At 45.9% G+C, this 70,580-nt stretch overlaps 4 protein-coding genes across 16 annotated transcripts; 1 reads left to right on the top strand and 3 right to left on the bottom strand.

The window, feature by feature from the left end:
• Positions 1 to 19,840: 19,840 nt before the first annotated feature.
• On the bottom strand, positions 19,841 to 20,667 carry LOC123069220 (signaling peptide TAXIMIN 1). The gene is made up of 2 exons (XM_044492012.1): positions 20,368 to 20,667; positions 19,841 to 20,277 (listed from the first exon to the last, which is right to left on the bottom strand). The coding sequence occupies exons 1-2, from the start codon at positions 20,499 to 20,501 to the stop codon at positions 20,154 to 20,156; spliced, it is 258 nt and encodes an 85-aa protein (XP_044347947.1). The 5' UTR covers positions 20,502 to 20,667; the 3' UTR covers positions 19,841 to 20,153.
• A 596-nt stretch (positions 20,668 to 21,263) lies between these two features.
• Positions 21,264 to 24,638, bottom strand: LOC123069219 (uncharacterized protein HI_0077). Of its 7 annotated transcripts, none has more exons than XM_044492008.1 (8): positions 24,031 to 24,638; positions 23,714 to 23,946; positions 23,461 to 23,557; positions 23,115 to 23,298; positions 22,950 to 23,031; positions 22,824 to 22,869; positions 22,663 to 22,756; positions 21,264 to 21,575 (listed from the first exon to the last, which is right to left on the bottom strand). In XM_044492008.1, the coding sequence occupies exons 1-7, from the start codon at positions 24,418 to 24,420 to the stop codon at positions 22,694 to 22,696; spliced, it is 1,095 nt and encodes a 364-aa protein (XP_044347943.1). In that variant the 5' UTR covers positions 24,421 to 24,638; the 3' UTR covers positions 21,264 to 21,575; positions 22,663 to 22,693. The 7 variants fall into 7 exon arrangements, 5 of the variants coding, with proteins under 5 accessions (XP_044347943.1, XP_044347941.1, XP_044347945.1 ...); XM_044492006.1 differs by having other exon boundaries at positions 21,264 to 21,580; XM_044492010.1 differs by lacking the exon at positions 21,264 to 21,575 and adding an exon at positions 21,750 to 21,955.
• Positions 24,639 to 24,848: 210 nt separating this feature from the next.
• LOC123069218 (transcription factor GTE3, chloroplastic) lies at positions 24,849 to 32,341 on the bottom strand. The gene is made up of 5 exons (XM_044492005.1): positions 30,934 to 32,341; positions 30,761 to 30,851; positions 30,477 to 30,599; positions 30,279 to 30,354; positions 24,849 to 25,319 (listed from the first exon to the last, which is right to left on the bottom strand). Exons 1-4 carry the CDS (start codon positions 32,188 to 32,190, stop codon positions 30,293 to 30,295), a joined length of 1,533 nt encoding a protein of 510 aa, XP_044347940.1. The 5' UTR covers positions 32,191 to 32,341; the 3' UTR covers positions 24,849 to 25,319; positions 30,279 to 30,292.
• A 2,107-nt stretch (positions 32,342 to 34,448) lies between these two features.
• LOC123069221 (aarF domain-containing protein kinase 1) lies at positions 34,449 to 43,060 on the top strand. Of its 7 annotated transcripts, none has more exons than XR_006432358.1 (16): positions 34,449 to 34,740; positions 34,820 to 34,903; positions 35,640 to 35,780; positions 35,866 to 35,936; positions 36,681 to 36,774; positions 37,783 to 37,860; positions 38,643 to 38,709; positions 39,164 to 39,249; positions 39,705 to 39,755; positions 40,000 to 40,047; positions 40,521 to 40,641; positions 40,860 to 41,040; positions 41,895 to 42,032; positions 42,097 to 42,234; positions 42,408 to 42,476; positions 42,579 to 42,801. XR_006432358.1 is itself a non-coding variant. In XM_044492013.1 (16 exons), the coding sequence occupies exons 1-16, from the start codon at positions 34,591 to 34,593 to the stop codon at positions 42,695 to 42,697; spliced, it is 1,611 nt and encodes a 536-aa protein (XP_044347948.1). In that variant the 5' UTR covers positions 34,449 to 34,590; the 3' UTR covers positions 42,698 to 43,060. The 7 variants fall into 7 exon arrangements, 6 of the variants coding, with proteins under 6 accessions (XP_044347948.1, XP_044347949.1, XP_044347953.1 ...); XM_044492013.1 differs by having other exon boundaries at positions 42,122 to 42,234; positions 42,579 to 43,060; XM_044492014.1 differs by having other exon boundaries at positions 37,789 to 37,860; positions 42,122 to 42,234; positions 42,579 to 43,060.
• Positions 43,061 to 70,580: the final 27,520 nt, after the last annotated feature.

Here is a 70,580-nt window from a genome sequence, read left to right on the forward strand (position 1 = left end):
GATCATCTTTAGGTCTTTTGGCCATGCATAAACCTCCTGTTAGATCGGCTATCAAGTCTGTTGCTTCTTCTAGGAAAAAACTTTCTTTTGCCACGTTTGAGCGCTATTCTGCTTGCAAGGGATATAGATATCCGGCTACACGAAAGTGTATTGACACTATGAGGGATGTTGGGTATGATCTTCCTATTCATGAGTGTGTAGTCATACATCAATCTCCTCCCATGGACTTGCTCTGGACGGTGGCTTGTCCGCCCATTGTTTTTGGTTCAGTCACTCCATTGCCGGAGTTGGGTCGGCCGATTTCATCTGCTCCGGCGACTGATCTGGTTTCTGAGGAACTACCCTCCGTGCATGCGGGGATTACGCCCGCAAGTTTCGCTCAGGCGGGATTGCCTCCGATTCAAATGAATTTTCAGGTTTCCGGCCCAGTTGATTTGGAGTCCTGCCAAGTTTCAAGCCCACCTGAGCCGATTAGCCCAATTGCTTCTGGGCCTTCCACGCCTCCGGATCTAAGCCCATTGAACTTTGGTGAAAATATCCCCTCCTCTCAAGAGGCTGTGAGGCAGTTTGAAGCTATGGTCGATGACATGGTGGACCGTGTGATCACATGCACTATTTACTCACAGAGGGGCCACTTGTCAGCGGCATGTGGAATGCGAGCGGTCTGCTCGGCTTGCTCTCGCCCAGGTCACTCTAGCCGCGACTGTAATGATTTCGCGCGCTCCAATGGATTGGTTTGGAAGCCAATTTCGGTGCACCAAAAAACAATTTTATCGGAATCTGCTGCCTGTCATGGGAACAGAGCCGGAGTTATTGGGATAGACTGTCCAGTCCCATCACCGCCGCCCCCATTGCATCTTCCCTCTCCCCATGCCAAAGAAAAACCACGGAAAGCTTCTGCCTCTTCCATGGTGAACTACGAGCTTGATCCTCAGCGCTTTGTGCCTGTTGGCCACCACATCATCGATGGTGGCGATCATCGGCTTCCTCGCACCTTCTTCACGCCTGCTGCTCGTCCGACCCGTCGTCATGAGGACTACATGGTCGCAGAAGTGATGCCCGCGCCGGAGGGGCCACTTGGCCCGGTGCGTGAAGAGGCGGTTCAGTTTCTGCAAGATACAGGTATTATGGTTCGATCTGCTCAGCCGTGGTTCCATGGGGTGGGTTTGTTTCAAGTCAGAGATCCGTCAGTTAGATACACCTTGATTCAGCATGCACCTTTCCCGTTGGGCAACGATCGTTTTGTTAGATTTATGAAGCATGATGAGGGGGAAAATTTCAAAGGAACACATGGTTTTCGCAAGGGCTGGTTAATGTTCATTGGGATTCCTCTGGATTACCGCACTACTTAGTACATCTCGCAGGCTGTTGGTACTTTCGGAAAGTTTATTTCTTGGGACAGTGAGGATCCATACCTCATCCGGACTATGGTTGAGACTAGCTTTCTAGATATGCCATTAGTTCCAAGGGATGTTGTTTTTGGTGATTATGCGGAATGGGGAGGTGCTCAAGTGTCCTGGACTGCTGCATGCTATGTTCTTGGTGCTGACTTTGCTAATTAGATGCCAAACGATGAAGACCCAATGCCGCTAGATGGAAACCCCCACCCGTTGCCTGGTAATCTGGTTCCGGATAACTTGCCATTGTTCTACCACCGTACCCAATGTTGGGATGGAATGATGCTCCTGTCGTTCCTCCCCCTCCACCTATAAATGATGATGCGCCTGGTTGGGGTAATGCAATGTGGGGAGATGATGCTGAGGATGAGCAGGCCTTGCAGCCGGCTGCTCCTGAATAGGATCAAGTTTCTATTGTGATTGACCAACCAGAGGGATCAGTTTCTGTGGACCAACCTGAACAAGGCATTCAGCATGTTTTGCATCCCCCAGATCTTCAGCAGCATCCTGTCTTCAAGGAGAATCAGCTAGCAATTGTGCCTTACCAACCTCCTGTGATTCAACATCATGAGATATTCATTGGCATGGCACGCATTGTGCTGGCCCTCCTCTCCCCCCGGAAATGATTTGGAAGAGGTCTTTCCAGAACCTCATGTTTGATTTTTCAGTTAAGGAGGTGCCAAGGTCTATCTTCTTCAAGCCGATGGGCACAATCATTTATTCCAAGAGGACTTGGTCCATTGCTTTTGATGTGTCCAGGCAGATGTCTTGCTTGACTGCTTCTTTACCCATGGTTGCTGCTGTCAGAAGATCTGTTATGGTAAAGAGTCTTGTGGCTAGAGTTTTATTTGATAACTTGCCAGCGGATTCTCCTTCTGCTTCTGAAGATGTTGCACCTGCTAATTCTGTTGTTTCTGTTACTGCTGCGTCATCACCTATTTCTGTCTCTGCTGCATCATCACCCGTGGTTTTCTCTGTGGAACAAACTACTATGAGAAATCGGAGAGAAAAGAAGAAGCCTCATGTTGTTGATACATCGCTGAGACGCTGCACTCGGAGCGTGGCAAAGTTAGATGGCTTCAAAAATGTGGTTTTTGAGCAGCTCTCGCTTCAGCCATCAAAGAAGCGCCCATGTGCCAAGCCCATGGAGGACAAGGCCCAGCCCACTACTGCGGATGACTCTGAAGATGCTCCGTCTGCTGCACCACCACACACACCAATTCATGTTCTTTAGGCGGTGGGCGTGGAGCTGGAGATTGAACCTTCCCTGCTATCGGTGGACAAGCTTATGGCTAATCCACGGGAGGATTCTTTTGCATCTTCAGCTTAATTATTATGTTAACCTATTTGCCTTGGTCTCGAGAGCCTGTTATGTGTGTTTTCTTTATGGTTGAACTGTGTCAGTTTAGGGAAATGGCACTTTGTGGCTCTGAACTATATTATCTTTTGGGTGGTATGGCATTGTGTGTCATGCTATATTTGCTTATCTACTCCTCGTTGATTAATGAATCGTGTCACAACGCGTAGTTGGAAAGTTTTATGTTGGAATATTCGCGGTCTGAATTCAGATTTTAGGCAGCGTTCTGTCAGAGAGAAAGTGACTGAAAGTCAGTGTTCGATGGTTTGTCTTCAAGAAACTAAGCTATCCTCATGCTCGCGGGCAACTATGAAAACCATCTGTCCTCATGGTTTTGATCAATTTGTTGAGTCCCCATCTAGAGGTGCCTCTGGGGGTCTTTTAACTGCATGGCGATCCGACGTATTTCATGGCACTCTTCTACAAGTTAAACCATATGCTATTGTTATGCAGTTTACCTCTGTTCATAACAATGAACAGTGGTTTTTGGTAAATGTTTATGGTCCTTGTCAGGGAGAGCTGTAGGATGAGTTTGTTTCATGGATCTACAATTTGGACATCGACCCTGACCAAATGTGGATGTTGATGGGGGATTTCAACTTTATTCGATACACTGAAAATAGGAATCTCCCAGGTGGTGACATTAATGATATGTTTATTTTCAACGAAATTATTGGCCATTTGGGACTGCTCGAACTTCCTTTAAAGGGAAGAAAGTTTAATTGGTCTAACATGCAGGACATGCCTCTTTTGGAACAACTTGATTGGGTTTTCACCTCTGCCAGTTGGATTAACATATATCCCATGACGCAAGTGACTCCTTTGGCAAAGACTGCGTCTGATCATGTGCCTTGTCTGGTTACCATCAGTACATCAATTCCAAGGGCGCATATTTTTCAGGTTTGAAATTTTTTGGGTCCATCAAGCTAGTTTTATGGATTGTGTGCAGGAGGTTTGGACTCGTCCTTCTCGTAAAACCCATATTGCAGCAATTATTGTGGATAAATTAAAGGCTTTGTGGTTTGCTTTGAAGAAATGGCAGAAAGGTTTATCACATATTAAAGGGTTAAATGAGAAGTGTAACTAGGTTATTCTTTGGTTGGACAATCTGGAGGACATGAGATCTCTTTCCAGACCTGAGAGCAATTTCAGAAAAATCACCAAACTGCACCATGAGCATCTGCTGCACATGCAATATCTATACTGGAGGAAGAGATGTACCATCAGGTATATCAAAGTGGGAGAGGAAAACTCCAAGTTCTTTCAGGCCATGGCAACTGAGAGATACAGAAAGAATTCTATTGCTAGCCTGTTGTTGTCTGATGGATCTGTCACGTCAAATCATGAGGAAATGGCCAAAGAGTTCTTGATTTCCTTCAAAAACAGAATGGGGACGGTTCGGCCAATAGCTTTGGATGAGAACATTTTATCTTTAATACCTAGGGTTCAGGGCTTGGAGGTCCTTACCAAAACTTTTGAGCTTAAGGAGATTGATCAGGTTATTAAAGAAATGCCTACTGATAAGGCACCTGGGCCTGATGGCTTCAATGGACTTTTTCTAAAAAAGTGTTGGCACATAATATCTGCTGAATTTATTCAGCTGGTGCATAAGTTTCATGCTGGCATAGTTCGGCTAGAAAATCTCAATGATGCTTACATTACACTGATAACAAAGAAGCAGACACCTGAGGATGTTGGAGACTTTAGGCCTATCTCTCTCACTAGTGTTAGCCTGAAATTCCTTACAAAACTTGCTGCTAACAGATTTCACCATGAGATCATCAAATGTATTCATAAAAATCAATATGGCTTCATAAAATCAAGAACAATCCAGGATTGTGTTGCTTGGACCTTTGAATATATCCATCAGTGTAACCAGTCTAAGCAGCCCATACTTTTGCTCAAGTTGGATTTTGAAAAGGCCTTTGATTCTATACAGCATGAGGCTATATTAAGGATTCTTGTTGCAAAAGGTTTTGACAATAGATGGATTACATGGATTAAGCAGTTGTTGTCATCAGGCACTTCCTCTGTCTTACTCAATGGAGTTCCTGGGAATCATTTCAAATGTAAATGTGGAGTTAAGCAAGGAGATCCAATCTCTCCCTTGCTCTTTGTTATTGCTGCTGACCTCTTGCAGACTTTGATCAATAACCTTCTTCAGCAAGGTTTAATAAGCAGGCCTCTGCCAACCCATGATCCTGATTTTCCTATGGTCCAATATGCTGATGACACACTGCTTTTCCTAAAGGCTGACAAGGATCAATTGGGGGCACTGAAATCAGTGTTATATTCATTCTCAGAGGCAACTGGTCTTCAGATTAACTTTCATAAATCCTCCATGTATCCCATTAATGTGATTGACTAGGTTGCTAATGATCTTGCTGCCTTTTTTGGTTGTAAGTTAGGCAAAATGCCTTTCACATATCTGGGTCTGCCTGTTGGGACTACCAGGCCTAAGATTGTGGATCTACTTCCCTTAGTGGATTGTATGGAGAGAAGATTGACAGCAAGTTCTTGGTTTTTGCCTCAAGGGAGCAGGTTGCAATTAGTAAACTCTGTCATTTCTTCTTTGCCTATCTTCTTCCTTTGCAGCCTGTCAATCCCTCGGGTATTTTGAAGCAGCTGGAAAGGATTCAGAGGCAGTGTTTATGGAGGAAATACGGTCAGGAGAAGGGCCATTCTCTGGCTGCTTGGCCACTTGTTTGCAGGCCTAAATCGAAGGGGGGACTTGGAATATTAAATCTGGGTTTGCAAAACAAAGCTCTTCTTCTGAAACATCTGAATAAATTTTATAATAAGATGGATGTGCCTTGGGTTCAGTTAATCTGGGATTCTTACTATTTCCAAATAATTCCACATGATACTGTTCTTTGTGGTTCTTTTTGGTGGAGAGATGTCTGCAAGTTGATGGATAATTTCAGAGCAGTTACTGCGGTTGATGTTCATAGTGGAGATATTGTGTTATTCTGGTCTGACTATTGGCAAATTGGAAACAATCATGTCCCTCTTCAAGATCGATTTCCTAGACTCTATTCCTTTTGTCTCCACAAAAACTTATCAGTCAAGGAAGTCTTTCAGGCTGGTAGCTTGCAAGATCTTTTTTCCTTGCCTCTCTCTGAACAAGCCTTTCAAGATTTACAGCAGCTTTCCTCTCTAATGGGGTCTTTCCATATGGACACTAGCTGTCATGGCTCTTGGGGGTGGAGGCATGGAAAGAAGTCCTCTTATACTTCAAAAAAGTTTTATGATTTTGCCTACCAGCCAATGGTAGCAAACCCCATCTTGAGGTGGATATGGAAGAGCTGTTGTACAATGTCGATCAAGATGTTTGCTTGGCTTGTTATAATGGACAGGGTTAATACTAAGGACATGATTCAGAGGAGGCACTGGAAGATTAATGAGGGGGCACAATGTGTTCTCTGTCCAACTGGGATTTTGGAGGACAAAAACCACCTTTTTTCCAGTGCAACTTTAGTGCTCGCATCTGGATTTATCTGCAAATTGTATGGAAAGATAGTGATGACATGGTGGAGATTGCCTACCATGCTATAAAGGAGTTCAACAAACCTTTCTTTGCGGAGGTGGTTTTTACTGCCTGATGGAATATTTGGAAGGTCGGGAATGACAGAGCTTTCAGGAACATCAAGCCATCTTTCAGAGCATGGAGAAATGGATTCATTCATGATCTCACTCTGCTCTCTCGTAGAATCAAATGGAAGCATAGAGAGGCCTTACTTAAATGGATTGATTTCCTTCCTCCTTGAGGGGAGCTGCTTCTTTGTACTTTTGTATTTATTAGGTATAGTTCACTTGTATAGCTTTCTTTAGATGTTTCTTCCTCTACTCTTTTGTTTTTTCCTTTTCCTCACCTTGAGGAAACTTTGTATTGCTTCTGTTTCTTTTTCATTATTAAAATGTTGTGGGGTGCAAGCCCTGTAGTCTTCAAGGTAAAAAAAAGATATATAGGTTGGAGCTTCAGCGCTATCTTGCTAAGGGCTGCCCACTTGCTTCTCACACTATCACCCTCTCTCTAGATCTAAAAAAGACAGCCTCTCTCTCCCTCCTCACTGGTGGTCACAGATCCGCCGGGGAAGAAGAGGACGTGCAGCATTGACGCACTCGTCGGCGGCGAGCGAGGTCATGCACTAACGACAAGGCCGTCCTCTCAGACCTAGCACCCGTGCGGGATGGCCTCCATCCCCAAGCTCGCTGCCGTAGTGTGTGCGGAGGACGACGACCACGAGCGAAGCCACTTCCCACTGACCCTCAGGTATGCTACCTCTTTTCGAACCATACCCTTGTTTTGTTGCCCCATCTGCCACATCGCTGCATGTGGATCTTTTCCCACTCCACCATCTTCCGAATTTGCTATCCTCTGCTCTGCTGGTCACGCAGATGAAAACCTTAATTTTCACTATTAAAGGAAACCCTACTTCATGCAGACTAATCCATGTCTGGGTTGAATAAGGAAAGGAAGGGAGACTATACTGTCCAAGAGAGTAGGCATCAAACCCGCATCCAGGTTGAAAAGGGGAAAATCAGTAGCTAAGGAACGAGTCTCGTGTCTCTTGGTTGAAGAAGGGTAGAAAGGCATGACAACGCAATAGAGAATGACCAGGTCGATCGGTTTGTTGTCCTCACATAGGGAAAAGGTGGCTAAAGAGAACAAAAATGGGACGTAATCCACATATGTTGCCTGGATATTTGTTGTTGTGGGCAACCATACCTCCCTCACCACTCTATGCGTTCGTGGAGGTACATCGTACTAGTGCACCCACTGTCCGAATGGGCCTCCCATGTTCTTATTGCCACTTTTTTGTTGTTAGTATAATGCCAGCGGTCAAGTCAAGCAATGCTACTACTAAAGTGATGCCACATTTAACTAATGCCGCACTCAGTCTAATGCCATCGATAAATTTAAGCAATGCCATTTGATGTCACTGGATTATTTCAGGGTTAGCTATTGATTGTGGATGTATTAAAGATTTTTCAGCTAAGGCATTCTAATGTTGTTGCACAGTCAGTATACCAACGATGAATCTTGTTACTACCTTCAGATTTTTTGCACTCTTAATGCTTATAGATTACATACCTCACTTTCATGAGATAAGTCAAAAAAATTGTATAGTGTCAGGAGGAAAGGTCAAGAGTGGGCACCTCCTCCTCCGGCTGTTCTCTTGATTTGTTCGATCAAGTTTTTATGTTTGACCGATTATCAAGACTGGGATATCAATTTTTAGGTCCCCTCGAGTTCGAAATGATATTTACCTTGAAGGTACATGGTTTGCAAATTTTTTATATTGACATTAGTTAATAATGTTAGTTACCTTCAGACTTTTGTATTTGGTTTAATGCTCTTCCATAGCTAGTATACAAATGCTGAAACTTGTTACCTTTACATTTTGTATTGTTAATTCTTATAGAAATCTTCCAGTGCTAGAGCTTATGGAAATCTGTTCAGTAAAACCATTGTATTGTACCCTGTAATAAAATGACTACTCTACTATTGCATTAGCCACTGGATTAGTGTATATTTGTACTTTCGAATGGTGTTGCATTAGCGTATGGACATATATAAAGTGTGGCAAGCTTTCCCAGATATGTGCTCAAGAAAACTACTACCTGTTTTTCTGAATACTTGATGTTTGGGTACTTTAAATTGAACTGTGAAAACGTCTTATATTAAGGAACAGAGGGTGTAGAGTTCACTCAAATTATCCCGGTAAAGCTAGTCACACCTTTGTTAAAATTAATGTTCAATATGTTATCGGAGGAGGTTTGTATGTTTGTCTTTAATGTCTGTCGACTACATACCTGACATCATGATGTAATGTTAAGTCATTTCCTTTTGTACAATGTCACTGAATTGTCAAGGCGGTGATGGCATTTCATTTTAGTCGAACTGCACAAAATATGCTTAAAAGAAGAGGAAATGTCTGGAATAGCTCAATTTTTCAGAAAAAACTATGTATGCCTTCCTGACATCAGCCGTTGTTGCCTTATTTATCCCTTCAAACAGGTGGTTAGAAACAGTCTTGCTACCTTTTCCCATTAAGAAATTGGAATGCTTATATTAGTGTGTCTATGCTTCAACTAGTGCCACTTTTATAGTAATCGCACTTTCAATATCTATGCAAACAGGGATGCTCGATTTTAGTGGAACTGCACAAAAAGTCCAAATAGTTCAACATTAGGAGCATGTTTTCTTCCAAACCTTTATATCCATGGTGGCACTATGAGCTATTCATTATGAAGGTACATGGTTTGCTACTATCTTGCTACTCTTTTTGTACTATAATTAGATAGTAATACTAGTGGTTTGCATGTGAATTTATTGGCAGGGTGAACCTACATTGGAGGTGTAGGACAGGATTCAATGATTGGGTGCTCAATTTCGGTTGTATCGATTTCACCTCTTCCATCACTGGAACATGGATATCCTTGGTCTGATGAAGAATAGGCGCCATATTTCTGCTTTGAACCAGCAAATTCAATATGAAATTGTCCAGGGCAAAACATGACTGTAATTGTCCAGTGCAAAACATGACAGATGCTAAGCGGAAGAGACGTGTTTAAACCAAAAATACAAGGTGGGGTATATGTTTACTAGCTGCTTGATATTTGTGCTGACAGAGATGTCTGCCCGTTGCTATTTGGCAAACAAATGAAGTGACCACAATTTTGGTTGAACTGCACAAGAGAATAGTATAGTCACTGCATGCAGTGCCATTTGAAACTAGACATAGAAAGATTGGATAGTCACTTCATGGACTGCAGAAATGTAGTATTGTACTATTTATTGGCCAACACTAGGTGCTTCATTGCTTTGGTCTGATTATACAATGGTCATCATTTTGCCTAAGTTAAAGTTTGTATTCTAAAAATAGTCTCGCTGTGTGATCGAGAGAAGACCAAATCATATTGCAGTGGATGTTCCTCCATCATGTGTGGTTCATTCTCATGGTTCCAGCTGTTGGTGAAACCACTTACATTTGCAAGAGGAATTGTAGAGTTCACAAACAAATTTGTCTTTCACTCTGTACTGAATGTTGGCCAAGAGAAGCATCCATGTTAGTAGGAAGAACAGATGTTTTTTCTAGATCTTTGCTTTTGGAGCTACATATTTGTATATGATCTATGAATAATTGAGATGCATTAACATGTTGATCTTATGTATGGGAATCGTACTAGTTGTTTTTGAATTTGGGCTACTAATGTGAACATATTGCAATGCCAGGCCTATGAGTCTCGTGTGAACATTTCGAACGGATCGACTCTTACTGTTGTGCACAACATGATCCTTATTTCTGTGTTCTCAGTGTTTACAAGTTACTAACAGTTCCTCATTTCTGTTTTCTCAGTGTTTACAAGTTACTGATCGATCACTAGCTAGCCTACTAATGCGCTCCTGGCAGTTTTAGTTGCGACGCAAGATTCAAAGTGGCAGTTTTTTGAATAAAAATGCCTACCTCTGAAGAAACTGACAAGCTGCTCTGAAGAAAATGCCATGCGAATCTGAAGAAACTGCCAGCAAAAACGTTCGCAAATGCCTTATCTCCCAGCGAACGTTCATCAGCTAATGCGATCGTACACGTACACCATCTGACCTACTCGATCCTACACGTACACTATCCGACCTACTTGATCCTACACGGATAAATAGCGGATCACGCATGTACTACCTCCTTTCCGGTTTGCAGGGCTCAATTCAAAAAATGACCTACTTGATCCTACACGAATAAATAGTAGATCACACACGTACTACCTCCTTTCCAGTTTGCAGGACTTAATTCAAAAGTCTCACCAACCTGCTTATGCATTCAATTTCGTTGACTGTGATGACCGTCGCGTTTCCCGCGACACGCTGGTTCACCTACCTTCCGGCGGACATGGATCCTCTGACTTTGTAATCCCTTACATACCCTGCCATTGAGTCACTAACAGGTGGGCCACATGCTCTGTGGGACCCATGTGTCAGTTACTCAAAGGTAGGCTAGGCCACGGCAGGGGATTCTCGTCCCCTTCCGCCTATAATTACTGTTTTCCGGCCTTCTCCGGTGGCACCATCACCCAACTCGGCCTATCCTCATAAGCCCCCACCGGCCTGACATCGCTCACCACTTATCCTCGCTCTTGCCACGTCCACCATGCCCCCGCCCATCCGCGATAGGCGACGCCGGAGGCGGTCACCGCCGGAACTAGTGTTCGGTTTTTCACCGAAAGGCAGACGAAGGGAGGTGATACGTCCATTTTGCATCATGCTTTTATATCGATATTTATTGCATTATGGGCTGTTATTACACGTTATGTCACAATACTTATGGCTATTCTTTCTTATTTTACAAGGTTTACATGAAGAGGGAGAATGCCGACAGCTGGGATTCTGGGCTGGAAAAGGAGCAAATATTGGAGACCTATTCTGCACAGCTCCAAAAGTCCTAAAACTCCCTGAAAGTCATTTTTGGAATTAATAATAAATATTGAGTGGAAGAAATACCTGAGGGGGGCACCCACCGTCCACGAGGGTGGGGGCGCGCCCTACCCCCCCCTGGGCGCACCCCCCTGCCTCGTGGGCCACCTGGCAGCCCTACGGTGCCCATCTTCTGCTATATGAAGTCTTTTACCCTGGAAAAAATCATAAGCAAGCTTACGGGATGAAACTCCGCCGCCACGAGGCGGAACCAATCTAGGGCTCCGGCGGAGCTGTTCTGCCGGGGAAACTTCCCTCTGGGAGGGGGAAATCATCACCATCGTCATCACCAACGATCCTCTCATCGGGAGGGGTCAATCTCCATCAACATCTTCACCAGCACCATCTCCTCTCAAACACTAGTTCATCTCTTGTATCCAATCTTTTTACCCAAACCTCAGATTGGTACCTGTGGGTTGCTAGTAGTGTTGATTACTCCTTGTAGTTGATGCTAGTTGGTTTATTTGGTGGAAGATCATATGTTCAGATCCTTAATGCATATTAATACCCCTCTAATTATGAACATGAATATGCTTTGTGAGTAGTTACGTTTGTTCCTGAGGACATGGGTGAAGTCTTGCTATTAGTAGTCATGTGAATTTGGTATTTATTCGATATTTTGATGAGATGTATGTTGTCTCTCCTCTAGTGGTGTTATGTGAACGTCGACTACATGACACTTCACCATTATTTGGGCCTAGAGGAAGGCATTGGGAAGTAATAAGTAGATGATGGGTTCCTAGAGTGACAGAAGCTTAAACCCTAGTTTATGTGTTGCTTCGTAAGGGGCTGATTTGGATCCATGTGTCGCATGCTATGGTTAGGTTTACCTTAATACTTCTTTTGTAGTTGCGGATGCTTGCAATAGGGGTTAATCATAAGTGGGATGCTTGTCCAAGAAAGGGCAGTACCCAAGCACCGGTCCACCCACATATCAAATTATCAAAGTAACGAATGTCAATCATATGAGCGTGATGAAAACTAGCTTGACGATAATTCCCATGTGTCCTCGGGAGTGCTTTTCTCATTACAAGAACTTGTCCAGGCTTGTCCTTTGCTACAAAAAGGATTGGGCCACCTTGGTGCACTTTATTTACTTTCATTGCTTGTTACCCGTTACAAATTATCTTATCACAAAACTATCTGTTACCTACAATTTCAGTGCTTGCAGAGAATACCTTACTGAAAACCGCTTGTCATTTCCTTCTGCTCCTCATTGGGTTCGACACTCTTACTTATCGAAAGGACTATGATAGATCCCCTACACTTGTGGGTCATCAGGAGGAGGCATTATATCGGTCTTTAGATGGCAATGCGGAGTATGCTGTCGGGCACGCACGCGTTCGCGATGCCGAATTTTACTACCAGCTCGTCAAGTGTGTTTCCCGCTTAGAAGTTGAAGCTTCGATGGACCACGCCGGCATGGAAAGGGCCAACGCGCGCGAGCAACGCGCCCTATCGCACCTCTGGCAAGTCCGAGGCGAGGCGGAGGACGCCGGTGCTGGCGTTTAGCGTGTACCGCATATGGCGGCCGGCATCGTCTAGTTAGCTAAGAGTAAGTTAGTACTTGTACGCTACTAGAGTATTAGTGGGAGTAGATAGTTAACTTGGCTACGATGGTTGTCAATGTGGAAGTTCAGTACTCTATATCTGGATCAGGCCTGTTACTTTACTCTGAATGTTAAACTTTCCGTCTGAATGTACGGAATGGGTTGTTATTTTTTTAAATGGGTTGTATTTGTCCGCCACGGGTTTAGAGGCTGACTTGTGGGCCTACCAGGTTGACGCGTACACAATCAGGACATGATTGTACGTGGGGAGGATGACAGAGGGACCCACCAAGGTCATGGCAATACGCAAGCAAGTGCCTCCTTATTTCAAGCCAATAAAAAAATGGCTCCTCCTAATGGATTTCTGACATCTGGGTCCCATGCCATTGTCAACGTAGTCAATAAACGAGAGAATTGCACAACGAGCGGCTGACACCAGGGACCCAGCAGCTCACCCAATTATTTTTGTTTTGGGTTAATTTGATAGATGCCACTCAAAATCTGGTGATTCCGAGAAATGCCACTGCAATTTCCAAACTTTGAAAAATGCCATTTCATGCCATTTCCAGTGGCATTTTTCGAAGTTTGGAGTGGCGTTTTTCGAAGTTTGTAAATTGCAGTGGCGTTTTTCAAAGTTTACAAAAATTGCAGTGCCATTTTTCAAAGTTTGGAAATTGCAGTGGCATTTTTATGAATAGTCATAATTGAAGTGGCATTTATCTAAATTTTTTTGAGACGGAAGCAGGGTGTCAACTGGGTTGTGTGGGGCACTCTGGCCTGTCTAGATAGCCTTTTCTTTTATGTTTACCAAAGACCAGCATAGTATTTTTTTTCTTTCTGAAAATAGCTAGCCCAATTTTTTCGTGATTTGTCAAGTAAGTCGCTTTGTCAGGCCTGTTGGGCTACAAATCTTTCAAGACGAGGAGAGCTTCATTCAGCTGGCCGAGAAAATGGCCTATCAGTAATGAGAAATGGGTTGTACATTTTTAAAAAGCATCAAACCGGTAATTAGTTTCAAATTTCTTTTTTTTCATTTCGAGATTTTAAATTGATTTGATTTTTATGCGTGGACAATTTGTTGGATTTTATATTGATATACATTTATTTTTAAAATCAGTCTGAGTATGACTCAAAATTTCAGGATTAAAAACAATTCGGACCACACCGAAATATGCAAAACTTCATATAATTTTTTAACCGTGGCCACAATATGAGCTGTAATGCTAACAAAAAGAATATGGGCTCCAAAAAAACCTTAAGAATTAGCAAATGGGTTGTAAATTATTAGAAATGATGGCAGATAGGTTGTATGATGTTTTCCACATATTTGAGGCTTTCCTAAAAAAAGGTTGATGCACAAGCAGTGAATGTTGGATGTCCATCCAACGGCTGTCGTGCTTCTTCAATCTCTGCTATTCTTGCTCCAGCCGCTCAAACAAGCGCCGGCGGGACTGCCTGCTCCCTCCTCCCGTGGCCGGCTGTGCTGCTGCGCAGGCCTCACCGCCCCACCGTACTCCCATCGCTGATCTAGCCATCCCTCTACTCACCCACATGTGTTGTTATTCTCCAGCGACGGCAGACGAACCAGTAAACCCTCGTACAGTCGTACTCCCCTCCGCGTGGGAAACAACTATCGAGTCTTCCCTGGCTCCGTGTCATTCCCTTCCTAGGCCTCGCCGTCGTCCACCACCCTGGTGCTCTCAGCACGGCATGGTCAACGTGGTTAACGACCGACATGCATCTGAAGTGGACTATACATGGAGAGGCTGGCAGCTGCGTCCACTGCCGCATGTAAGGAAATGCCTCCTTATTACGCGTAAAATAATGATTCCTCCACCTGAAATCTGGGACCCACCAGCTCGAACCCACCAGCTATATTTCACGAAAAAAATGTTCTTGCCGCTGACAGCTCGAACCCACCAGCTATATCTTCGCACGCAAGGAAGTGCCTCCTTATTACACACACAAAATGAATAATCCCCCTGCTAGCTAGGGCCTAGCATAGTGGGAGGCTGACTTGTGGGTCTACTAAGTTGAAGGGGATGGAGGGCTTTTTCAACCGAGTTAATATGAACGATTCTAGCTCCAGTGACCGTACGATGTCCATCCAACGGCTGTAGTGCTTCTTCAACCTCTGGTCTTCTTGCTCCAGCCGCCCAAAGCAGCGCCGGTCGTACCGCCTACTCCTGCCTCCCGTGGCCGGCTGTGCTGCTGCGGAGGCCTCACCATCCCCTACTACTCCCACCGCTGGCCAGGCCATCCCTCCACTCACCCACACCCTCTGTTATTCTGCACCGATGGCAGCCTCACATCGCAGCCGAACCAGTGAACCCTCGTACTCCTCTCCGCATGGGCATCCACTGCCGCGTCTTCCCCGGCTCCACATCGTCCCCTTCCTAGGCCTCGCCGTCGTCCACCGCCTTGGTGCTCTCAGTGCGGTGTGGTCAATGTGGTCAACAATCGACTTTCATCGGAAGAGTACTGTACGTGGAGAGGCTGGCAGCTGGGTCCACGGCCGCAGCAAGGAAGTGCCTCCTTATTATGCGGAAAATAATGATTCCTCCACCTGACAGCAGGGACCCACCGGACGGGCCACCGTATTTCATGAAAAAAATGTTTCCCCCCCCCCCTCCATGACTGCTGGGACCTACCAGCTACATCTTCGCATGCAAGGAAGTGCATTCATATTATGCGCAAAAAACGATTCACCCCCTGACTGTTGGGACCCACCAGCTACATCTTCGCACGCAAGGAAGTGTCTGGCAGTCGGGACCCGCCTGGTCGAAGCGTACGTACCGTTTTCATTTTGGTCGCGAACGTGTATGTACATACTGGTCGAGGAAGAGGCGCGCACGTGTCGTGGTAGAGGCGCGCTCGTGTCATAGTAGAGGCGCGCACGTAGCATGTACACGTACTACAGCGGCCTGGGTGCAAGAAAGTAAATACGACCACGTATGTACATACGGGCGGGGTCTTGAACGCCTACTCGCGCATACGTGCGGCTAGGGCTCATGTACATGGCTGGGTCGGAACGGAGAAACTGCGTCGTCATCGTGTTCATGGGGAGGCAACAGAATGCGTCGTGTTCATCGGGAGGCAACGGAACGCATGTTGTTCATCGGGAGCCAACCGGCGGCTTGGACGGAACAGCCGATGGAAATGAGGCCTGGTGTACTGCAGAATGGAGGAAACGGCCTTGTGTTCGACCGGCCACGGTCGAAACGGGATCCTGTTCATCGGGAGGGGTCTGGCGTACCGCAAAATGGAGGAAACGGACTTCTGTTGGACCTCCTACGGTCGAAACGGGGTCCTATTGATCGGGAGGGGTGTGGCGTACCACAAAACGGAGGAAACGGACTTTTATTGGAGGGCTACGGTCGAAACGGGGGTCTTGTTCATCAGGAGGGGTGTGGCGTACCGCAAAACGGGACTCCACGGGATACTGTTTGTCTCCACCGTCGACCTCCTCCAGCCTCCACGGGGTTACTGTTCATCCACCGTCGACCTCCTCCAGCCTCCACCTGCGACTGTTCATCCACGGGCTCCTGTTCATCTAGCCTCCACCGCACGCTCCTCCACCGGCTACTGTTGAACCAGCCCTCTCCACGAGGTCCTGTTCAACCACCCTTCCACGGGCTACTGTTCATCCAGCCCTCCACCAGCTACTGTTCAACCAGCCCTCCACCGGCTACTGTTCAACCAGCCCTCCACGGGGTCGTCCTGTTCATCTAGCCCTCCACCGGGTCCTGTTCATCCACCCCCAACCGGCTCAATCGGGGTCCTATTCATCTAGAGGCAACACCACAGGGTCCTGTTCATCCACCCACATCAGGAAATGTTCATCCAACCCCCCCCTCCCTCCAACAATGCTCACTGTTCATCAAGGGAAGGAGGCAGCAGGGTTCGATCGGCTTCAGTTAGCAGCAGTAGCGAAGGAATCACTCGGCTTCAGTTAACAGCAAGGGATCGATCGCTCGGGTTCAGTAACGTAGCTAGTGCAATCGCTCGGGTTCAGTTAGAGCCCAACGCCTCGCTCGGGTTCAGTTATAGCCCAATGCCTCGCGCACCCGCGCATACGTGTACGAGAGAAACGCGCATCGCTCGGCCCCCGACCACCCACCGTGACCGGGAACTCCTCGAAATTTTCCTCGCCCTCACTTCTACCATGGTTTTTTTCGTCATGGACGGCCCAAAGAATGTCATGCAGTTGCGTCTCCGGCCCGCTCAGGACGAAAAGCCCATTTTCTGTCATGATTTTTTGTCATAGAGTAGGAGCCCACCACATATATGATGATACTCGGTTTTGTCACAATTATCGTCATAGAAGTGTCATAAGCATGACAGAAAAAAATTCGTTTGGCCCAAAATGTCACGGATGTGTCTTTTTTGTATGCTTCTTCTTCTTCTTCGGAAGAGGGAGCTCGCCCATTGATTGGATCTCTCTGTTGGCTTCTGTTTCTCGCACTGTTTACGGAGCCCTTCGCCGTTTCTTATATTCCTGGAGATCCGTAAGTTTGATTGACTGAAAAAATTTTATCTGGAAATTATCTTCATTGCAACGAAACAAGGGCTCCAACCGACCTACGAGGTTCCCATAAGGCAAGGGGACGCACCCATAGGGGTAGGGCGCGCCCTGTTGCCTTATGGACCCCTCGGGCACCATCTTGCGTTGATTCTTTTCCCCAAAAATCACATATATTCCAAAAAATTCTTCGTAAAATTTTACTGTGTTTGGACTTCATTTGGTATGGTTTTTCTGTGAAAGAAAAAACATGCAAAAAACAGGAACTTGCACTACGCACTAGACTCATAGTTTCAAATAGCCGGCTATAGCCCCGCTATAACTGTTTGAGCATGTTGCCACTAAATGATTTCATGTACAATTTGCCGCTATAGCCCGCTATAGCTGTTTTTAAGGGTTGCCGCTATATGCCATATCCCGCTATTTAAAACATTGCTAGACCAATAAGTTAGTCCATAAAAATTGTATTAAAGTGCACCAAAACCATATAAAATTATTGTAAACAAGGCATGAATACTTCATAAATTATAGATACTTTGGAGACGTATCAGAGGACCAAGTCAAACTCCTATACCGGCGGCCAGTCCACGATGTCGGCCAAATGCCGACCCATTGCACCCGGGAAAGGCGGACGCCACGCCACCAGATTTGGGCATCCCAGATCGAGACGAGGAACCGCTCATGGCAACCGACAACTCGGCTGCCGAACAGCCGCATCTGAGTGAGCCCCTCTCACCCCATCGACCGATCTCGTGAAGCCCCGCCACCCCTGTCCGAAGCTAGAGACTCCACCAATGACCACAACCCCGCTTCCACACGCCCGCGGGTAGGCCGTCGATCACCGCCGCCTCCAACACCCGCCGTCCGGCGACCCAGGGTCACCAGGCTGCACGAACCACAGCCTGTCGTGTCGTCGCCGCACCAGCTCCACCTAACACGCCCCCACGACGCCATGCCACGGAGCTCGGCGTCGGCGCAGCGCCCCAGCCGGAGGGAACGGCCCGCGTCGCGCCACTACGAGCTGAAGAATGAGAAAGCCCCGCCTCCGTCGGCTTCAGTCAAGCTTTGCCCGGTCGAGCCCCTTCACGGACGAGGGAGGAGGGAGGAGGAGGGGGCTTGACGCGGAGAAGGCGAGACCTCCCATTTGCCGCGCAGGCAGCGGCACAAGAGGGGATATGGTTCGGGAGGGGGAATTGGGTCACGGGAAAAAAGTAAAAAAGGAAACCCACCTCCATTGCCTCAAACAGAAAAGAGAAGAGAGAAAACAGAAAAAAATAAAACAAGATTTGAAAATCAAGCCATTAATGTGCAATAAATCAATTATGAAATCGAGTCATTATTGAAATTAATTACTTAGTCATACACTTAATTCGGGATGCAAATAATTAATAGTAGTAAGTTTTTTAACCGTGTCTCTACCATTAAAGGAAAGTTGGGGACTGCACGTGGTACGCCAAACTCCCCTCCACTTGATCCCCTCTACAAAAAAAACCATCCCCCCTTCCCACACGCACAAAGAAAACCCACCTTCCTTGCCTCATGCAAGAAAAAAAGACACCATATGCCCCTGTCTTTTTCTTCTTCGCGGCCCCCTCGACGAGAGCCGACGCCGCGGCCGTAGGTTTCCTAGCTCTGTTGCCATCGGCGGGAGCGGCGGGAGGGCAGCCGACAGTCGTCGAAGAGGCAGTGGCCACCACGGCGGACTTGGTCGCGGTTGGAGCAGATGCTTCTGACCAGTGAAGATTCCCCAACCTCTTTTCGGTGCGGGCAACAGCGCAGGGTTGGTTACCGGCGGGGACAAGCTGGCGGCAGTGGCCAGCGGGGTGGCGAAAGGGTCTTGGCAACCCATTTCGGCGACGGGACAGTCATTAGTGGCGACGGTGGCGCGTGGGGCAATGACGGCGGGAAGGAAGCAGCAGCGAATGCGGGAGAAAGAGGCGGGCCAGTTTTTACTCGGCAGCGCGGGCATCGGGTATATTTAGACTCCAGCTAAGTGCGGAGTGAAATTTTATTTCTCTGTAGACCTTTAGGGATCAGAGACCTTTAGGGGATCGACTAGAGTTGCTCTTGGGATCGACTAGAGTTGCTCTAAAAGAGCAGGATTGGGGGCCGGATTTGCGATGTCCGGTTGTAGATACTCTTAAGTAGTCCTGGCCATCTGAGGCACGGCCCTGTCGGCCCACCCAGGCCCTGCCCTAAAATCCAGGGCCTAGGCCCGATGGGCTTGCCCGTGGGCCGGGCTTGGGTCTGAGTTTTGAGCCACAAGCAGGGCCTGGACGGGCTTGGGCTTGGCATATTAGCATTTTAAGGAAGAGGCCCGGGCCACTACCCTAAGCCCTAATGGCTTTTTAGGGCTTATTACCAGATGGGCCAGGCTTGGGCTTGAAAAGTAGGCCCGATGGTAGGGCCTGGGAGGGCCTGGGCCTCATTTTTTTGCTGTGGGCTTTTTTAGGCCTGGCCCAAGCCCGGCCCGGCCCGGCCCATGGCCAGATATACTCTTAAGGCAGAAAAGCCCAGTGATCAACATCAAGAGAGCACACGGTAGACATCGTGTCCATAGCAATCGCCGACAAATAACAGCCGAAGAATCTGGCGGAAACAGAACTACAGGCAGTCGCTAACAGTCACGAGAAGTAAAGTCACAATCATCAAACATCGCGGAAGGGATCACAGGAACGATCGAACCAAGGGGGGAAGCTAGCAGGAATCATCAGCCATGGTACGAAATATACGCCGATCAATCTGCGAACATATGTTTCGAGGTGAAAAAAACAACAAGAATCTGCGGACATGTGCAAGGCCGACTAAGCCATGAGCGAGGGGGGCGAGCGAGCGGTCCCTGATCAGCGAGGAATCAGCAGGGTATCTTGGAGGTGAACCACGTCATGACGTGGAGCGGCGCCTTGACGAGCTCCACCGCCGCCTCCAGCAGCAGCGTCACGCACAGGCAGCACGGGCAGATGCACGAGATGGGCAGCCTGTGTTACAGCACGCACCAAACATCAGACCAACAGCCAGGTTGGCGGTGGCAAATCGCGCGGAACGAGGAGGAGGAGGAGGAAACGTACCCGATGATCCAGATGATGGCGCCGACGATGGAGACGAGGACGGCGAGGAGCGCGAAGGGCAGGCCGAGCAGGAACCCGAGCGGCCGACAGCCGTGCTCGTGCTCGCGGTCGCCGCCGCCGCAACAGCAGCACATCTTCCCCTGATCCTCTTCCCTTTTCACTTTCCCTTTCCCCGGCGCGCGTACGAGGCAGGCGAAGCGAGGCTGGTCAGATCGGCGCCGGCGGCTGTCACGCGTCGGGGTGGTTAGGCGTGGGGAACACAGTACGAGTAGCTATATAGCGTCAGGGAGGAGAGGAGACGGGCCGGCTCTGCGGTCGCTTTCCGGCGCGGCGAGTTTTGATTTATCCGCGTGCGGCAAGGTCGGCAATAATGCGCCGCAGTGGGCAGGCGGCAGCGAGGAAATCCGGCAAGGGCGATCCCGGGCCGTCGGTAGGCGAACGGACGACCGAGATGGCCACGGAAGCTGCCCGGAAGGACCCTTGGGCAGCTGCAACGGCCCGGTGACGCGATGCGTTGGTGCGACGTCAGTGTTTGACCACTGAGGCGGCTCTATTTTGGGGGATAACGTGACGACGCCGGCGACCGGAGACGCGTGCCGGCGCGCGACCGGGTGGGTTTAGTCTGGGGGCATTGGACTAATCACAGTATGACACGGCGGGCGGGGTTGGAAGAACGGGCGGCGACCGATCGCCCGTGGCGGTTGCGCCACCGGCTCCCACGTGCCCGTTTGGTCTCTCCAGCCGTCAGCCGGTACACACGGCCGCTGGCCAGTTCATCCCAACTCAATAATTCCGCTTCCTTTCCAGACAGATACTACTCAACAAACTCAAATGCTCCCTGACAACATCGGAACACTACAAAATGGCAGAGGAAAGCTCAGTGAGACGGGATTTCAGGACTGTAAAGCTTGAACTTTCAGGGTGACAAGGGATCAGATCGGATCGACAATATCCTATATATTGATTTAATAGCATCGTGGTCAACTGTAACACATATCCGCTGATACATCACAGAATGTGAAACTTTTGGCCTTCCACTGAACTGTAGCTGACATGAACTGGTTACACTTTGTCCATTGTTCTTCGGCTCTTGCAGCTCAGGCCAACAACACCTCGCCTCCCAGCAGCAAATTATGCCTCAAGCAGGTAAGAGTCTTGATGACTACTGTACAGGTCACGGACCGTGCAAATTTGAGGCGTTTGCGCATCTGTCCTGATCATTCACCAAAGTAAATACACAACTGAATCATCATTTTTCCGAACTGAAGACAGAAATTGGTGTTTAGCAGCACAAGTCTACGATGATTTGTTCAATTGTGTATCGTGTCATCAACTCATTGGAGAAACATATGTGTACGTGACACGGAAACAACAAAACTGGATTTGCTTTAAGGGGCAATATTGCTCGGTATCATTACAAAGATCACGGAAGAGAATATCATCCATGGTGTCACTAGCATGTGGCCTCAGGCCCCACATGACGTCCTTACATTGGATGGTATTGAGCTAATGCTTTCTATTTTTACCACGAAAACATTAGGAGAGTTTCCTACTGCAAATGCTTTCTTACTTTAGTGAAGACTCAAACCTATATTGAGAAAAAACATAAGAAAAAATTACTACATGAGGTCTGCATGTTGCGTGTTGTGGAATGCGTATATACATAAAAAAGAATATACAAGTACATTTTGTCCTTGACGTTTGACCAGGTGTATATTAGACTAATTTTTTCAGGATCGCTATTCTGGCAAAGGGGATGAAAGTGGCTCAATCAATACATCCGTCCATTTCATTCAATTGGTAGTATACTTCCTGCTAATTGCTGTCCATAGTCCTTGTATTAGTTGTGACTTGTGAAGCAAAATAACTAGGATGGGGCAGGGGATACCCCTGCCCAACTTTCCTAATTATGGGTTATGGCCCATCAAAAAATTTGAGGCTAAGGAAACTTTGTGCGTCCCTAATCCCTGGCTTGTGAAGCCAACTGGCAGGCAGGACCCCACTGTCAACAACTTGAACACTTAGTGAGGTTTGTTTCCTACAATCATTCAAAGTGCACATATAGCTCAATCAGCTGATGCATACTAGCATAACAAAAAAAAAGTTTCTTATCTTTTTCATAGATGTGATCATGCATATCAAATTAAAAAGGTCCAATAAGTAGAATATAGGCAAAGGACAAGGTGACCAACCTAACCAAGGTTAGTCAGGGATGTAAGCAGCTTGGTGGCGGTTGGCATCAAAATAAACCAAGAAAAAGGTATCAGTGTGCTAGAATATCTGTGTAGTACCTACCAAGTCTCTCAAGTATTCGTCAGGTGAGATTTTAGCCATTCAAATTAGCATTCTCTTTCTCCATCTCAATAACACATGCTAGCCTATCATGCACCTGTGAGGTACATACCACAAGTTAGATACATCAAAACACACCGGATAAACAATAAATGGTCCCTCACCTCTGAAAGGTTGCTTGCAACTTCAGGTTTAAGCATCTCATCATACCTGAAAAACATCAACAATATGACTTATTCATATATACACGCAAGACTTCAAGATTCAGTCACAGTTTAGTCAAAGCTTACCATTCTCGAGGTATACCAGCTTCATCACGAGACTGATAGTTAAATGGACCCCTCATTACAACATCATGCTCCTTTATCAGATCTGGGATGTTAAAGAGAACAATCCATGAATCAACATAATTTCATGAAATTGTATTTAGGTGGATCATAAAGAAGCAACCTAACCTCTAAAAGCAGCACCAGGGACACGGCCCATCATTTCGCACACTTTCAGAAACCAATATAAACCTACAGAAACATGTGCAAGCTCTTCCTCTGCTACTTTTGCCACAATGTCTGCAGATCTATGGTCCGCAAAGCCAATTAACTTTTGGACTAGTCTCGGTCCAGCATCAAGGCCTCTAGCTTCCTATTAAGGTTCTAATCATCAACATATTGGTCAAGTGTACTAAATCGAAATTCTTCACCAAATACTGTCATCTAAAAAGATTCGGAGACTCATGGTTCAAATTGAGCAGGTTATGACAATGTATTTTTGACAGTGCAACAGAGAAGGAAGATGATCTGGCACCTGTACTAGAGGTATAACTGCCATCCGTGCAGAAACATCACTTGAGGATTTTGCACACTCCCTCCACAGAAGATTGTGGACAGGCATATCACCATATCTGCCCACAGAAAACTGTTACAGATTTACAACAATCTGACATAGCTCATATAGAAAACTATGACATATGACAAGTAGACAACAGGTAGAACTATCAGTGGACAGAGATTTCGCATCAATTCAATATTCACACTTCCGCATTCTCTCTGCTGCTCACCTGAAGCCAAGCTCGGCAAGCCGCTGTGAATACCACCGAAAATGCCGGCTCTCATCGTCAGCCACACGCGCAAAGAAGCCATCTCCCAGGGTGTCCCGGAGCGGCGAGAACCGCACCACAGTGTCCCAAGCAAGGTCGATCGCATTGAGCTCGACATGCGCCAGGTTGTGGAGCATGTACGCGTTTAGCGGTACCCCCATCGCCTTGTGCGTGGGGACCTCCTTCTGAGTCACCTGCAGCAGCAAGAGCACCACACACCCAACCTGCTCGATGAAATGCCTCGACGAAGAGAGCAACAAGGTGGATGGAGCATTTACCGCGAGGGGCTTTTCCGGCCTGGCGGGGTGGTCCGGGGCCCGGGCGAGGCCCACGGGGAGCCCGCCTGCCGCCCACCGGGAGAAGGCGGCGTGGGTGAGGTGCGCCTTGGCGAGGGGGTCGGCGGTGGACAGCACGAGGGCGCCCATCTCGGCCAAGGACGAGCCGTCGCCGACTCCGGCGCCGGCTTCTGGCGCGCCCGCCTTGTCCGTGTTCGGGACGCAGGGGCCGTTGGGGCCCCACGAGCGGAGGTCGCTGGGAGGGGCCCGGCGCCAGGTGTGAAGGCCCGGCCATGGGAGCGGTGAGGCGGCAGAGGCCCCGGCGGCGAGGAGGCGGCGGCGCGTGGAGCCACGCGCTAGCGGCAGCGCCGGAAGGCGCCCAAGCGGGACCATTTGGCCGGTGGAGCGGTTTCGAGCTTTGGAGGTGGTGTTGTGGCGTGTGGGAGGTTTACGGCTAGGATAGATAATGAGATGGATGAACAAAGGCCATGTCAAAGGCCAGGTCCTCCGTGAGTTGGGCTATTTTGCAGGAAAACAAACTAAAACCGGGTTGCATAGCACCACTTATTCACCGCATAAAGTGAATCAATTGGAATTGTGGGGAGACAAACTCAGAACCATGAGATCATCCTAGACGGTTACTGTTGAGAGCCAACAGTAAAGAACCAGTTACTCAGATCACTTGTTCACTGACGTGTAGGCTTCAGAAAAGCAAAACGACTGTGCTACTTTTCTACTGCCCCCACATTGAGGTAAAATGTTTCAGCTTCACCCGCAAAAAAAAAAAAAAAAAAAGTTTCAGCTTAGAGCAACCAGAGCAATGGGGAAAATGAATTATCCATGCTATTCCGACGCAACATAAATTACAGACTAGCTAGTTCCAAAATAAAACAAAAGGAATTAACCAACTATAACAATTTTACAATCTTACAACAGGGTGAGGTCTCCAGGTTCCTGGTCTTCACCGGCTGTCTTTACTTGCCCAATTTGCAGGTGTCTTCTATCCAATTGTCAGATAACTTCCAGCGAATGACTAAGTAAACGCAGCACTCTACAATAGTTACATAACTGCAAATAATGGTACAGACGCATGAAATGCATGCGTGATCTCCGGCATCCACTATTTTGAGGCTAAAAAGACCAAACAGCAACACGGACAGCAGCAGTTGTCGTTAGGCTTCCCTACATGACCAAAATTTACAGATGGCAACATTGAATCGTGTCGGCAAATATCATGCCAGAATCTTTGGTGAACTTACAGGTTATCATCATCTTCTGTCTGACGTTAAGATCTGCAAACATTAAGGAAATCGGAGATGTTAGGTTCAACATTTTGGACCATAAGATTTCTATCGATCTAAAGACTGCACATAGGGCTAGATACATTTTAAATAACAAACGACACGCACTTTGTTGTGCTTGCGTCACAACATATGTTCAAAAAAATTAAATGCTCTGCTCAGATGTATTTTTGGACATTAATCTCGACAAAAGGGTTGAAATATGAAATAGATATGAAGAAGTAACACTAATTGCCAAGAATATTTGTTGTGAGATGAATCTATGAGCATGAACCATGTCATGATATTTTCATACAAAATCTCAAAAAGCAAAATTTAGGTGTCGTTTTGGACGGCACAAGTACGTCAATGCCACAGTTTCAAACTGTACTCCCTCAGTTTATAAATATAATAGACTGCACATAGGGCTAGATAAATTTTAGATAACAAAAGGCGTGCACTTTGCTGTGCTTGCGTCACGACATATATTCAAAAGAATTAAATGCTCTGCTCAGATGTATTTTCAGTAATGCAGTATGTTTGCCCTTTTGCAACCAGACTGTTTGGACTTTGGAGCACTAGTGTAATACTACCTCCTTTCCAAATATAAGAAGTTTTGGCAGTTCAATTTAACTGCCAAAACGTCTTATATTAGGTATTTTATATAGGATAATGAAAATCTCAAAAAGTATGCAAATTATCTACTCCCGCCGTCCCACAATATAAGAGCATTTTTTACACTAGTGGTAGTATATTATATATTTACATATGGCTTGAAAATAGTGTTCCATAGCACATGCTTTTTATCAAAATGAAGTAGGCACACACCAAAATTGTTGTACTTAGTTTTGATGCCAGGTTTAGTGATTTTAACAAATCATATGCAGGCAAATTTGGATACATTACTTATTCTAATGCATCTAGGCTTTACTCTAGTTCAATATATAGAAACAAGCCGAACAAAACAAAATGTAGCAGCCCTAGCTCAAGAAGATTCAGATAGTATGAAAATTATCCCTGTCTACTTTAACTAATGGGAAACGCTGCTCATCAGCCGGTCGATAATCACGCCCGCGTCCGCCTCCTCGATTCTGCGCCACGCGTCTCCTGTGCCCCCACCTCTGCGTCTTTTGCAACAGTGTCGTACCTTGTCCCCATCTCTCTCAATCCTTTCGTCCCGAATCAGCACCACATGGAGACGCTCGCCGCGTGCCAGTGCTCGCCACCGGCCCGCTTCGGCAGCCGTCGTTCGCCGGCAAGGCCGGCCTTCACCGCCCCACTTCCATTCCTCCTTTATTTCTTCGCCGCCTCACTTGTCGTGGCTGGGCAGCCGGCTGCTCTGCCGCTCACATCTCTCCTGCCCTGCATCTAGATCGGGCGAGCCGTCACCCGACGTCAGTGACTGAGATCTGCACGGCCCGGTCGTCGTTCCAGCGGCGCGTGGTGCAGCGCACAGCGTCTTCGTCGCCGCTGTCGGTGTCGGGGAGCCCTCCCTGCTGGATCCGCCCCAGCCTTGCGCGTCATGTTTCCGAAACAAAGCTCTTATTGCAATATAGTCAACGATGTTTCTGAAACAAAGCTCTTGCTGCAAAGAGGGATCATACGCAGAGATGCTTTGCAACGTCACCAATGTTTCTAAAACAAATCTCTTGTTGCAATAAGCACCGATGTGTTTCTGAAACAAAGCTTTTGTTGCAATAGTCACCATTGTTTCCAAAACAATACTCTTGTTGCGAAGAGGGATCCTACGTTGAGCAACCTAGATCGGACGGCTCGCGAGGCGGCGGATGTTTTAAAAAGATCCGCCGGCTGACGCATAGCACAGCCTTGAATAATTTGAGCAGCTTCTCAAAAGTTCACCCGCAAATTAGGAATGTTTTATTGCAGTAGTCCAATACCAGTATTGAATGATCAAATTAACATTGCATTGATGCGCTTGTGACAGTAATTAGTGAATCTGCAGTGTGAATATCACAGCATGTTTCCTTTGGTTGCTACTCGAGACAAACATCGCCACAAACACTACAGCTGGATTCATAACAGTTTAGTCAAAGTTTACGAGTAAATTTATATTCTTGGTCCACAGTAGAACTGCAGAACGTAGCCACCGAAACTGCAAAACTAACTGCCACTTGGACGATACTAATGACAGCCACTACAACTATACTAGTAACAATAGGCTGGACCAACATGGCCATTTATAGAAAGCTCATGAGAATAGGGAAAAACATGTAGCTATCTCTATGTTATTTCGAAAGCCATTATCCATAATCAGCAAAGCTGGTAATGTTAAATGAACTCAATATTAATCCCTCCAAGTATTTAAACTGTATCCTGCAATTTCCAATGAGGACATTTTATAGTAGTTTAGAGTTTAACAAACAAATGAACTGGAGCCCCAGAAGATAACTGCTAACTAAGTTTAACAGAATAGTTAAAGACTGATACATGTTCGAGTATAAGCATTGTAATATGTGACCACTGTAATGTATAACTTGGACAGGCTCATCCCAAATAAGCACTGTAGAAGTACTAAAATCCAACTTGTAGAAAAAAGCGTGCCATATTTTTTTTTGTAAAAATTAAATCATTTTCAAACATTTCTAGTTGGAAAAGGAAAGAGTCCATAGCAGTAGACTATAGCAGAAACACATGGGAAATGAATTATAACTCTAAATACAATTTATACTTAAAATCATGTGATGGACTTGACACTTGACACCACTATTCAAGGCAAGTGATTCACATCAAATATCCCCCTTTTCAATAGGTGTTTGGGGATTGTGCCCTGGGCCACACTAGCCTTGCCAGAACGTTGCCAGGAGCGAGCCTGGATCATGTTTGGTTACCACCCTAGTTTGCTCCCCACCAGGCGCAGGCCACCAAAAACGGACACCTGGGGGCATGCACCATCCTTCCTCTTTTCGGATGGCATTTCCTCCTGCTAATCACACGGGTGAACTTTTCTCCTCCTTCGGAACTAGTCGCAGATGCCAACACCAAAGTCCCAAAATGAGTCGTCACAAATGCAATTGAGAAGGCGTCAGAGTTAAGAAGTCCCTATCAGAATCGCTAGCCCACTGCCGGTGCAGATGCAATGGAGCCACTGCAGGTCGAAATCAGGCATCTGTGTTTGCAACTGAGAAGCCATGAGTCGCAACTCTGCAAGCAAACGACTGTGATCCTTGGTGAAGCAGATATCAGTGGCCGGTCTTGCTGTACTCGCCCGCTCATGCTGGCTTTGTCCAGAGGCAGGCAAGGGAGAGGGATCCATGCTCCAACGCTACGTCGAATGCGTCGAGAAGCTACCTGATGAGGAGCGCGTCCACAGGAGATATCAATTTAAACTACAGCTTTCTTTCTTTCGTCAAAGAGCATGTCATGTGGTTTCGCTATCTAATGTACATGCACTTAGCATAGTTATGCTTCCTCACCAACAACACACAGTTATGCTCTTTATGTGTTTTTCTCAGGCCAGAACTCTAATCGAACACCACAACTTCAACAGCGCAGGAATAGGCAAAAATCATTTGATTTTGGGGCTACCTTTAGGTACCTATTTTTACCAACCATGGAGTTGCATGGAGTCCAGCCCGCAAACCAAACAAGCCATAAGACCATCTGCAAACTTCTTTGACTTTCTAAAAATTATCAAGATGCCTCTTTTATTGAAAAGGAATGATTATTTCTTTCACTAATATACCATAAATTATTACGTGTCATAGATGATTTAAGATATATGAACCTTCTCAGCTAAATAATAAGATATATGAACCTTCTCAGCTAAATATTCTGCATCATTGCATGGCAATCCAATAATATACTTGTGATCCTACCTACTCCACGAGCATGTAAGGAAAGTTACTGCATCACGTCTTACCTATGACCAAGAGCAAGGTCATCCTCTAGGCTCTAGCATATCCATTTTATTTCTAACCTACAAGCTAACAGCAATAACGCAAGACTGGTATGGATGATGCCTGCTGTTTGTACAATAGGTGGTCTCAAATAGTACATCCAGCTATCTGCAGACATCAAACCATCACATTCTGGTTCTTCTTACTTGTTTCAAAGATGCACATGGCCCGAACGTCATGAACATGATGAACTCTTGCGGCACGCGCTGCAACCACTTTGACATGTCTACCTTCGCCATCCAGGAAGGATCACCTGTGCTGGGGAGGAAGTGGGGATGTAGCTGTCCAGACTTTCGCATCGGGGTGGAAGGAGGAGGACTGAGGCCAGAGCCTGTTTATTGCTTGCTGCCACTGCCACCCTCCCGCATGCACTTCTGGCGCTGCGGCCTTCGGGGAAGGCAGCCGCCGCCCCATGGGGAGGGGTCCGGGACCATCGCGTGGGAGAGCAAGACCAGTGGCGAAAATAGACGTGTCAAAGTGGTTGATTTGGTCAGATTGATGGCTAGTGGCATCAGGGTAGGTTTTGTGCAAATAGGAGGGCCACTAAATTAGAAGAGATGGCCTTTGGGGGTGGTTTGTGCGAAATGTCACCGCATGGCAGTAGTCAACCTGCCACCCGTGCAAGTCAAAGCTGATGTAGCGTGGATAGGACTGCGAGTGACACTTAGCAAACTTTTAGGACCCAGATATGCATTTTCATAGTATTGGGACTAACTTGACACACCACAAATAGTTTGAGGACTTGCGGTGTAGTTTACTTAATATTGTATTATTGATAGTTAAGCCTAGTACAACACAACCGGTTATACTGGCTTGATCTACTTAGCTGCTTATTTATCAGTAAGTTAGCATCCTCTGCATGTCAGGTAACAAATCTAAGTCAATATAGTGTTTCCTACTAAACTAAAGGTTCAAAAGCTAAGCAACTTGCCAAAGCATGGATTTTCTCATTATGCTTGTTAATGCTTTGTGGCTTGGGTGTGTTTTGCATGCATTTCAAGACAAAATACAAAAACAAAATTATTGGAAAACAAACGTGAGGAAATATATATACCTGGCCTATAGATGTTACGATTTGGGTGACTGTGCAGCATCAGATCCATCTGCTGATGAACTATCAGAATCCGTATCTGCACATGCTTCTCAAGGTAAATACCATGTGTTTTGCATATACTTCTAAAGAAAAGCTTGTATAGAATCTTGCACAGTTTATTATTCTTGTTATAAATTTCTGCCAAACGAGAGTGTTTACCACTGGAGGAAGACCCTGATTCACTGCTAGAGCTTCCAGAACTACTTGATCTACCGACATTATCTCCTTTCTGATCTTCCAAATGAGCAGGTGATGATGAACCCATATATCTCCCATTGTCATCTGATAGGTGAGAAAACTTATGTGTTACACTTACACTGCACAAAAATATGCTACAAACAAGTAACCATAACATTTATAGTAGTAGCCGACACATTTGTTCTGATCTGGAAGGCAACAATAATAGTTACAAAAATGCTCTAAGGGTGTGTGTTTAGTCTTGCCTGCTGCAATTTCCTTATGTGGTTCAGCTTCAACCATAGGTGGTTCAACATCAACCACATCAACTACATCAACTGCTTCTGGTTCTGGGATCTGTAATTGCAGGACACTGGTAAGTACCCATATTGCTTAGCAATTCACAAACACCTATTATTACTATCTATAAAAAACATACCGTATTGTGTACTGTGCGCATCTGATCCTGCTCTCCCTCATCATGCCTTGCATGCTCAATCTTCTCCAAATCCGGCTCATGGTCGGACTCATCCTGCCTTACTACGGAAAGCTCGGCCTTCCGCTTATTCTTGGTTATACTTTTCTTGTAGTTTGTCACAAACCTATCAAGCTCCCATAATGTCTCAACATCAAAGCTATCTATATCAACCTCAATCTCATCGTCATGCTGATTGAGTGATGAGTTCCTCTTCTTTATGATCTGTACAACATTATCGAGCTTCTCAGCTGGCAAGTCCTGGAGGTCGTTACTAAGCCGCTGCTTCTCCCAGAACGTCATCTCCCTCTTATTAGGATCCCTTGCCTTTGGCTTCTTTAAAACTGGGGGTCTGGCGGTACCAGTGTGCGGCTTCGGGGGAGCCTCCAATGCTGCAGCATGCGCTGTGGAGTCAGACCTCTCTAGTACTCTAGCATTATCCATCTCCCTCTCTCTCTCCCTCTCCCTCTGCTTCTGCTTCTTGGGTGGGGCAGATGATGGTGTGTGTGGCTGCGGTGACAGCTGTGCCATCTCAGCTTCAATCTCTGGCCACTTCTCCTCGAACATATTTAGAAGCTGCTCGGCCATGAAATACACATCCTGCCCCTTGGGGTTGTACTTCATGGCGTTCTGAAAAGTCAGACGGACTTCTGTTGCGAACTCCCGCGGCGACTTGTAGTGCCCGGCGGCCAGCCGTGACTTGACGGTGCCGAGGTCCATGGGCTTGGTGATGATGGTGTGGTAATCGTGCAGGCCAAGCGCGCTGGCGTCGACCGGCACGTTGAACACCCAGCCGTGCTTGTGCTTCATCAGCCTCGCAAGCACCACGGCGCAGCTCCTGAACACGGGAGCGTAGAGCTTGCGCCGCGCCTCCGCCGAGCCGGACGGGTTCGGGGGACCCTTCTTGGACTTGTGCTTGGAGACGGACGGGTGCGGCGGGAGCGGGGTGGAGGGGTCAGTGGCGGAGAGCGCGGAGGAGGGGGCGGGAGCGGGGAGGGAGCTTATGCGCTTGTAGGCGGCGCGCACCTGTGCGAGCTCCGCGGAGAGGCGGCGCCGGAGCTCTCGTCGCGTGGCCGGCGTCGAGGGGAGCGAGAAGGTGACGGTGGGGATCAGCGGGCCATTGTGAGCGTCGAAGGAGCGGGCCTTGGAGGATTTGGGGCCGGGGCCGTGAGATTTGCGGGAGTAAGCCTTGCCGGAAGGCGACGGCGGGCCGGAGGTCATTTGCGCGGGTCAACGGCGGCGGCGAATCGGGGACGGCGGCGGATCGGGGGCTGCGATTTGGGGATTTGGCGGAGGACCGAGGCGAGATGGGAACACAAAGCCAAGGGGTTCGGTGAGGGCTTGGTGTCGTTGGCCGCAGGTGGTGGGGGCAGCTCCTCTCCTGCTACTGTGGGAGGGAGGGGTCGGCTTTTTTCCCAGTCCAAAACGTTTTTTCTTTTCTTTTGCTTACTTATTTTTTTCTATTTTGATTTGGATGAAACTCCATTCCTGGCTGGAGTGCTGTTAAAAAATCGGTTATTTTTACCTCGTTTTTGGCGTGTGCCGCAGTGGATGAAACGAGATAAGTGCGGATTTTGTATACCACCCGAATTTCAGAATAAGAAAAATGGGACCATTCGTGCATCATGTAAGTAATCACCCATATTATCTTGTGTAATTATTTTACTAATAAATATTGATTAGTATTTTGTTTGCGCGTAAAATTTCATGATGAAATGCCATCGGTTTTGTTAAGCTATTAGAGCATCTCTAGCAGACCTCTTAGAGCAACTCTAGCAGACCTCTTAGAGCATATCTACGGGTTCGCGATGCGTTTGCGGGTCGAAACCCTATCCCTCGCCGCCGCCGAGCTCCGCAATTTCCCACTCCCCTCCTCACATTTCTCGCCGTCTGCGAGCCCCTTCCGCCTCCAGCCGCCATGTGGGGCCACATGTGGAGCTCCGGACGTGGCTCCGGGAGCAGATCCCGCGGCGGCAGCGACCCCGAGCGCGAGCGGTGCGTCCGGTTCGGACGGCGCGAGGAAGCACGGAGCGAGGAATTGGACCAACCACGGCCGCCGAGCTTCCGCGTCCGTGAGACGGACGAATACGACCATCGGCACGGCCTTACGTCGTCCTCTGCAGCGAGATCTTCCTACGCCAGGAGCTCCTCCTCTTCCGGCGTGGGCCTTCTCCCCGTGAAGAGGGAGTGGTCGGAGGAGCCGAAGGAGATTGAGTTCGTCCCCATCAAGGAGGAGACCGAGGAGCTCGGTCGCCGCGGAGTCGTCGGGCCGGAGGACTTCGTCGCCGATGTCGACGCGGTCGCGGCCGCCATTGCCGAGCAGAGCTTGCGCGAGGAGGCGGAGTGCCGGCGCCATCAAGAGGAGCTCGAAGACCTCGTGTTCTAGCAGGCGGTCGCGGCCAACCTCACCGCCAAGGAGAAGGACGACGAGTGGCGGCGCATCCACGAGGAGCAGAGGGATAAGTACATCGACCTCGGCAACTCCGGCGAGGAGGATTGAGCTCCTCCACGGCGTCGTCCATGGCCGCGAGCTCGCCGCCGTGAGATCCTCACCCCCTCTAGTACTAGTACTGATGTAGTATGTAGTATGAACTAGTGTTTGTAGTGTTTGATCATGTAAATTATATGTAGCATGTGCCGCGAAACTGTTTTTTCAAATTATGCAGTTTCATCTACGGTATCTGTTAGGCCGTGCTCGTTCTCGACCCACAAACTGGATCTTCGTCAAACTACAAACGCGTTTTGCGCGTCGGGATTTTGCGGGGTCTGCTAGAGTTGCTCTTATAAGGCTAGCCCTTATAAGGGGTTTACTCGCGATTGCCCTCTCACAACATCTCTAGCAAACCCTTTATATCGCGCCGACTCGCGAAATAACTGCCAGTTTACGATTTTGGGCGAAAAAAGTGGTCCGAACAGACACCGTATCGGACCGCGGCCTGTAAAAAAATTTGCGGGGCGCCCAAATCTTCGCCCTCAACCTTTAGATACACGGGATGGGAGGCCGACCCGAGCTTGACCCCTATCGGCAGCGATTTTTGGCGGGACAAACATTTCCGCGCGGCTGTGCCCGCTCCCCCTTCCCTCCATCGCCATCGACCTCCCTCCGCCCGCTCCGGACCACCTTGCCCGACTTTGTATTACTGCCATGGAAGCCTGCCAGCCGTCGCCCGTTGCCGTTGAAGTCATCCATGCGCCAACCCCTCCGGCAGATCTCGTCGTGGGCGATGTCGCGCCCGTCGTCCTTCAAGACTCCACCGCTCCACCCCGCAAGCACGGGACAACGTCCTCGTCCAGGGAGGCGCTCCCGCAGGCCCCGTCGGGAAGGCATGCGCACCCACCGCCGCCGCCGATGCAAATCTGGTCCGACTCGCGCTAGCGAAGATGGGGGAGGGTGTGAAACACAAAAAGCCCACCGCAAGAGCTACCCCGACAACACCTCCCCCAATTGTCGCGGCAAGAGCTACCCTGGGGGTGCCCATATGAAGCAGATGGAATCACACCTGCTAGTTTTTTTTTTTTTTTGGAGGCAACCTGTTGCTCCGACCTTTACCAAAGCTAGCTTGGATCCAGGCAACCCACCCAAAAGGGGCAAAACCATAATAAATCCTGCTGCTCGCCCCGATGCTCCGCCGCCGCCGCGCCCCACTCCTCCTCGCGGCCGCGGCGGGCGCGGCCCTGGCGGCCACGTCCGCCACCTCCCCTTCCGCCGACGGCCTCGGCGTCGCCTCCACGCTCCACGGCGTCGCCCGCTCCTCCCGCGCCATTTACACGGTTTGCGAAATGCCACGATTGCTCTGGAACTGCCAGCGGCTGCCCATGCTCACTTTTGCCGACTGACTGGTTGCTTCAGATTGGCTTCGTGACCATGGACTACAAATACTCGCTGCGGGGGCTGCTTCCTGGGTCGGCAGATTACCGGGGTAAGCTGTCCGAGGTATGTATTCTGCACGGGATGGTGGCGTGCCGCCTGCCTGCAAGCTTGTTCCAGGCGAAGGGCATGTGCAATTTCGTTTGTTCTCATGCTATGATTTTCTTAGGAAAAGAAACTGATTTAGGATTGGTACGTTTGCGTTAGATGGTAGGCTACTACAGTGATTACATTTCTTCAATCTCCCAGCCAAATAATTCTGGTTATATTGTTGAGAACAGGACCCCATTTCATTTTGATACGACATAATACTTTGGACTAGCAATTCACCATATGAATGTTACCGCTGCTGCTGTTCAGCGGGCCCTTGATCCCTCTTGGTTGGTAAAGGAAGGTGACTTAAGATGGTTTTGTGGGCAAAGTATGTGTTGCCGCTTAATTGCGCTAGATACCCACATCATATGAGCTGTTTGTGCACCACTTGCCTATTTGGGCCACGAATTATCACTTGTGCCAGACAACATCATGAGGTAGCCATGGGTCATTTCAAATGTCATCGCTTATTTTCCCTTGGTTTTGGATGAGCTATCATGACACAATTTTAGTTTTTTCTTACGCAAATGTTTAGTTGCATATAGTATTTTGCTATATGTGTAGACCTCTTCCTTATCTCACTCAATTTTGGAAACCAAGTTGCATAATATGGTGCACTGACGCCCATATGAGTAGACCATGTATTATGTACTCGAGTTTTGTCAGATTAAAGTTACGTGATGTACTGTATTTTCCTTGCCTGTTGTAGGTTCACTTGAGGTCAGCAAAAAAGCTGCTTAGACTATGTGAAGCGAATAGAGGCTTTTATGTAAAAGCTGGTCAGTTTGTTTCATCACTAAGACAAGTACCAAAGGAGTACATATCAACTCTATCCTGCCTGCAGGATCAGGTTTACTATAACTTCTACCCACCTTATTGTTGGTGCATGGTCATATATATTCACTTTTATATTTACATTGTTTTTAATAACTCAGGCAACTCCATGCAAATATCAAGATATCAAAATAGTGATCGAACAAAATTTGGGCAAGGATTTACATGGCATGTAAGTACATAAATATCATGCTTTTTTAGTCGTCAGTGCTGTGATCATTGGAAATTGCGTTGTGATCTGTTTTACTTCAGAAGAAAAAATGTTGTATTTGCTCACATTGTTATTCAGTTGTCTATTTAGAATGATTATGCAGGCTCAAGAATTCTTGTATGCATTATGCATAGCTGAAAACACGCTTGAGCAGAAAGGGTTTCACATCCTTTCAATGTAACCTGTGATGACTAGCTGGCTACTCTGTTGTGGGTCTCTGTAATCAGGATAGAATGTGCATGTGCTTGCCACTGTGTGATTTGCCTGTTCGAATCTAGCCATGCTGGGAGTTCTACTGTTCACTTACTGCCTTTTGGCCAGCCTGTGCTGTTGATTGATTGTTTCTAGCTTGTGTACAATCATAATTCAGATGCTCAGACAGCGATAAGTATGCCTAGTGTTTACATTAATTTAGTGTCAGTATCAGCTTCGTGCCATTTGCATCATTTGATGACTGCAAAATGCACTGAATTTATACAGTGCAGTCGGCCAATTTGGCCGTGTTTAAATTAGTGATGTTGAGTTTAGTGAACCGTCCATACGGACTAGATTAATCTTTTAGGATAAGCTTGTGTAATTGTACAATCTAGATTTCCCCTGGGCTTCCAATGACACCAGCTCTAGCTCATGTTTGACTGACATATTCTGTTTATTTAGCACTTAATTTTTACAGAAAATGCTTAAAAATTAATATGTGAGTACCAGATTCCTGGAATTTGATGAACATCCGATCGCTGCTGCATCAATTGCTCAGGTTCATCGAGGTCGGTTGAATAATAATCAGGAAGTAGCTGTAAAGGTTAGATTACTGTTGACACTGCACTTCTTTCCTGTTTTGCTTTTGTTTTGTTTGAACTGTGTAGTTTATTTTAGGTCTTACAATTGGTGTATTTTCCTTCCAAATGAAGTTCAGTGTAATGCCCTGTCGTCCACATGAAATACCAGTTATGTAAACAGGTGAGCTATGTCCAGAAAGACATCATCACACTGTAATTCTCATGGTTCCAACAGTAACTAAGCAGAGACATAGCATTTGTGCAACATGCCCACCATCCAGAGTTCTAGCTTGTGTATGAACCTGCCAAGTTTATGCCCGCCAGCAAGATTTCTTTCTTGCTGAGGCACCTACCATATTTAGGTGTATTGATGTGTACGAAATTCTGAACATGAAATCGCTGCAACGACAGCCAACTAATTAACAACTTCTCACTTTCATCAGGAAGTGGCAGCTTACATATTGTATTTTTTTTGAATCTGCAGTATTCATATTGTAGTCATTTATCCAACGTTTATCTAAGCTTAAATTCATGCTTTCAAATTTCTCACATTTAAAAGTATAATAATGATGATCAGATGTGTCAAGTCAAAACTATAATTGTTACATTAGGTCATAATTTCTAACCTTTACCTCTATGAAACTTTTATGAGCTGGTTTTCCATGTAAGCAGCTAAGGACATCCAATGGTATAAACATGAATAATTGTTAGTTGTCACAGTTCTTTTTTAGTCAAAAGATAAGTGTGGTATGCTGATTTCTTGCAAAACAAAAAGAGTTTTTTGTTTTTGTTTTAACAAGTCAGTAAGAATAACAACCTAACATAGTTTTATAATGGAATGACGAAATATGCTGCATCAAATATTTGTCCTCTTTTTTAGACATATCCTGCTATTACTATATGCCATTTTTAGTTGATTTCGAACTTGCCCTGTAGAAGCTGTAAAGCCTGCATCGATCTAAAAAGTTATCTTGGTTGATTACATGTGTATTAGTATGTTTGAGGAATTTCATCCTAATTTTGACATCTAGGTTCAGTATCCTGGGTTGGAGCGGCGAATGAAGCTAGACATAATGACTATGTCCCTCTTGTCAAAATATGTCTCTTTGGTATGTTACAGATATCAACTTTGGGCTTTCATTTTATTATGGCAAAGAGAATATTTCCTACTTGGGGCCCTGTATTTGACTGGCTTAGTTTATTCACTTCTGTTTGTACCTAGTGTTAAAGAAGGCCTGGGCTCTGCCTCTGGATACATTTCATCCAGAATTGTAATTCAACAGCTGGGTTTGTTAACGATCAAGATTGTTGTTAAAAAGCAACCTTACTTAAAGTGCTGCTCCGTGTAGCAAAGTTCTTGTAATGGAAGCGAGACTTAACATAGTTTGCACTCCAGTGAAGTCCTTGATTTTCGCCGACTAGCTTTATGCTAGTATTTCATTAACTGTTTCAGAGGGTAGTTGCCACAATTGGATAACTTAAAAGCTCATTGATGAAGAAAGACATGTGCCGCTGCATGTTTTAGGCCTGACATGTTCTGCTGCATGTTATAAGGAGGGATGTATGCATCAGTTTCTTTTGTGGCATCATTGATGAAATAAAAGACAAATATATTCTTCTATTCAAATCAAGTCATTGCTTTTACCTTGTTATCATGCCGTTATTATGCATTAGGCATCATTGAACCGTTGGTGGTTTGCCATAACTGGACAACTTAATAAGGAAATGGTTGAATGATTATTGTTGGCACCATCATTGTGCTCTCCATTATGATTGGATTTAATAATCATGCTTGTCTGTTTTGTTCACGTATTTAGAACAATGTGTTTTCCTTGAAATACTTTATTAGTGTCTCGTTGTTGAAGTCTAAATTTGAGCTTTTTTTTGGCAGATCTTTCCTGATTATAGGTTTGAGAAAATATTACTTGAATTTGAGAGAACCATGTCAATGGAACTGGGTAAGTGCTTGAACATTTCCTCGCTCACAGTTCTGTGGGGGCATTGTTGTAGAACCATCAAATATTGCATTCATTAAAAATAGCTACTGTTGTCTATCCGTTAGTTCTCGATTCTCTCATTGAATCAAAGAACAATAGTCTAGTTTCTCCATAAGTGGGCCTACTTACATAAAAAGGAAAATTTCATGGTATATAACATGAGTTAAAAAAGGAAACATTCATGGTATATAACATGAGTTACCTCGGTTAACTGCATTACAAGTTTCTCCTTTCAATTCTTTAACTGCAGCATGATAGATTAAAAGTTGGAATGTTAAGATGCATCCTCGTCCCTCACCTAGTCCCCACAAGTTTCTCCTTTCAATTCTTTAAATGCAGCATGTTAAGATGACTTTTGGTCATCTGGGACTTTGGAGCTTACAGACATTATAGCACGTGCATTGATGCTTTGCAGATTTTACCCAAGAGGCTAAGAATTCCGAGAGAACTGCAAGCTGCTTCAGGAAAAATGATGTTGTCAAAGTACCTCATGTTTTTTGGGTATCAAGCGTCCAACTGTGATCCTTACTATTTTATTCAATCAACTATAAGTCAAGGAACAAAAAAACAAACCTTACAGAAGTAGACTGTAGTCTGTTGTTGACACAAAGCCCAGCTAGTGTTTAATTAAGCTGGTAGAGCCTCTCTAAGAAGTGTTGCACATCATTAATTTGTTCAATTCTCCACGTTGCATGGTCAAAACATATACTGACTGAACTAAGGTTGTACTCCCTCCGTAAAAAAATATATGAGTGTTTAGATCAATAGAGTAGTGATCTAAACGCTCTTATATTTTTATTACGCAGGGAGTATTTGACAGTTGGCAGTCATTCAACCTCATGCTGATAGTTTAGATGCCTCACTTGTGACTTCTTTTATTTGAGTTTGCTGGTGCATAAGATGTTAACTGTTTAGGTTTGTGTATAGCAGTTTGTGACTAGTTGAAGCTGTTGCAGGAACTGACAACCAAGGAGGTCTTGACAATGGAATTTTGTACTGGCCACAAGGTAGATGCTTACTCCTTGGCTAAATCTTACGGGCTGTTTTGGGGCTTAATTTACAAATCGTTGGATACCGTCTATTATTGACAAATAATCCTTGAACTGCATTGAATATACTGGAAAGGAAAGGGGGGGTGGGGTGGCATCCAAACATAAGAGAGAGGAGAGCATTACCTCTAGTTAATGGAATATCTGAAGTGACTAATAATGAAGTACATTTGCATAACCTCTTGTGTTACTGTTGTGACAGGTTGATGACTTGGACTTCCTAAGGAAAGCCGATATCAGCCCTACAAAGGTTGTCTTAAGACCCATAGCTAAAATGAATGTATTTATTGTCCAAGTAATGTTCTTGCGCACATGCTTTGACAATAACTAGAAGCAAACTTCAGACACACAAACACGCCACCAACAAACAAGTGTTCCCCGATTTCGATAGTTCTCATGTATCATCATTTTCGTTCACTATGCTTTGTATGTCTGTTCTTTGTTCCATGCCTTGCAACGGAAAATGGGGGTGCTCATTTGTATTCTTGTACCTCTGTATAGTTGACACTTCTTATTAGTTACAAAATTAGCTAAAAAGGAATTATAAAAACAAGATTAAATTTCCTAAAGGATGCAAAATAATGCTTCTTCTACTAACATCATCTATTCTGCTTACCCCTTCATGCTCATTTATTTGATGTTGCACATGATATAATTTTTTTCTCACTGACCTGCTATTTTGTATGCGGGTGTTCTCTTACCTCTATATGTACCTTCTTCCAGGTAGCTAAAGCATTAATCGAACTGTTTGGTGAAATGATATTTATACATGGTTTTGTTCATGGTGATCCTCATCCTGGAAACATATTGGTTTCTCCTCGAGGCCAAGGGAGATTTTCATTAGGTGCTCCTTTTGTTTTGTAACATGATATTTTCTGCTTGTCTATATTCATTAATATATCATAATGGCCGGGTTTAGTATATTGTATGCCTCGGAAACATTCTGTTAAGAACCTTATGCTTTAATGTTTCAATTATTACTAGATCCCTATTCAGCTCTTCCTATTTGACAGAATGAGCTTGAATTGTTTTTAATTGGTAAAATGGTGCATACTTTTACAGTTTTGTTGGATCATGGTATTTATAAAGAATTGGACCCAAAGTTTAGACTGGACTACTGTAAGCTGTGGAAAGCATTGATATCGCTGGATGTGCAAAAAATTCTGGAGTTAGGTGAACAGTTTGGTGTCGGGAAATATGCGAAGTACTTTCCTTTAATATTCACTGGAAGGACTATAGACAGGTAAACCTTTTTTCACTTCCACTATAATGCTCAAATATTGTAATGTTCTGCGGACTTCTCTCATTATGGGGTAAAAACCATGACAGAACTCATGTTCGACGTTAATAGGGATAATGCTTATAATACACCAATTTTCTTAAGCAACTGGATGCATACAAGTCCACACTTGAAACTTTGGAAATTATTTCTGATCAGGTGGTTCATACAAAGACATTAAGTCTTTTTTTGTTATGGCAATCAAGAATAGGCAAAACTGTTGGCTTTGTATTTATTTACATCAGCCATGCATTGGCTTCATATTTGCTTAGTACTTCTGCAATGCATTAGCTTGTATTGCTAGACTTCAGCCATGCATTCGTTACATACGCTTAGTACATCAGCCGTGCATTGAGTAAAGCCAGCTTGGTATTTCTCATTTCTCAAGAAAATGCAAAAAACATGGCGCCTCATTGTATTCTATAGAGCTAGAAGAAGTTAATGTACAATTCCAAGTGGGTGAGAGAAAACCAGAAAAAACAGTAGCAACTGCTTTCCACCTTTGATAATCCAGTGCATTGCTTTGGATTTGATCCTGAGGAACAAAACCAGCTAGGTGTTTGTTCTATACCGTAAAATTTATTACATATCCATGTTCTGGTTTGCAGCAGTTCTAAAGTTCAGTGATTACCAATGGAATAACTAGTGGGCTAAATAGTAAAGTCTAACCTTTTCCAGGGAGTCGATTTAAGTTCTAGAATCCCGGCCCATTGCTTAAAACATATTGTACTGAGCTCAGTTGTTACAGTTTTTACTTTATGGGCTAGGCACGTGCAATAAGTTACTCTTTATTAAACTGCCTCTCATGTACTCACCAGCAAATCAGCTCTTGGAACACAAATATCTGGTGAAGAGAAGACACGTATAAAGCAGGACTTGAACTCTCTTGGAATGGATGATATATCTTCATTTATGGAATCCTTGCCGCCTGATTTTCTGGTCATACTTCGAACAGAGTAAGGCAAATCTTTGTAGAGAGCATAACCTTGTTACTATTTTCTCACTCATTATTGTGTTCATAATGCTATTTGTGATCTCAATTCAGTGGACTATTGAGGTCCATTTTAGGGAATCTAGGGGCGCCACGTCATGTTCGACTTCTTGCTTATGCAAAGTGTGCCATATACGGCCATGAGGAACAGTCCAGATTGGGGTCCGGTATGTCTCAATCAACTTTGTATGCTTGTCAAAACTGGTTGAGCCCTTTTTTTTAGAGAAAACTGGTTGAGCCCTTGGCTCTTGCCAACATCCTAGTTGTCTTTTTTCTTTTTTTTCTTCTTTTTTTGCGGGGACATCCTAGTTAGTCCGATATTCTAATTTCTCTAATATAGGTGCAATCAACCGTTTAATGTTGCAAATCAAAACAAGCATTAGCTATCTCCATCTGAGGATACTCATTGGTAATTTACAACACCACTGCCCCACCCTACATCCACCTGATGTCACCAGTTTGCCTAGTGCATGCTAATCTGCTCTGACCTAGAAAATCATTTTTTTTTTAGAATTAGCGAGGTTGTTGGTGCAATTTAATGACTACAAGCATAAGGCCAAGGACAAATTGAGTTGGATGCTCCAGAAGATAAGTAGAGAGGTTTTGGGATGGTACAAAGCTCTGATGTGAATGTGATGTCCTGCAGCTCCTGCAGCTGGTGAAGTTTGGCAAATGGGGCTCCAGGAAGGAGGTCATGCACGTCTCAAGGGAACTTGCAGCTGGATTCAGCAAATTGTACAGTTAGATGGTTGGACGCTGGTGCTACTAAGTTTGTGTTGACATGAGTGTCAAAAAAACATCTTACATTATGGGACTGAGGGAGTAGTTCATAGTAATCTGCTAGGAATTTAGATACTTATTAGGAGTAGTACTCTGTGACACACTATTAAGAGAAAATTCACATGTTCGTGCAGTCTAGATATTGTGTATGAGAGTGACTGGGAGTGGCAAGTATCGTGTCAGTGATTAATGTTGCCTCATTTTTCTTATTCATTAAGGCGCATTTCTCTCATGCCAAAATTGCAGATTACCTTCTTTTTTTTTTTGAAAGACCTTCTCTTATTTATTATTTTGTTATTCGCAAGGCTTTTGTTGAAACAAGTGTAATTTGAACATGGGTTGAGCCCATAAGCCACAACTCCACTCAACCGAGAGGATGTTCCTTCATAGCTACGTTTTATAGCTCTCGGGTCTTCAATTTGAGATTTGGCTCACGATTTGACTTGGTCAATGGGCTGTGCTTTACTCCCTCCGTCTGGTGGAGAGTGTATGCTTGGGTTTAAAATTTGTCCACAAAAGAGTGTACTTCTATCTTTTTAATGCACTTTAAAATATTTTCTCTCATCACACGGTAATCAAGACTAATAGCATTCTATACATAGTCTTCTTAATTTCTACATGCACTTAGCTCATTGAGGGTTGAGTAATTAAAGAGGCAAGAGATGATGGCTTACAGCTTTCCAATATATTTTTTACTCCACTTCATAATTTATCCTAAAAAACTCAGAGAGCCTGCAACAATCCGGAGTCTATTTTGCTCATTTTCCCATTGGTCACACGATGTTGACCACGTCTCGCACGCCTTGGCCTGTCTTCATTCGTGTCATGTGTTTTCCTCGCATCGCGGCTCTAAGAGCAACTCTAATCGGACGACTCATTTCGTTCTTTCATGTCCGTTTGGTCGCAGCGGACATAAACGAGGGACCAACGCAGCGACCCAAACCCAAAATGTGTTCGCTTCATGTTCGAGCAGACGCATTTCAGGCCCAAACGCAGACATGAAGCGAACGCGTTGCGGGTCCCCTCGATGTACGCCGCGGCCCTACTTGTCGACCGGCCAACTACCGCATGCGGTCGTAATTAACTTGGCCACCTACCGAGGGGCCGCCTGGCAGTGTGTGGAAGGTTCGCGTGTTCGTCCTTTTTAATGGAACCGTGCGGCAAGGCCGTGAAGGAAATATGCCCTAGAGGCAATAATAAAGTTGTTATTTATATTTTCTTATATCATGATAAATGCTTATTATTCATGCTAGAATTGTATTAATCGGAAACTTGATACATGTGTGAATGCATAGATAAAACAAAGTGTCCCTAGTATGCCTCTACTAGACTAGCTTGTTAATCAAAGATGATTAAGTTTCCTGACCATATACATGTATTGTCATTTGATGACGGGATCACATCATTAGAGAATGATGTGATGGACAAGACCCATACGTTAGCTTAGCACGATGATCGTTTAGTTTGTTGCTATTGCTTTCTTCATGACTTATACATGTTCCTATGACTATGAGATTATGCAACTTCCGAATACCAGAGGAACACTTAGTGTGCTATCAAACGTCACAACGTAACTGGGTGATTATAAAGATGCTCTACAGGTGTCTGTGATGGTGTTTGTTGAGTTGGCATAGATCGAGATTAGGATTTATCACTCCGATTGTCGGAGAGGTATCTCTGGGCCCTCTTGGTAGTGCACATTACTATAAGCCTTGCAAGCAATGTGACTAATGAGTTTGTTACGAGATGATGCAATACGGAACGAGTAAAGAGACTTGCCGGTAACGAGATTGAACTAGGTATGATGATACCGACGATCGAATCTCGGGCAAGTAACATACCGATGACAAAGGGAACAACGTATGTTGTTATGCGGTTTGACCGATAAAGATCTTCGTAGAATATGTAGGAACCAATATGAGCATCCAGGTTCCGCTATTGGTTATTGACCGGAGATGAGTCTCGGTCATGTCTACATAGTTCTCGAACCTGTAGGGTCCGCACGCTTAACGTTCGATGACGATATGTATTATGAGTTTTGTGATTTGATGTACCGAAGGTTGTTTGAAGTCCCAGATGTGATCATGGATATGACGAGGAGTCTCGAAATGGTCGAGACATGAAGATTGATATATTGGAAGGTTATGTTTGGACACCAGAAAGGTTTTAGATGAATTCGGGCATTCTTCAGAGTACCGGGGGATTACCGGAATTCCCCGGGGAGTTAATGGGCCTTCATGGGCCATGGTGGAAGAGAGGAGGAGGCAGCCAAGTGGTGGGGCGCGCCCCCCAAGCCCAATCTGAATTGGGGAGGCCCCCCCTTTCCTTCTCTCCCTCTTGCCTTCCTTCCCCCTCCTAGTTGGACTACGAAGAAGGGGAAACCTACTCCTAGTAGGAGTAGGAATCCCCCCTTGGGGCGCGCCCTAGGAGGCCGGCCCTCCCCCCTCCACTCCTTTATATACGGGGGAGGGGGCACCCCATAGACACACAAGTTGATTTTAGCCGTGTGCGGTGCCCCCCTCCACAGATTTCCACCTCGGTCATATTGTCGTAGTGCTTAGGCGAAGCCCTGCATCGGTAACTTCATCATCACCGTCACCACGCCGTCGTGCTGACGAAACTCTCCCTCGGCCTCAGCTGGATCTAGAGTTCGAGGGACGTCACTGAGCCGAACGTGTGCAGATCGCGGAGGTGCCGTGCGTTTGGTACTTGATCGGTTGGATCGCAAAGACGTTCGACTACATCAACTGCGTTACTTAACGTTTCCGCTTTCGTTCTACGAGGGTACGTGAACACACTCTCCCCGCTCATTGCTTTGCATCTCATAGATAGATCTTGCGTGATCGTAGATTTTTTTTGAAATTTTGCGTTCCCCAACAGTGGCATCCGAGCCAGGTTTATGCGTAGACGTTATATGCACGAGTAGAACACAAAGAGTTGTGGGTGATAATAGTCATACTGCTTACCAGCATGTCATACTTTGATTCAGCGGTATTGTTGGATGAAGCGGACCAGACCGACATTACATGATCGCATTCATGAGACTGGTTCTACCGCTGTGCTTCGCAGACAGGTGGCTAGTGGGTGTCTGTTTCTCCAACTTTAGTTGAATCGAGTGTGACTACGCCCGGTCCTTGTTGAAGGTTAAAACAACACACTTGACGAAAAATCGTTGTGGTTTTGATGCGTAGGTAAGAACGGTTCTTGCTAAGCCCGTAGCAGCCCCGTAAAACTTGCAACAACAAAGTAGAGGACATCTAACTTGTTTTTGCAGGGCTTGTTGTGATGTGATATGGTCAAGACGTGATGATATATACATTGTTGTATGAGATGATCATGTTTTGTAACAGTTATCGGCAACTGGCAGGAGCCATATGGTTGTCGCTTTATTGTATGAAATACAATCACCATGTAATTGCTTTACTTTATCACTAAGCGGTAGCGATAGTCGTAGAAGCAATAGTTGGCAAGACGACAATGATGCTTCGATGGAGATCAAGGTGTCAAGCCAGTGACGATGGTGATCATGACGGTGCTTTGAAGATGGAGATCAAAGGCACAAGATGATGATGACCATATCATATCACTTATATTGATTGCATGTGATGTTTATCCTTTATGCATCTTATTTTGCTTAGTACGACGGTAGCATTATAAGATGATCTCTCACTAAATTTCAAGGTACAATTGTTCTCCCTGAGTATGCACCATTGCGACAGTTCGTCGTGCCGAGACACCACGTGATGATCGGGTGTGATAAGCTCTGCGTTCACATACAATGGGAGCAAGCCAGTTTTGCACACGCAAAATACTCGGGTTAAACTTGACGAGCCTAGCATATGCAGATATGGCCTCAGAACACTGAGACCGAAAGGTCGAGCGTGAATCATATAGTAGATATGATCAACATAGTGATGTTCACCATTGAAAACTACTCCATCTCACGTGACGATCGGACATGGTTTAGTTGATATGGATCACGTGATCATTTAGATGACTAGAGGGATGTCTATCTAAGTGGGAGTTCTTAAGTAATATGATTAATTGAACTTAAATTTATCGTGAAATTAGTCCTGATAGTATTTGCATATCTATGTTGTAGATCAATAGCTTGCGATATAGCTCCCTGTTTACTTTTTGATATGTTCCTAGAGAAAAACTATGTTAAAAGATGATAGTAGCAATGATGCGGACTTGGTCAGTGATATGAGGATTATCCTCATTGTTGCACAGAAGAATTATGTCCTTGATGCACCGCTAGGTGATGGACCTATTTGCAGGAGCAGATGCATACGTTATGAACGTTTGACAAAGCTCGGTATGATGACTACTTGATAGTTTAGTGCACCATGCTTTACGGCTTAGAACCAGGACTTCAAAAATGTTTTGAACGCCATGGAGCATATGAGATGTTCCAAGAGCTGAAATTGGTATTTCAGACTCATGCCCGAGTCAAGAGGTATGAGACCTCTGACAAGTATTTTGCCTACAAGATGGAGGAGAATAGCTCAACCAGTGAGCATTGCTCAGAATGTCTGATTACTACAATCTCTTGAATCAAGTGGGAGTTAATCTACCTGATAAGATAGTGATTGACAGAGTTCTCTAGTCACTATCACCAAGTTACTAGAACATCATGATGAACTATAATATGCAAGGGATGATGAAAAGGATTTCCCGAGCTCTTCGTGATGCTAAAATCGGCGAAGGTAGAAATCAAGAAAAGCATCAAGTGTTGATGGTTGACAAGACTAGTAGTTTCAAGTAAAAGGGCAAGGGAAAGAAAGGGAACTTCAAGAAGAATGGCAAGCAAGTTGCCACTCCCATGAAGAAGCCCAAAGCTAGACCCAAGCCTGAAACTGAGTACTTCTACTGCAAAGGAAATGGTCACTAGAAGTGGAACTGTCCCAAATACTTGGCGGATAAGAAGGAAGGCAAAGTGAACAAAAGTATATATGATATACATGTTATTGATGTGTACTTACTAGTGTTCATAGTAGCCCCTGGGTATTTGATACTGGTTTAGTTGCTATGATTAGTAACTTGAAACAAGAGTTACAAAATGAACAAAGACTAGTTGATGGCAAGGTGACGATGTGTGTTGGAAGTGATTCCAAGGTTGATAAGATCACCATCGCACACTCCCTTTACCTTCTGGATTAGTGTTAAACCTAAAATAAATGTTATTTGGTGTTTGCGTTGAGCATAATATGATTGGATCATGTTTATTGCGATACGGTTATTCATTTAAATCAAAGAATAATTGTTATTTTGTTTACATGAATAAAACCTTCTGTGGTCATAAACCCAAGGTGAATGCTTTATTGAATCTCGATCATAGTGATACACATATTCATAATATTGAAGCCAAAAGATGCAAAGTTAATAATGATAGTGCAACTTATTTGTGGCATTGCCGTTTAGGTCATATTGGTGTAAAACGCATGAAGAAACTCCATGCTGATGGGCTTTTGGAATCACTTGATGCTTGCGAACCATGCCTCATGGGCAAGATGGCTAAGACTCTGTTCTCTAGAACAATGGAGCGAGCAACTGACTTATTGGAAATAATACATACTGATGTATGCGGTCCGATGAGTGTTGAGGCTCGCGGCAGGTATCGTTATTTTCTGACCTTCACAGATGATTTGAGCAAATATGGGTATATCTACTTAATCAAACATAAAGTCTGAAACATTTGAACAGTTCAAAGAATTTCAGAGTGAAGTGGAAAATCATCGTAACAAGAAAATAAAGTTTCTACGATCTGATCGTGGAGGTGAATATTTGAGTTATGAGTTTGGTATTCATTTGAAACAATGTGGAATAGTTTCGCAACTCACGCCACCTGGAACACCACAGCGTAATGGTGTGTCCAAACGTTGTAACTGTACTTTATTGGATATGGTGCGATTTATGATGTCTCTTACCAATTTACCACTATCGTTTTGGGGTTATGCATTAGAGACAGCTGCATTCACATTAAATAGGGCACCATCTAAATCCGTTGAGGCGACACTGTATGAACTGTGGTTTGGCGAGAAACCTAAGATGTCGTTTCTTAAAAGTTTGGGGCTGCGGTGCTCATGTGAAAAGCTTCGACCTAATAACCTCGAACCCAAATCAGAGAAATGTGTCTTCATAGGATACCCAAAGAAGACTGTTGGGTACAACTTCTATCACAGATCCAAAGGCAAGATATTCATTGCTAAGAATGGATCCTTTCTAGAGAAGGAGTTTCTCTCGAAAGAAGTGAGTGGGAGGAAAGTAGAAATTGATGAGGTTCCTGCTCCCGAATTGGAAAGTAGTTCATCACAGAAATCAGTTCCAGTGATTCCTACACCAATTAGTGAGGAAGCTAATGATGATGATCATGAAACTTCAGATCAAGCTATTACGAAACCTCGTAGGTCAACCCGAATATGGTCCGCACCAGAGTAGTACGGTAATCCTGTTCTGGAAGTCATGTTACTTGACCATGACGAACCTACGAACTATGAGGAAGCGATGATGAGCAGAGATTCCGTGAAATGGCTTGAGGCCATGAAATCTGAGATGGGATCCATGTATGAGAACAAAGTATGGACTTTGGTTGACTTGCCCGATGATCGGCAATCCATTGAGAATAAATGGATCTTCAAGAGGAAGACGGACGCTGATAGTAGTGTTACTATCTACAAAGCTCGAATTTTCACAAAAAGTTTTCGACAAGTTCAAGGTGTTGACTACGATGAGATTTTCTCACTCGTAGCGATGCTTAAGTCTGTCCGAATCATGTTAACAATTGCCACATTTTATGAAATCTGGCAAATGGATGTCAAAACTGCATTCCTTAATGGATTTCTTAAAGAAGAGTTGTATATGATACAACAAGAAGGTTTTGTCAATCCTAAAGGTGCTAACAAAGTGTGCAAGCTCCTGCAATCCATGGACTGGTGCAAGCATCTCAGAGTTGTAATATACGCTTTGATGAGTTGATCAAAGCATATAGTTTTATACAGACTTGCGATGAAGCCTGTATTTACAAGAAAGTGAGTGGGAGAACTACAACATTTCTGATAAATATATGTGAATGACATATTGTTGATCGGAAATAATGTAGAATTTTCTGGAAAGCTGAAGGAGTGTTTGAAAGGAGTTTTTAAAGAAAGACCTCGGTAAAGCTCCTTACATATTGAGCATCAAGATCTATAGAGATAGATCAAGACGCTTCATAAATTTTTTCAATGAGTACATACCTTGACAAGTTTTTGAAGTAGTTCAAAATGGAACAGTCAAAGAAGGAGTTCTTGCCTGTATTGCAAGGTGTCAAGTTTAGTAAAGACTCAAAACCCGACCACGGCAGAAAATAGGAAGATAATGAAAAGTCATTCCTTATGCCTCAGTCATAGGTTCTATAAAGTATGCTATGCTGTGTACCAGACCTATTGTGTACCTCACCATGAGTTTGGCAAGAGGACACAATAGTGATCCAGGAGTGGACCACTGGACAGCGGTCAAAATTATCCTTAGTGGAATAAGGAAATGTTTCTCGGTTATGGAGGTGACAAAGAGTTCGTCGTAAAGAGTTACGTCGATCCAAGCTTTGACACCGATCAAGATGACTCTAAGTCTCGATCTAGACACATATTTAAAGTGGGAGCAATTAGCTAGAGTAGCTCCATGCAGAGTATTGTAGACATAGAAATTTGCAAAATACATTCGGATCTGAATGTTGCACACCCGTAGACTAAAATTTCTCTCACAGGCAAAACATGATCATACCTTATTACTCTTGGGTGTTAATCACATAGCGATGTGAACTAGACTATAGACTCTAGTAAACCTTTTGAGTGTTGGTCACATGGCGATGTGAACTATGGGTGTTAATCACATAAAGATGTGAACTACTGGTGTTAAATCACATGGCGATGTGAACTAGATTATTGACTCTAGTGCAAGTGGGAGACTGAAGGAATTATGCCCTAGAGGCAATAATGAAGTTGTTATTTATATTTCCTTGTATCATGACAAATTTTTATTATTCATGCTAGAATGATATTAATCGAAAACTTGATACATGTGTGAATACATAGACAAAACAAAGTGTCCCCAGTATGCCTCTACTAGACTAGCTCATTAATCAAAGATGGTTAAGTTTCCTGCCATAGACATGTGTTGTCATTTGATGAACAGGATCACATCATTAGAGAATGATGTGATGGACAAGACCCATCCGTTAGCTTAGCACGATGATCGTTCAGTTTGTTGCTATTGCTTTCTTCATGACTTATACATGTTCCTATGACTATGAGATTATGCAACTCCCAAATACCGGAGGAACACTTAGTGTGCTATCAAACATCACAACGTAACTGGGTGATTATAAAGATGCTCTACAGGTGTCTCCGATGGTGTTTGTTGAGTTGGCATATATCGAGATTAGGATTTGTCACTCTGATTGTCGGAGAGGTATCTCTTAGCCCTCTCGGTAATGCACATCACTATAAGCCTTGCAATGACTAATGAGTTAGTTACGGGATGATGCAATACGGAACGAGTAAAAAGACTTGCTGGTAACAAGATTGAACTAGGTATGATGATACCGGCGATCGAATCTCGGGCAAGTAACATACCGATGACAAGGGGAACAACATATGTTGTTATGCGGTTTGACCGATAAAGATCTTTGTAGAATATGTAGGAACCAATATGAGCATCCAGGTTCCGCTATTGGTTATTGACCGGAGATGAGTCTCGGTCATGTCTACATAGTTCTCGAACCCGTAGGGTCCGCACACTTAACGTTCGATGGCGGTATGTATTATGAGTTTTGTGATTTGATGTACCGAAGGTTGTTCGGAGTCCCGAATGTGATCACAGACATGATGAGGAGTCTCGAAATGGTCGATACATGAAGATTGATATATTGGAAAGTTATGTTTGGACACCAGAAAGGTTTCAGATGAGTTCGTGCATTTTTCAAAGTACCGGGGGGTTACCGGAATTCCCCGGGGAGTTAATGGGCCTTCATGGGCCATGGTGGAAGAGAGGAGGAGGCGGCCAAGTGGTGGGGTGCGCCCCCCAAGCCCAATCCGAATTGGAGAGGGGGGTCGGCCCCCCTTTCCTTCTCCCCCTCTTGCCTTCCTTCCCCCTCCTAGTTGGACTAGAAAAAGCGGGAAATCTACTCCTAGTAGGAGTAGGAATGCCCCCTTGGGGCGCGCCCTAGGAGGCCGGCCCTCCCCCTCCTCCACTCCTTTATATACGGGGGAGGGGGGCACCCCATAGACACACAAGTTGATTTTAGCCGTGTGTGGTGCCCCCCTCCACAAATTTCCACCTCGGTCATATTGTCGTAGTGCTTAGGCGAAGCCCTGCGTTCGTAACTTCATCATCACCGTCACCACGCCGTCGTGCTGACAAAACTCTCCCTCGGACTCAGCTGGATCTAGAGTTCGAGGGACGTCACCGAGCTGAACATGTGCAGATCGCGGAGGTGTCGCGCGTTCGGTACTTGATCGGTTGGATCACGAAGACGTTCGACTACATCAACTGCGTTACTTAACGCTTCCGCTTTCGGTCTACGAGGGTACGTGGACACACTCTCCCCGCTCATTGCTTTGCATCTCATAGATAGATCTTGCGTGATCGTAGGATTTTTTTTGAAATTCTACGTTCCCCAACAGGCCGGCCTCGTCCACTTCCCGTCCACATCTCGCCACCTTTGCTCCCCCGCCGATGACCAGAAAACCCTAGCCAGCCCAAAACCCTGGCAAGCAAGCCATGGGCTTCTTCAGCGGTAAGGGGAAGGGGAAGGGGAGGTTCAGCGCCGGCACGAGCTCCTCCCGGGGCCTCCCTCCTTCGTCGCTGCCAGCTAGACACGACACACCATCGTGGGAGTGAGAGCGGCTGTACATACCGGTCCACCAGGCCTGGTGGCACTGGGAGTACTGCCAGCCCCTGCAGTATCCGAATGTGAACCTACCGCACGGCTGGCATCTGGACCCGCAGCGCATCCCCATTCCGACAGTGCCGCGGTTGGCGCGGGCGCATGCGGAGGAGGTTCGCCGTCAGCACGAGCTCCTTACGCCGGAGCAGCATGATGTCGACTACACAACCTTCTTCTTGTAGACGTTGTTGGGCCTGCAAGTGCACAGGTTTGTAGGACAGTAGCAAATTTCCCTCAAGTGGATGACCTAAGGTTTATCAATCCGTGGGAGGCGTAGGATGAAGATGGTCTCTCTCAAGCAACCCTACAACCAAATAACAAAGAGTCCCTTGTGTCCCCAACACACCCAATACAATGGTAAATTGTATAGGTGCACTAGTTCGGCGAAGAGATGGTGATACAAGTGCAATATAGATAGTAGATATAGGTTTTTGTAATCTGAAAATATAAAAACAGCAAGGTAACTAATGATAAAAGTGAGCGTAAACGGTATTGCAATGCTAGGAAACTAGGCACAGGGTTCATACTTTCACTAGTGCAACTTCTCTCAACAATAATAACATAGATAGATCATATAACAATCCCTCAACATGCAACAAAGAGTCACTCCAAAGCCACTAATAGCAGAGAACAAACGAAGAGATTATGGTAGGGTACAAAACCACCTCAAAGTTATCCTTTCTGCTCAATCTATTCAAGAGTCCGTAGTAAAATAACACAAAGCTATTCTTTCTGTTCAATCTATCATAGAGTTCGTACTAGAATAACACCTTAAGACACAAATCAACCAAAACCCTAATGTCACCTAGATACTCCATTGTCACCTCAAGTATCCGTGGGCATGATTATACGATATGCATCACACAATCTCAGATTCATCTATTCAACCAACACAAAGTACTTCAAAGAGTGCCCCAAAGTTTGTACCGGAGAGTCAAGACAAAAACGTGTTTCTACCCCTATGCATAGGTTCATGGGCGGAACCCACAAGTTGATCACCAAAACATACATCAAGTGGCACGTGATATCCCATTGTCACCACAGATAAACACGGCAAGACATACATCAAGTGTTCTCAAATCCTTAAAGACTCAATCCGATAAGACAACTTCAAGGGGAAAACTCAATTCATCACAAGAGAGCAGAGGGGGAGAAACATCATAAGATCCAACTATAATAGCAAAGCTCGCGATACATCAAGATCGTGCGATAGAGAGAACACGAGAGAGAGAGATCAAACACATAGTGAGGGAGTCCTGGACTAGGGGGTGTCCGGACAGCCGGACTATCATCGTCCGCCGGACTCCAAGACTATGAAGATACAAGATTGAAGACTCCGTCCCGTGTCCGGATGGGACTTTCCTTGGCGTGGAAGGCAAGCTTAGCAATACGGATATGTAGATCTCCTACCATTGTAACCGACTCTGTGTAACCCTAGCCTCCTCCGGTGTCTATATAAACCGGAGGGCTTTAGTCCGTAGGACAAAACATACATCACAACAATCATACCATAGGCTAGCTTTAGGGTTTAGCCTCCTTGATCTCGTGGTAGATCCACTCTTGTACTACCCATATCATCAATATTAATCAAGCAGGACGTAGGGTTTTACCTCCATCAAGAGGGCCCGAACCTGGGTAAAACATCGTGTCCCTTGTCTCCTATTACCATCCGCCTAGAGGCACAGTTCGGGACCCCCTACCCGAGATCCGCCGGTTTTGACACCGACATTGGTGCTTTCATTGAGAGTTCCTCTGTGTCGTCACCGATAGGCTCGATGGCATCTTCAATCGACAACGCTGTCCAGGGTGAGACTTTTCTCCCCGGACAGATCTTCGTATTCGGCGGCTTCGCACTGCGGGCTAATTCACTTGGCCATCTGGAGTAGATCGAAAGCTACGCCCCTGGCCATCAGGTCAGATTCGGAAGCCTAAACTTCACAGCCGACATCCGCGGGGACTTGATCTTCGACGGGCTCGAGCCAAAGCCAAGCGTGCCGCACTGTTGCGATGGGCATGATCTAGCTCTGCCGCCGAACAGTGCCTTGGTGTCCACGCACGAATCCGCCTCGGCCCTTAATCCGGAGCCGATCGCCCAGATCGAGGACCGGTGGATGGACACCACCTCGGGGGCTTCAACTTCCACGGCGATGGAGCCAAACACTAACCTTGTCCCTCGCGAAACCCGTGATTCCGAGGTGCCGGACTCCTTGCCGGACTCCGGACCTCCAGCGCCCCTGCCAATCGAATCGGATTGGGCGTCGGTTATGGAATTCACCGCCGCGGACATCTTCCAATACTCGCCCTTTGGCGACATCCTAAATTCGCTAAAGCATCTCTCGCTATCGGGAGAGTCCTGGCCGGACTATGGCCAGGATGGTTGGGATACGGACGACGAAGAAATTCAGAGCCCACCCACCACCCACTTTGTAGCCACTGTCGACGATCTTACCGACATGCTAGACTACGACTCCGAAGACATCGATGCTATGGACGACGATGCCGGAGACGAACAGGAACCAGCGCCTACAGGGCACTGGAAGACCACCTCGTCATACGACATATACATGGTGGACACCCCAAAGGACGGGGACGGCGAAGAAGTAGCGGAGGCAGATTCCTTAAAGAAACAGCCCAAGCGCCGGCGTCAGCGGCGCCGCTCTAAATCCCGCCACAGCAAGAATGGAGATTCCGGCACAGGAGATAATAATACCCCAGAGAGTGCCGAAGATAATCCCCTCCAGCAAGACTCAGCGCAGGAGGACGCAGAAGCAAGCCCCCACGAGAGGGCGGCAGACGAAGAGGTCAAGGATTATAACTATATACCTCCCTCCGAAGACGAGGCAAGCCTCAACGACGACGAATTCGTCGTGCCCGAGGATCCCGTCGAACAAGAGCGTTTTAAACGCAGGCTTATCGCCACGGCAAATAGCCTAAAGAAAAAGCAGCAGCAGCTTCAAGCTGATCAGGACCTGCTGGCCGATCGATGGACCGAGGTCCTCGCGGCCGAAGAGTTTAAACTCGAACGCCCCTCCAAAAGCTACCCCAGACGCAAGTTGCTCCCCCGATTAGAGGAGGAAGAATACATACCTTCATCACCAGCGCATGATACAGCCGACCGACCACCCCGAGGTCGCGACAAAGAGGCATCCAGACCCTCCACAAAGACCGTACCCCGGCATCGCTCCAAAAGTACGAAGCCAAGAGGGAACGCGCCGGACTTGTGAGACGTATTGGAGGACAAAGCAAGGCAATCCAGATCCATCTACGGATCACGAGGGCGCCCCACGACCCGCGACGAATACCGTCGCGCCGGATACAATAACCCCGGCCGGGCCGAACACAGCAGACAACGCTCTCTCGAGCTGCGTCGTGATATTGCTCAATATAGAGGCGCTGCACACCCGCTATGCTTCACTGACGAAGTAATGGATCATCAAATCCCTGAAGGGTTTAAACCCGTAAACATCGAATCCTACGACAGCACAACAGACCCCGCGGTTTGGATTGAAGATTATCTCCTTCACATCCATATGGCCCGCGGCGACGATCTCCATGCCATCAAGTACCTCCCACTCAAGCTTAAAGGACCAGCTCGGCATTGGCTTAACAGCTTGCCCGCAGAGTCAATTGGGTGTTGGGAAGACCTGGAAGCCGCATTCCTCGACAATTTCCAGGGCACGTATGTGCGGCCACCAGACGCCGATGACCTAAGCCACATAATTCAGCAGCCAGAGGAATCGGCCAGACAATTCTGGACACGGTTCTTGACAAAGAAAAACCAAATCGTCGACTGTCCGGATGCAGAGGCCCTCGCAGCCTTCAAACATAACATCCGCGACGAGTGGCTAGCCCGGCACCTGGGACAGGAAAAGCCGAAATCCATGGCAGCACTCACATCATTAATGACCCGCTTTTGCGCGGGGGAGGATAGCTGGCTAGCTCGCAGCAACAACCTCAATAAAAATTCTGGCAGTCCGGATACTAAGGACCACAACGGCAGGTCACGTCGAAACAAAAACAAACGCCGCATTAACGGCGACGATAAGGAGGATACGGCAGTCAACGCCGGATTCCGAGGCTCTAAACCCGGTCAGCGGAAGAAGCCATTCAAAAGAACCACTCCGGGTCCGTCCAACTTGGACCGAATACTCGACCGCTTATGCCAGATACATGGCACCCCCGAAAAGCCAGCCAATCACACCAACAGAGATTGCTGGGTGTTCAAGCAGGCAGGCAAGTTAATTGCCGAAAACAATGACAAGGGGCTAAACAGCAACGACGAGGAGGAGACCCGACCGCCGAACAATAGAGGACAGAAGGGTTTCCCCCCACAAGTGCGGACGGTGAACATGATTTACGCAACCCATATACCCAAGAGGGAGAGGAAGCGCGCACTACGGGACGTCTATGCGATGGAGCCAGTCGCCCCGAAGTTCAATCCATGGTCCTCTTCACTGATCACTTTCGATCGAAGAGACCATCCGACCAGCATACGCCATGGCGGATTCGCCGCATTGGTTTTAGACCCAATCGTCGATGGATTTCACCTCACAAGAGTCCTGATGGACGGCGGTAGTAGCCTGAACCTGCTTTATCAGGATACAGTGCGCAAGATGGGCATAGACCCCTCAAGGATTAAACCTACAAAGACAACCTTTAAAGGTGTCATACCAGGTGTGGAAGCCAATTGTACGGGCTCAGTCACACTGGAAGTGGTCTTCGGATCCCTGGATAATTTCTGGAGCGAAGAGTTAATCTTCGACATAGTCCCATCTTGCAGCGGCTATCACGCTCTGCTCGAATGAACCGCGTTTGCAAAGTTCAACGCGGTGCCGCATTATGCATACCTCAAGCTCAAGATGCCAGGCCCTCGTGGAGTCATCACGGTCAACGGAAATACGGAACGCTCCCTCCGAACGGAGGAACATACAGCGGCTCTCGTGGCAGAAGTACAGAGCAGCCTTTTAAGGCAATTTTCGAGTCCGGCCGTTAAACCGCCGGATACAGCAAAACGCGCCCGAAGCAATACCAACCAAGACAACCTAGCACGATCAGAGCATGCGTAGAAATGCGGCCCTAACCCCCGCCCTCGCATGATTGCAAGAACAACTCTCCGCGTACATCATTACGCTTTGGAGATACCATGGGCGCAGGGGAAGGGGCACGATCACAATGGACCCAGAGTGCGGCTCGACCACACCAGGGGCTCGCAAGTGCGCCACCCTTTTTTATTATTATTTTCCTTCTTTGTATACACAGGACTCCGTTAACCAGAGGCCTTGTCCGGCGGTGAACCTGCCGAACTTACGATGCAACAGCCAGGGAAGAAAGAAGGCTGCAACGAACACTCAGGTGGTCTCAATTACGAGCATTAAATTCGATTATATACACCAAGTCCGCAGCTCATCCCTGGAGGGGGACATGTTTAATTAGTCCAAATCCTTGCTTACCGCACTATTTGTATCAGTCCGCACTCATAGCAGACTTCCTTTAATAAATAATGCAGCACTTTTCGACTGCAATTACATTACTTTTCATATATGTTCATTACAGGACATCTTGCACCCGTATGTTTTGGTACGGTCTAATACACCAGGGGCTTATGTTCCCCACATTATGGTGTGATAAGTCCGAACACTTTCATAAGTGCGGCACCCCGAACTTATAGCATTATATGAATCGGCTCCGAATCATGTCTTGGGTCAATAGTTGGGTTTGCCCGGCTCCCACGTTTTGGTGCCTTACGTTCCGTTCTGTCGGCGAAGGTGGCACTGGGAGAACCACTGCGATTGCGCCCCGGTTGAGCCGGGCGAGCGCCTCAGTGGAGAAAGCTAAAACTGACCGGCATGATAGGGCGAGAGACTGGTCGCTGTTCGAGAGGTCTTTTCGAGTCCTTAAAGACTCACGCCGCTTCGAGCGAAGTTCCGGATTAATGTCCGACGAAGGCGTGGATAGCGCCCCGGATTCGGTCTTCCGAATACCAGGGGCTTCGCCAAAATTTAAAATTATAGAATTCTATGGCTAAGTGAGAGTGTTCAAGCATTATAAGTCTGGTCGCCTTGTTCGTTGTGTTGAGCGCCTCCCTAGATGGACCCAAAAATGGGAACAAGAGTGCTCAAGTTTATCCCGAACACCCCAGCACTCGCGGCTCGGGGGCTGAAGCCAACGACTTGCCATCTCTCAGATTTTATAAACGGCCGCACATAAGGTAATATTTTAAATTAAACAAGCGTTGCTTAAATGCGCATATGAACAAAGTTTTCAGCGCACAGGATAATACATAGCAAGTTTACTCAAAAATTACATCTCTGGGGCATTCATCCACAATATCGCGGGCTCCCTTCAGGACAGTTTTATAATACATTTCGGGCGTACGATACTCCTTGCCCGGTGGCGGCGGGTCAGTGAGAAGCTTTGTGCGGGCAAGGGCCTGACGAGCACCTTCAATACAGGCGGAGCGCTTGATGACCTCCACCCAGGGGCACGCATCCACCAGCCGCCGCATCCAGGCCACAGTTGGACTATAAGGCCCTTCATGGCCTCCTCAGCTACCTTGTGGAGTTCGACCAGCTGCTTCAGCTGGTCGCTTGGGGGCACCGGATGGCCGGCCTCAGCGTACTGAGACTAGAAGACCTTCTCCGTCGAGCTCCCCTCCTCTCCACGATAGAATGCGGCGACATCGGACACACTACGCGGCAGATCTGCAAACGCCCCTGGAGAGATCCGAATGCGGGTAAGTGTCAGGTAGTTTACATTAACATGCTTGCTTTGCATGAAAAATGCCTTACCCGCCGCTATCCTCTTTACATCTTCAACCTCCTGAAGGGCCTTACGGGCCTCGGCCTTGGCGGACTTGGCACTTTTGAGAGCTGACGCAAGCTCGGACTCTCGAGTCTTGGAGTCACGCTCCAAGCTCTCATGCTTCTCCATGAGAGCCTGGAGCTCTTGCCGTACTTCCGCCACCTGTGCCTCCTGCTTTTCTCGCTCTGCCCGTTCCGCGGCCGCACTGCGTTCGGCCGCGGACACAGCCTCCTTCAGGGCTGCCACCTCGTTCGTGGCCCCTGCAATACCCATATTATCCTTGTTAATTTTATTGCAACCAAAATCCTTTTCTGTAAGGTAACTATTCAAAGTGGTGTTACTCACCTTCTTTGTCCTCGAGCTGCTTCTTGGCATGGCCGAGCTCTTGCTCGGACCGCTCGAGATCCTGCTTCAACGCACCGACCTCCGCAGTCAGTGCGGCAGAGGTCAGCAGCGCAGCCTGCAAACCCATATTGACATATTTTAAGCAACCCTGCGTATATCTTCTTAGATCCTCAGTCCGGCTTTTCTTTCCGAACACCGAACTGAGCATCAGGGGCTACTGTCTATGCGGTATTACATTACATAATTATAACTTCTTACCTCAAAGCCTGTTAGAAGGCTGCTGCAGGCTTCGGTCAGCCCGCTCTTGGCGAGCTGAACCTTCTGAATCACCGCACTCATGATAGTGCGGTGTTCTTCCTCGATGGAAGCGCCTTTAAGCGCCTCCAACAAGTTGTCCGGCGCCTCCGGTTGGACGGAGGCCGCCGGTGTCACATTCTTGCCCTTCTTCCGAAGGGGCCGCCTGCCGGACTCTGGAACCGCTGCAGGTTCCGATGTAGAGTCCGGCACAAAGTCCGGGAGGCTGCCTGGCGGCGCCTCCGGAGCCTCCTCCTGATGGGTCCCTCTCTAGGATCCCACCTCGGTGTTCTCATCGGCGCGGGGGGTAGAGGCAGTCGGAAGTGAATCCACATCCGACGGGGCCAACGACCCGCTCGATGAAGCGGGGAGATCATCATCGGCCGGACTGCGGACAGTATGCGGCATTAGTAGGACACTAGGTGACGCGAAAGAAATTGCATATCAGGGATCCGGATACTTACGATCTCGCTGGAGGCCTGGCCCTTGAAGGCCACTCCTCCTCGCCAACGTTGGTGTTGGCGGAGCTGTCCGGGGGGATAGTTCTCCCCCTCTTGGACCCTTCGGCCTCCCCTATTGGGGAAGCCTTCCTCTTCCTCTCTCCCTCCTCCGGGATAGAGTCTTCTTCCTCCTCCTCGTCTTCGGGGGAGGAGTCCGCCTCGTCGTCGGACGCTTGATTGCGGGAACTCTTTCGAGTCCCCGTGGCCACCTTCTTGGCCTTCTTCTCCGGCACCACGTGCGGTGCCAGAACCAACAGCCCTGCTAGACGGGCGTTCACTGGGTCTTCTGGCATGGGAGCCAGATAGATGAGCTGCTCGGCCTTCTCCATCCATTCCTGCCAAAGGAAAAGAGAGATTGAAACCCTCTTAGAATCAATCTGTTTACCACAAGTGTCCCGTAAAGGGGTTGAATCACTTACCTCGTCAGCTGGATGCTGCGAGCGAAATCCGCGACCTTCCATCGTGGATGCGGGGGCTTCGGCGCCCTTAAACAGCACCCTCCAGGCGCCTTCGTACATCGTGTCGAAGAGCCCGCTTAGCGCCTGGTGCTGTTCCGGATTGAACTCCCACAGATTGAATGCCCGTTCTTGGCATGGGAGAATCCGGCGGATGAGCATGACTTGGATCACGTCGACGAGCCTGAGCTTATTGTTCACCAGCTTCTGGATACAGGCTCGGAGTCCCGTCAGCTCCTTCGGATTGCCCCACAACAAGCCCTTCTCTTTCCAGGAGGTGAGCTGCGTGGGGATGCCAGATCTGAACTCGGGGGCCGCCGCCCATGTGGGTTCGCGCGGCTCGGTGATGTAGAACCACCCCGATTGCCACCCCTTAACGGAGTCCACGAAGGCCCCTTCGAGCCAATGGACGTTGGGAAACTTGCCCAACATGGCGCCTCTGCATTCCGCTTGCGTGCCCTTCACAACCTTCGGCTTGACGTTGAAGGTCTTGAGCCACAGGCCGAAGTGGGGCTGGATGCAGAGGAAGGCCTCGCACACGACGATAAAAGCCGAGATATTGAGGATGAAGTTCGGCGCCAGATCGTGGAAATCCAGGCCGTAATAGAACATGAGCCCCCGGACGAAAGGGTGCAGTGGAAATCCCAGTCCGCGGAGGAAGTGGGGAAGGAAGACGACCCTCTCATGGGTCCCAGGGGTAGGGATGAGCTGCCCCTCGTCGGGCAGCCAGTGCGCAATATCGCTAGAAAGGTATCCGGCGTTGCGCAGCTTGGTGATGTGCTCCTCCTTGACGGTGGAAGCTAACCACTTGCCTCCCCCTCCGGACATGGTCGGGGAAGGTTAAGACGAGATGCGCGAGCTTGGGCGTTGGAGCTTGAGTACGCGGAGGTGGATGAGCAAAGGAGGAAGAATGCGTGGGTGAAAAGGTGAATCCTTATCCCTTATATAGGCAGGGCGAAGACTATGCGCCCCCACTAGCCTGGTAAAACTCGCTTGTCTCCCAAGCGCCACCATCAATGGTGCGGTTGAGTTACCCACGTCTGTATTGATGAGAATCCCGGAATAAGGGGAACACGATCTCTGCTTCGACAAGACGTGCCAAGGAAACCACTTCGCTAAACGTGTTGAGGTGGTATAATAAAAAAACGATTCAAGTAAAAGCCTGGTAGCGGTGTGATGTCATGCCGCATAATACGTCAGCAGATTGGACTTGTGTACATTTTATTCTCTCTACGGTGGAATGTGGAATTTATTTTGCAGAGCCGGACACTATCCTGGTGTTCATGATCTTCTCTGGATTATTCAAGGGAGGAACCCGCCTTGCAATGCCGAACATTATGCGCACCGGACTTATCGTCATTGAAGCCTGGTTCAGGGGCTACTGAGGGAGTCCTGGACTAGGGGGTGTCCGGACAGCCAGACTATCATCGTCCGCCGGACTCCAAGACTACGAAGATACAAGATTGAATACTCCGTCCCGTGTCCGGATGGGACTTTCCTTGGCATGGAAGGCAAGCTTGGCAATATGGATATGTAGATCTCCTACCATTGTAACCGACTCTGTGTAACCCTAGCCTCCTCCGGTGTCTATATAAACCGGAGGGCTTTAGTCCGTAGGACACAACATACATCACAACAATCATACCATAGGCTAGCTTTAGGGTTTAGCCTCCTTGATCTCGTGGTAGATCCACTCTTGTACTACCCATATCATCAATATTAATCAAGCAGGACGTAGGGTTTTACCTCCATCAAGAGGGCCCGAACTTGGGTAAAACATCGTGTCCCTTGTCTCCTGTTACCATCCGCCTAGACGCACAGTTCGGGACCCCCTACCCGAGATCTGCCGGTTTTGACACCGACACATAGCTACTGGTACATACCCTCAGCCCCGAGGGTGAACTACTCCCTCCTCGTCATGGAGAGCGCCAGGATGATGAAGATGGCCACCGGTGAGGGATCCCCCCTCCAGCAGGGTGCCGGAACGGGCTCCCGAGAGGTTTTTGGTGGCTACAAAGGCTTGCGGTGGCGGAACTCCCAATCTATCTTCTTATTCGATGTTTTTAGGGTACGTAGGCTTATATAGGCGAAAGAAGTCGGTCGGGGGAGCCTCGAGGGGCCCACGAGAGGGTAGGGCGCACCTAGGGGGTGGGCGCGCCCCCCTGTCTCGTGGCTTCCTCGATGCTCCCTTTACTTCAACTCCAAGTCTCCTGGGTCATAATCTTCCCAAAAATTACGCTGCCGAAGGTTTCATTCTGTTTGGACTCCGTTCGATATTCCTTTTCTTCGAAATACTGAAACAGGCAATAAAACAACAATATGGGCTGGGCCTCCGGTTAGTAGGTTCATCCCAAAAGTAATATAAAAGTGTATAATAAAGCCCATAAACATTCAAAACCGATAATAAAATAGCATGAATGCTTCATAAATTATAGATACGTTGGAGACGTATCAGCATCCCCAAGCTTAATTCCTGCTCGTCCTCGAGTAGGTAAATGATAAAAGAAAGAATTTATGAAGTGTGAATGCTAGAAGGTGCACAAGTTTGATCATTGATAATTTCAATCACCTTTTCGAGCATGATTATATGTCATAACAGTAGTTCATCTCATAAAACTTCTCAAGATCAAGTAACAAGTTATTCACATGTTAAAGCATAGACCATAAACTTTCTTGAAAACTAGCAAACTTCATTCTTACTCATCAAACAATTGCAATTCATCTTATTTTCAGGAATAGCAAACTCCACATACGCAACTATCATATAGTCTTCTACAATTGCTAACACTCACGCAATACTAATGGTTATGGACTTTTAGTCGGACACCTTAGTGAGTGCTATCTTACATCCAACGTATTCACCTTTGGGTGATGTCAACAATAATAGTTCATGCTAACTTACATCCAATTGGATATATATATCAGGATCTTTCCAACACGAGGTGCTTGCCAAAGGATAAAATGAAAAAGGGAAAGGTGAAGATCACCTTGACTCTTGCATAAAGTAAAAGACATAAAGTAAAAGATAGGCCCTTCGCAGAGGGAAGCAGAGGTTGTCATGCGCTTTTAGGGTTGGATGCACAAAATCTTAATGCGAATGAACGTCACTTTATATTGCCACTTGTATATGGACCTTTATTATGCAGTCTGTCGCTTTTATTGCTTCCATAACAAGATCGTATAAAGCTATTTTCTTCACACCAAAAGATCATACATATTTAGAGAGCAATTTTTATTGCTTGCACCGATGACAACTTACTTGAAGGATCTTACTCAATCCATAGGTAGGTATGGTGGACTCTCATGGCAAAACTGGGTTTAAGGATATTTGGAAGCACAAGTAGTATCTCTACTTGGTGCCATGAATTTGGCTAGCATGAGGGGGAAAGGCAAGCTCAACATGTTTGAATGATCCAAGACAATATACTTTAACTGAGATGTGAGAAAACATAACCCATTACGTTGTCTTCCTTGTCCAACATCAACTCTTTAGCATGTCATACTTAATGAGTGCTCACAATTATAAAAGATGTCTAAGATAGTGTATTTATATATGAAATCTCTCTTCCTTCAATATTCCTTCATGAATTGTTCAAATGACCAATATGATGCTTGCTAACCTTCAATAAATTTACAACCTCTACCTCTTAGATGTGAAGTCAATACTCCCCATGGGATAAGCAAATGAGGCATATATAATTTCAGATTTATGACAATCAACTCATTCAACCATTTACTCATAGGATATAAGTGAAGCACACGAGTAAATGACAAACTACTCCAAAAAGATGTAAGTGAAGAACAATGAGTAGCTAAATAATTATGCAACTATGTGAAGACTCTCTCTCATTTAAGAATTTCAGATCTTGGTATTGTATTCAAACAGCAAGCAAAACAAAATAAAATGACATTGCAAGGATAGCACAACTCATGTGAAGAAGCAAAAACTTAGGCTCAACCGATACTAACCGGTAATTGTTGAAGAAGAAAGGTGGGATGCCTACTGGGGCATCCCCAAGCTTAGATGCTTGAGACTTCTTGAAAAATTATCTTGGGGTGCCTTGGGCATCCCCAAGCTTGAACTTTTGTGTGTCCTTAATTCCTCTCATATCATTTTTTTTGAAAAAAAGTTCGAGCTTTATTCATTAGAAATAATCATTACATCGTTTATGAGGATTGGTACAATTGCATTATGTGGTTCCTCAAACCAATCAGAAATGAATGAAAATCTAGCCAACTTGGCAAGTTCATGAGCAACTTTATTTGCTTCTCTATTACAATGCTCGAATCTAGAAATAGGAAAATCACAGGCTAAGTGAAAACAATCATAAAAAATTGCAGCAGCTGCCCCCGACGATCGTCCTCCTTCGTTCATGGTCTCGATCACCTCCATATTATCCGAGTTAATAATTATGCGATTACAACCCGTCCTTTGCGCAAGCGATAGGCCAAATTTTAACGCCAAAGCTTCAGCCATCAACACATCTGCACACGAGTCAATCTTACCATTTCCCCCACCGATGAACCTACCTTTGTCATCTCTTAAGACAGCCCCGATCGTACCCCTGAGAAGGTCGTGATCAAAAGAAGCATCAACGTTAAGTTTAACAAATCCCGTCGGGGGATTATACCATACTCCTCTTTTAATGGAAGCCTTCGGCGAGGAGGCATTAACAAAATTGGCAGTGAGAGCGCGTATCCCCATGGATATCTATTGTGCATTCTGAGTAGTCTCATTGTGTACCAATTTGCGCCTTTCCCACCACAAGTACCAGGCTGATATGGCAATCATGTCACGCACATTACGAGTGCCTATAATACATAGTTCCTGATCTGGTAATGAAAGTAAATATTCCAAGATTGCCTCACCCGCATAGTCTATTTTACAAGCTCTGTCGATAATATCGTCCATCCCTAGTCTTCTTCAGACTTCTTTTGCTCTGTGACATAGAAACAACAAATGTTTTGTGTCTTCTGGCCCAGATGAGCAGGCAGGACACTTAGGCGAGACTTTCACATGTCTATTAGCTAAGTTAACACGACACGGAATAGTGCCGTGAAGTGTACGCCAAATAAATATTTTAACCTTTGCTGGACAAGCAAGTTTCCAAATCCTCGCCCAAATAGGATTGACCGTGGTACGTCCCATCCCATTGGTATGTCGTAACTTGTTCCCATATTGGTGGTCCCATTCCACAAAATAAGCAGACTAAACCGAAAAAATCCCATTTTTTGTGAAATTCCAAGCTATGAAATCTGGCATATCATGTTGCGATATAGGGATCGTAAGCACTCGCTGAACATCAATAGGCCATAGAGTCTGTCTGAGAAGATCTTCATCCCAACTATTTAGGATTGGATCAATCAAATCTGCTACCTTCCGTAACAACTGGCCTCCCTTAGGGGTAAGAATTTTACGGTTTGCACAATTTGGAATCCATGCGTCCTCCCAAATGTCAATATTCTGCCCGTTTCCCACTCGCCAAATATGACCACGCTTCAGGGAGCTCACACCCGCCATAATACTTTGCCAGGTGAAGGAAGATCCGTTCTTCAGGTCAGTATTCAACAAGTCACTGTCAGGATAGTATTTGACTCTCAAAATAGTAGCACATAGAGAATCCGGATTCTCGAGAAGACGACAAGCCTGTTTAGCAAGCATAGCCAAATTGAAACAATGGATATCCCGAAAACCCATTCCTCCTTGGTTCTTGGGTACACACATTTTCCACCAAGCCATCCAATGCATCCTCCTTTGGTTGTCCTCATCTCCCCACCAGAAATGTGCCATCGCGTCAATAATTCCTTTGCAAATTTTTTTAGGAATTTTAAAGACCGACATTGCATAGGTGGGAATAGCTTGAACAACCGCTTTAAGTAAGATCTCCTTTCCTCCAGCCGACAGAAGTTTTTCCTTCCAGCCACTAATTCTCTGAACAATACGATCAATTAAGTATTGGAAACAATCGGTTTTATCTAAACCCACATTGGCCGGCAGTCCTAAATATTTGTCATTCAAGGCCTCAGTCATTATATTGAGAATTGTACACATTTGTTCTCTAGTGTCCACTCCCGTATTAGGGCTAAAAAAGATGCTGGATTTGTCGACACTGACCATCTGCCCTGAAGCTGCGCAATACGAATCTAGAGCTGATTTTAATGTTTCCGCACTTTGCAAATTTTCTTTCATAAGGATTAAAGAGTCATCAGCAAAAAGAAGGTTTGTGACAGATGGGGCATCTCTGCAAACCTTTACTCCTGAAATATTCTCATTTTCTTCCGCATGCGTTAGAAAAGCTGTGAGACCCTCCGTGCATAACAGGAATAGGTAAGGAGACAACGGGTCTCCTTGCCTCAGACCCCTAGTAGGTTTAAAACTTTCACTCTCCTCCGCATTAAACCGAATACGATATTCAACAGTAGAAACACACTCCATAATAAAATTTACCCACACCTCACGAAATCCAAGTTTGAGCATAATCTCCTTGAGAAAATGCCATTCAACCCGGTCATAAGCTTTATGCATATCCAATTTTATCGCACATAATCCTTCTTTGCCTGCTCTCTTTTTCTTGATGGTGTGGAAGCATTCATATGCCACCAATACGTTGTCCGTAATAAGTCTTCCAGGAACGAATGCGCTTTGAGTTGGGCTAATAATATCTGGTAGGAACACCTTTAGGCGAGAGGCAATCATTTTTGCAATAATTTTATACACCACATTGCACAGACTAATTGGTCTAAACTGGGTTACCTTCTCCGGAGAATTGACTTTTGGTATCATCACAATCGCAGTATCATTCCGGCCAGATGGGATAGTGCAAGTGTTTACTGCTTTCAAAACCTCCTCGATCAGATCATCTCCTAACATTGGCCAAAACCTTTTATAGAAAATAGCATGGAGCCCATGAGGCCCTGGGGCTTTCAAATCCCCAATGTCGAACAAGGCTTTACGAACATCATCAGCCGTATACGGAGAAAGGAGGGCATTGTTCATCTTAGTAGATACTCTCCTCTTTACTAGTGATAACACATCCTGATTAGGTTGCTCGATCTCTGAGGTAAAAAGCTTTTTAAAATATTCTGTGATATGATCCTTCAATTCCGTATCTTGTTGCCAGACCCCAGTATCATCGAGAAGTTTGTTGATATGATTTCTCTTTTTCCTAGCAGTAGCTGCATTATGGAAGAAGGAAGTATTTCGGTCTCCGTGCATCAACCAATTTGCTCTACCTCTTTGTAACCAAAAAATCTCTTCCTGATCCAACAGATTCTCAATGAGAACTACAATTTCTTTCTGCCTAGAAAGGGAATCTATATTCATAGGGCCACGTTTCAATTTCTCTAACTCTTTTTTTAATTTATTAATTCTCTGTTTCGGTCCCTTCAAGATCTCACGGTCCCAGGAATGTAGATCGGCGTGTACTGCTCGGGTCCTGTCTGCGAGCGTCGGGCCAATACCAGCCAGCTTTGCCTTCTCCCATGATGTCTTGACAATTTCACTAACAGTTTCTTCTTTAAGCCATCTGGCTTCAAATTTTTTAATACCCCTATTCAGCGGCCTAAACATATTACCATCAAAATAATCCATATCCAAAACTAACGGCCGGTGGTCAGAATGTACATGGTTTTCATTAATCACAGCCGCCCGAGGATTCATGGTTTTTATTAATTCCTCTCATATCATGGTTTCTCTTTTTATCAAAAGCTTCATCCACACCAAACTCAACAAGAACTCGTGAGATAGGTTAGTATAAACCAATGCAAAACCTTATCATTTTCTACTGTAACAAATCACTAAAATTATTATTCAACATTGCATACTAAATGCCTCTGCATATTTAACACTCCTGTCCTCAAATAGAATCACTAAACAAGCAAGCATATGCAAACAATGCAACCATAACAGCAGTCTGCCAAAACAGTATAGTCTGTAAAGAATGCAAGAGTATCAATACTTTCCTAACTCCAACAATTATGAGAAAAATACTACGCTGTAGAAGATTTATCATAGCTCATTATGCAAAAAGTTTCAACATTATATCATGCTCTGACTTTTCTAGGGAGTTTTTGCAACAGCGGTAAACTTTCTGTTTTCAAACAGCAACATGTATACTAGAAAAATAAGCATGGCAAAGGCTATCCTTGACATTTTTATTGAAAATAAAGATGCAAAACATTATTATAAATAACATCAAGAAAACACTAACAAAAGAAAATGACGCTCCAAGCAAAACACATATCATGTGGTGAATAAAAATATAGCTCCAAGTAAAGTTACTGATGAACGAAGACGAAGGAGGGGATGCCATCCGGGGCATCCCCAAGCTTAGGCTTTTGGCTATTCTTGAATATTATCTTGGGGTGCCTTGGTCATACCCAAGTTTAGTCTCTTTCCACTCCTTATTCCATCCATCGAATCTTTACCCAAAACTTGAAAACTTCACAACACAAAACTCAATAGAAAACTCGTAAGCTCCGTTAGTATAAGAAAATAAAACCACCACTTAGGTACTGTAATGAACTCATTATAAATTCATATTGGTGTAATATCTACTGTATTCTAATTTCTCTATGGTCCATACCTTCCGATACTACTCATAGATTCATCAAAATAAGCAAACAACACATAGAAAACAGAATCTGTCAAAAAACAGAATCTGTAGTAATATGTATCAAACGTATACGTATGGAACTCCAAAACTCCTACCAAATTAGGAAGTCCTAAGCAATTTGTGTAAAAATCCATACCAAAAAGAATCAGATCAGAATCATGTTTATGTGAATTAACAAAACTAATTGACTGGGTGCAAAAGTTTCAGATTTTCAGCAGGATCAACACAACTATCACCGTAAGCTATCCTAAAGGTCTTACTTGGCACTTTATTGAAACAAAACCTATAAAACATGATTACTATAGTAGCATAATCATGTGGACACACAAAGACAGTAACAGTAAATGTTGGGTTGTCTCCCAACAAGTGCTTTTCTTTAATGCCTTTCTAGCTAGGCATGATGATGGCAATGATGCTCACATAAAAGATAAGAATTGAAACATAACGGGAGCATCATGAAGCATATGACTAGAACATTTAAGCCTAACCCACTTCCTATGCATAGGTATTTTGTGAGCAAACAACTTAGGGGAACAATAATCAACTATCATAGGAAGGCAAAACAAGCATAACTTCAAGATTTTCAACACATAGAGAGGAAACTTGATATTATTGCAATTCCTACAAGCATATATTCCTCCCTCATAATAATGTTCAGTAGCATCATGAATGAATTCAACAATATAACCAGCACCTAAAGCAATCTTTTCATGATCTAATTGCATAGAAAATTTACTACTCTCCACATAAGCAAAATTCTTCTCATGAATAGTAGTGGGAGCAAACTCAACAAAA

The sequence above is a fragment of the Triticum aestivum genome, chromosome 3B (assembly GCF_018294505.1).
Source record: "Triticum aestivum cultivar Chinese Spring chromosome 3B, IWGSC CS RefSeq v2.1, whole genome shotgun sequence".
NCBI lineage: Eukaryota > Viridiplantae > Streptophyta > Magnoliopsida > Poales > Poaceae > Triticum > Triticum aestivum.

What these genes read in the sequence shown, in the direction of transcription:
- LOC123069220 (XM_044492012.1), bottom strand. Translation starts at nt 20,501, where the DNA reads ATGTGCTGCTGTTGCGGCGGCGGCGACCGCGAGCACGAGCACGGCTGT. An exon ending in GCCATCATCTGGATCATCGG is followed by an intron (nt 20,278 to 20,367) that starts GTACGTTTCCTC and finishes GCTGTAACACAG; the next exon opens with GCTGCCCATCTCGTGCATCT.
- LOC123069219 (XM_044492008.1), bottom strand. Translation starts at nt 24,420, where the DNA reads ATGGTCCCGCTTGGGCGCCTTCCGGCGCTGCCGCTAGCGCGTGGCTCC. An exon ending in GGCCGGAAAAGCCCCTCGCG is followed by an intron (nt 23,947 to 24,030) that starts GTAAATGCTCCA and finishes TTGCTGCTGCAG; the next exon opens with GTGACTCAGAAGGAGGTCCC. An exon ending in GCTGGTATACCTCGAGAATG is followed by an intron (nt 22,870 to 22,949) that starts GTAAGCTTTGAC and finishes GATGTTTTTCAG; the next exon opens with GTATGATGAGATGCTTAAAC.
- LOC123069218 (XM_044492005.1), bottom strand. Translation starts at nt 32,190, where the DNA reads ATGACCTCCGGCCCGCCGTCGCCTTCCGGCAAGGCTTACTCCCGCAAA. An exon ending in TGCGCACAGTACACAATACG is followed by an intron (nt 30,852 to 30,933) that starts GTATGTTTTTTA and finishes CTGCAATTACAG; the next exon opens with ATCCCAGAACCAGAAGCAGT. An exon ending in ATCAGGGTCTTCCTCCAGTG is followed by an intron (nt 30,355 to 30,476) that starts GTAAACACTCTC and finishes AAGCATGTGCAG; the next exon opens with ATACGGATTCTGATAGTTCA.
- LOC123069221 (XM_044492013.1), top strand. Translation starts at nt 34,591, where the DNA reads ATGCTCCGCCGCCGCCGCGCCCCACTCCTCCTCGCGGCCGCGGCGGGC. An exon ending in AATTTTGTACTGGCCACAAG is followed by an intron (nt 39,756 to 39,999) that starts GTAGATGCTTAC and finishes CTGTTGTGACAG; the next exon opens with GTTGATGACTTGGACTTCCT. An exon ending in CCATCTGAGGATACTCATTG is followed by an intron (nt 42,477 to 42,578) that starts GTAATTTACAAC and finishes TTTTTTTTTTAG; the next exon opens with AATTAGCGAGGTTGTTGGTG.